Here is a 72,089-nt window from a genome sequence, read left to right on the forward strand (position 1 = left end):
ATACAAGAGCTTGGGTTGGGAGTCCAACAAATCCATGTGCAACTACAGAATTTGTGTCTAGAAATGCAAAGTTTGAAGCAGGATAGGGCACCGTGGCTAGAGGTGCATGAGGAAGTATGGTGCATAAAATGCAAAGGCCAGGGCCACGACAAAGATCACTGTCCAGTGTTCGTGAACTACTTGGCGGGAGGAGGGCTAATGCCGTTGAGACCAGAGGCACAGGCAAGGCCGAGCGCAACACCTACTTTATGGTGTTCGATCTGTTAGATAGGAGGGTAATACACAATGAATAATTGTCATTTGTTGCAGTAGTATACACAGACACCCCAACAATTGTTTTGTAATTTCTACGGGTCAGTAGGCCACGATGAGCGCACTTGCCATAGTTATGAGATAATGATGGATTGGACCCCTGCCTATAGGATGTAGACCGAAACGTGAGCCCTCGACCTAGATGCGAGGATGGCGCGCGCTGGATTTGAAGGGTGCAGTCGAGGACGAGGTGGAATGGGACTAGGAAGGCACCACGGACAACTAATTTGTTACAATTGTGGAGGGCCAGGGCACTATGCCCGCGATTGTACCAACCTGAGAAGGATATCATGTTCGTATTGTGCTCAGTTTGATCATGAAATAATAGACTGTCCTACGTTGATCACAAGGATGCGTGAAAAAGGGGTATTCCAGCCTCCTCTGACTTAGAATATAAAAATGATGAGGTCTGAGCCATGCGAAGAAGACCAAAATGTAAACATGATGCTCAGAAGCGGTACGACCATGGGAGAGGATAAGGGGAAGAAGATAGAAGAAAGTACGTGGGTTCGCAAGGTTCCTACAAAGGAACTTGAGTTTGACTTAGAACACGCAAAGGAGACATTCATGGAAGCTAAGAAGAGCTTCACGGAGGCCTCCACTTCAGGCAGTAAGGATCAACCAGAACCAGGAATGGATCCTTCAATGCTTACTACCTTTCTAGAGACATTCACAAAACTGCTACATGATAGCAAACCAATTAAGGGACTACAGGAACTGATCACTAGGTGCGTGGGGTGAGGAGAACCATGCGTGGCCTCGAAACTAGGGAAGCATCCATTGCACACTGGAAGGGAAATGAGGTTGACTGTGCAGATTGGTGAGTATGAAATGGATCAGGTAATCCTAGATCTAGGTTCGGACATGAATGTATTATCGAAGCAAACATGGGAACGCATGGGCAGACCCACATTACGATGGCCCCTATTCAGTTACAAATGGCAAACCAATAGAAGATTTTGCCCATGGGGAGATTGCAAGGGGTAACAGTAGATATTGAGGGTGCGAGAGCACAGGTGGATTTTGAGGTGATAGAGATTGTCGATGACAATAATCCCTATCCCGCACTGCTAGCAATAGACTAGGCCACCAATATGAACGGAGTCATCAATATGAAAAAGCGCAAAATGATCTTTGAGAAAAAGTCACTACGCGTAATAGTACCACTGGATCTCGCCGAAGGAACGCGCTACACTGAACCAGTGTGCGACGATGATAGTGATGATGATCTTGATTGTATTTGCAAGATAACTGCATGATACCAGGATTGGGTGAATCCTACTACAAATGGAAGAATCTCGTGGGAGCACGAAAGCTCCTACACTTAGGATTCAGACGAAGAAGTAGAACGATGGTAGAATTGATTGCATGAAGTAACAACGCTTAATTGCAACATGATGATAAGATCACTGCGTTGCGTGACAACAGATGCAAGGGAGCTACCGACATATTATGGATTAACAGCGGTGGATGGATTTCTGAGAAAATTTGAAAGCACAGTACCAAAATAGCATTGGGTTGATGTGCTAAAGTGGGAACTTCACGCATCACCCGCACGATGGTGGGGTACGCATCAAGGAAATTTTGAGGACTGGCATGGATGCAGAAGGATGATGCACCTATAATTTGGGAAACCGCAATTATGGCTAGAGGACAAATATGACAGACGAGATGACCCACGTACACACCTCGCGAAATGGACCAAGGCCTACGGGGAAGAACCACAACCTGAATGGGTACATTTATTTTAGCATGCCCTGGATGTCATCCCCATGAATTGGTATACTGAGATAGAGATTTGACATGGTACGGGAAAATGGGATGTCTTGCGCGAGGGATTTTTGTTAACATTCACATTTGAAGACCGGTGGTCGGATACTGTTGATGATGCGCTGTAAGTAGTAAAAGCCGCCATCTTCAAAATACCACAGGAGCCACAAGAAATGCTTCAGCTAGTATGGGTGACACAATTAAGTAGTGCCCTAGAAAGTTATAATGTGCATGTGGAGGAAGATGATAAAGACCCACGAAATACTAATATTCTAGAAACAGAAGGTTGTCACGAGGTTCGAGGACCATCAATCGAGGATCCCGACATCACCGCACCGCTAAAAACAAAGCAGGTAACCATTGGCACAGAAGTGGAGACGAAGTACGCAACACTTGGGGACTAATGGGACGATGCTATGGTAGATAATGTCACTAATTTACTCTACGAACACCAAGACTTGTTCTCGACCAAAATCACGGACTTAAAAGGGATCATTGGCGACTTAGGGATGATGAAGATCACTCTGAAAATGGACGTGAAGCTAGTTAAGAAGAGGTCTTACCGCTTGAATCCAAAGTACAAAGAAAATATCCGCAACGAATTAGACAAAATGCTCGCAGCTGGAATTATTGAACCAGTGGAAGAATTCGACTGGGTAAGTCCTATGGTAGTGCAGGAGAAAAAATAGAAAGGTGACATAACAATATGCATCGACCTCAAAAAGCTTAACAACGCTTGTGTTCATGACCCGTTCCCGACACCATTCATAGATGAAGTATTGGAGAATGTTGGCAGTCAGGAAGCTTACTCATTCACTGATGGCTTCTCAGGGTACCATCAGATCAAGGTCGTGCCAAAAGATAGGAGCAAAACAACCTTCGCAACAAAATGGGGCTGTTTCCAATACACTGTTATGCCCTTTGGACTGATGAATGCGCCAGCTATATTTTCGTGCATCGTGGTGGCTGCATTCAAAGAATACATCCACAAGCTCTTGGAGGTCTATCTGGATGATTGCACTGTCTTTGGATTAGTTAAACACCACGTAGTGAGCTTACGGTTGATGCTAGATACTTGCCGCCGACACCAGATTGCACTGAACCTTAGGAAGTACACCTTCCTCATTCCATTTGGAAACCCGCTGGGCCATGTTGTCTGTAAAAAAGGCCTGATGGTGGACCCTGCGAAGATTGTCGTTATTCTGAATTTGGAAGCACCACGAAGTGTCAAACAACTATGCACTACTTTGGGGCACAATGGTTACTATAGGAAGTTTATCAAGAGCTATTCCCAAATAACAGCGCTAATGGAGAAACTATTGAAGAAGGATGCTACATATTGTTGGAATGATGATTGCATGAAAATTTTGGATGTCCTCAAGGAGAAACTGACATCCACTCCCATTCTGGTCTTCCCAAACTGGGACGTAGAGTTTCATGTACATGTTGATGTGTCGTGTATTGCACTGGGAGCCGTACTCACGCAAGAAGGTGCAGAAGGCATGGATCACCCGATCGCATTCAGAAGTTGAAGACTTTCCAAAGCCGAAAAGAACTACTCTTCTACTGAGTGCGAAGGGCTGGCAATGGTGTATGCACTCCAGAAATGGCGACACTATTTACTTGGCGAGAATTTCAAGATGTACACCAATCATTCCGCGTTAAAATACTTCGTGAACAAGCCTATGTTGGGGGGGCGCATATCCAGATGACTGTTACTGTTTCAATAATATGACTTTGAGGTCATTGTCAAGCCGAGATTTCTAAATGTAGGACCAGATAACTTGTAACGAATTGAGACAGGTGAGGAGCCAACAAATTTGGAGGAGGGACTACCTAATGCACATCTCTTCACAGTGCACATCGCGGACAGACACTTCGAAGATATAATCCATTTTCTAACCACAGGGACTACAGCAAAGGAATACTCAGTCCAACAAAAGAAGGAGTTAATGCTATGCATGATGGACTTTTCTATCATCACGGGGCACCTCTACAAAATGGGAAACAAAGAGATATTGCGAAGATACGTACCTGAATTTGAACGAGGTCAGATCCTTGCGGAAGCACATGGGGGTTCTGCAGGAGGAAACTATGTAGGATGCGTGGTTGCATAGAATATTCTTCGCTGGGCTATGGTGGCCAACCCTGCACCAAGATTCGAAAGCACACTGTTGGGCCTGCGACATATGTCAAAGGACCGGAAAACCATTACGAAGGGATGAGATGCCACTAAATCCACAAATGACACTGCAGTCATTTGAAAAATGGGCAATCAACTTTGTGGGACTGATCAAACCTCAAGGAAAGACGGGTACACGCTACATCATCACTGCGACAAAGTACTTGACATGATGGGCAAAAGTGCAGCTGGTTAAGGACTACACAAACGCTATGGCTGTGAAGTTTTTGTTTGACAACTTGTTGACATGATTTGGTTGCCCGAAAATCTTAATGAGTGACTGCGGAACACACTTCCTGAATGAAACCATTAGCGCACTCACAGAGGAGTTCCAGGTGTATCACCATCAAAGTACACCGTACCACCCACAAGCCAATGGGAAAATAGAAGCATTCAACAAAATCCTGGAGATTGCACTGACCAAAGTATGTAATGCCCAGCGAAACAACTGGCACCTGTGCATACCTACCGTCTTATGGGCGTACAGAACCACATACAAAAAAATGACGGGTCATACACCTTTCCGGCTAGTCTATGGCATGGAAGTTGTCATGCCAATGGAATACATCATACCTAGTCTGCGAATAACAACACTCATAGGCATGTCAGACTGCGAAGCCTTGGAAGATAGGCTCGCGCAATTAGAAGAACTTGAGGAAGAATGATTTCTGGCGGGATTGCATCAGCAGGTACAAAAACAACGTGAAAAGGCCTGGCACGATCATCATATCAAGTTGCGCACCTTCAAGGTCAACAACTTAGTACTATTGTATGACAATAAATTCGACAAATTCCTAGGAAAATTTAAAATGCACTGGCTAGGACTTTACGTGGTTAAGGAGGTTATAGATAGAGGCATCGTCCACCTAAGTAAACTAAATGGCGAACCCTTCCCTGGAAAGGTAAACGGTAGTCGCTTGAAGCCCTACACGGGTGGGTCAGCTATCTAACTAACTGACCGTGGCACAATCTTCATGACCCAAGGAGCCAGACCAGGGCGCGAGACTATAAACATACGCAAGGGATGCTGGTAAAGCTGTAAGGGAACAATTCAGACATGGAGTGCTCAGACGACCGAATGTCACAGGTTCAACAAGTTGCAGCTCAGTGCGTTGTGGATCTCTGCACAGCGCAGGCATAGTTGGAGGGGCTCTATGCCAAGATCATCGCACTAGCCGAGAGACTTGGGATGAGTCACAATGATTGTGTTGGGGGCCTTTTGGGCATGGGATCCACATAGCATGTTTTTGGGGCTCAAAGCCTAAGTTTTTGTCAAGTATATTGTAAGACTCCATGAATTGCGAGTGCGGAGCACGAAGTCTAGGATGAGTCATAGGGCTGTCCGCTCTAAAATATTGTAATGTAATGTAAAGTTGTGTCGGCCTACCCATGGTCCGCAGACCATGGGATTGTATAAATAGAGCGAGGCTCTAAGTGTAAATAGTGAATGGCAGAGAGATTAGCGAAGTAATGGTTCAGGTATAGAGTGGAAGTCTCAGTGTCTTGGGTTGCAGTAGTAGGAAGAGGCTCTACAGCTGAGTACAAAGAGGCCTAGTAGAGTCCGCAGCTATGTGCGTGGACCCCTGCAGCTGAGTGCGTAGGGCAATTTCAAGTCTGTAAGCGGGATTGAAGATTAAGAAAGAGAAGTTTACCCTAAATTCTGTGCATCTATTCTTGAATCGTTATTCTATTGTTATGCATTACTTTTACTCTGTTTATTTACTGTGTGCAATTGAGTAAATGCTTGTATGGTTCGGAATACTTATATATGGAAATAATCTAATTAATTAGCTAACAGTGAATAATTAAGGAAGACTTGGGTAAATAACACGGATCGCGTTGCGAATAGGACTGCACGAAGAGAGCATTGCAAGTCGCGAGGTGCCCACTAGTGCGCATAGCCTAGTAAGCGTGAAGGTTGGACCGCGTACCAATCCCATTATATCAGACATCTGCAGGGTGTGGAAACCTGGTTCTAGCACCCTCCCATACTACTTTGGGAGAGAACTCAGTTCGTGCTCTGCGGACTGTTTCCGAAAGGGCCAATAGTAGCAGGATTTGCTTGGCTAAATCACTTCTGAACCTGGGTCAGGCCTCACTAAGCCAATAGAGAGGCTGTAGAGATTTAATGAATAGATAGCTTTAGATTTTTCATAGGATTTGAATTAGTAAGGTTCAGTGGTTAGAGGAGCTAGGATTGCTATTATAGGAAAATTAATTGCTAAGCTGACAAGTCCACCTTAGACAGAAATGTGCTGATTTTGTAGGAAAATAACAATCCCAACAATTAAAGCTACATTCTTACAACAATGTGAGGAGGTAAGGAATAAGGGGATGAGGAATGGACTGAACATCCCTTCCTTGTCCTTGGGACAATGTGACCTATTTTATTCATAAATTTATAAGCTATGTAGATGCTTTGGGATTGTATTTCACTATTACTTTCAGCTACTATCAGATTTGTTTAATGGAAAATTAATCAATACGTCCTATTATCTACTAGATTCCTTACAACATATGTCAAAAGTTGTATGTATGGAAAAGTATCTGAAAATATTCTTAGGTAACCATGAACTGACCAAGTTTATTACAATTGATTCACTACAATGATAGGGATTTACATGTACTAGTTTTCTAGAAGAATCACATGTACCACCTTGTTAGGACGAAAAGGGTGAAGTTGAAGAATAGGAAGAAAGTGTTGAAACAACGCTAGAAGAAAGGGTAGTTACACCTCTTAGGCCTTGTCACAGGGGTCTTTGAGTTAGGTGTTCTGTGAAGAGGGCTTGTACTGAAGGATCAATAGATGTATCTAGTGGACATTATAAAAGTACTAGGTGTAGATGCCCCATTGAAGAAGAAGTACCTAAAACAATGACACGAGAAACAAAGGCACCTAAAATAGAGATACCTAATAAAGAAATGCCTCTACAAATGAGAGTAAGGAAGAGGTCGTTGAAGAAGGCATTGGGAGAAAATACCCTGAGAGGAGACTGTGAGTAATTATTACATCATCATCTGCCTCAATGCTTAAAGTCCATGTGTTTTGGAGAAGTTGGTATCTACAGACAAATACTAATTCCATAGATAAGTAGCCATATCTAGAACAACAGTTTAAAGCAATTTAGCCCTTTCCTATAAGCAATAGATAAGACAAAGAAGATGAGAAGACCTATTTGTAGTTCCACTTTCGTCTTGTCTCCTTTGTATCGATCCTATTGCTCCTTCCTGTACTTAACATGCTTGAGAAGTACCTGTAAACACGAACAAAAGACAAAGAACCGATCAAAGCAGAAGATCTATTGAATACAAGTAAATGGAATCAAATAAATTTCACACATATAAGGATCATATAATAATACAAACATATGGGGAAAAGGTTCAAATACTTTATTGAATAGAAGAAGGAGTTACAACCATCAAGTTTGATTCGAAGTCACTCCTCTAGCTTTGGTTCCATCCACATCACATCATAAGCATGACATTCTGCAAACATAATGACACTTACAATAGTCTCAAATCTCAAACTAACATTATCTCCTTACAATTCATCAAAATCCAGCCCTTGATCACTTAGATGAGTGCTCAATTTATAAGAAGATGAAGGAGGTTATGTCATAAATGGAGGTATTGAATGGCATTCCATACATAGAATTAGTTCCATGGAGGAAGGGATGAGAGGATGGGATGCATCTTAACTCATTCCTCATCCATTTTCAAGCTCATAGGAGTTGATAAGTGAGGGAAACTTTGGATGACTCCAAGAGATAAGAATATTCCCAAAACCCCATGTGAATTTCGCTCAATCTCACCCAGCGCAAGTCAAAGAAAGACTAGGTGCTCTACAAAGCACCCTGGTATGGACTTAACTGCTCTGCAATGCACCCTTACATGGGCCTACCTACTCTGGTCCCTCTAGAGGTTATTTTTGGATGTCTTCAAGTCATGAAACTGTATGGGAAGGAGGCATTCAAACGGGTGACTTGTATAGATCATGTAGCAACTAGAATTGGGGTTTGATGAGCCCTAAAACACTGATCTGGATGATGGGAGTGATGTGCCTAAATGGATTTGTAACAGCTGCCCCTTAAAGCATGAAGTCGGGAAAATGAAAATGTCGAATGAAATGCTTTATGATGTGCTGAGGAGGTATCAAAGTGGAAAGTGACCTGCATCAATTACAATACATATATCATGATACTTTGATTTTTACATGAAATTCTGAGGGAAGGCATGCCCATGCTTAGCTTATAAACTTTTATTACATGTACATAAATAGTCATCTACAGATATAGACCCATGATCGGAATGACCATCAATGTAAAGCCATTGTACATATGATTTAGTACTTCTGAAATCGCAGCCTGGATGGATGAAACTAGATCCAGCGTCTTCTATCTCATTCAATCATTCGGGCAAGTATGAGTCTAACCATGTGAATATGTGATTTGAAGTCGAACATGGGAAGACACCGTCTGATCACCAACCAATGATGTAAGTTGTTAACAGACGCAAGAGAAATCACCGATAATGATAATGATCCTCAAGGTAATGCAGTACATTCTACATCGTGTGAATAGATGATTTGATGTCAAACACCATACAAAGTCTTTTGGTCAAAGGCCATTGATGTCAACCTATCACCGGAAGCGAGAAACCCGCCATCGATGTATGCAAGCCTCAAGGTACTGGAAGGGTGTTTCTAAGTCAACTTCTTGGATAATGTGTTGATGTCAACAAGAAGTGACTCATCATAGGACTTCCTTGATGTACCCCACATCAACAACATGAAACAAGTGTAGTGATTTTGGAGATGGAATTTGACTGACAACACAAGATTCAAGAAAGGCGGTCATGAAATGAAGTTTTATGGTATTGCAAAGAATGAATTTTAACCGGATGACTTTTCTTGAACATGTCGACGACACTAAAATGAATTGGTAGCATTGACCCAAAACAAAGTGATGGATGGTATGATAGAACAATAATATGATAACCATCAACCTAAATAACCCAACCCAAATAGTCACGGTGATGGAGTGAAAGTGTCATGTTCAAGAGCGACCTACTACCATAAAGTGGTTTTCCCTTTTTTCCCATTTTCCCCAGTGATTGCTGACCAATACCTCTTTATTTTTATCAAGATTGAGGAGGATAACATATGTTTGTTGTATAATTCCACTCTTAGGGTGAATCCATCTCTATTTGATGTTTTAACGAGTCTAGTGAAGGTGAAACTCGGTCTTGTCTAGATGGACAAGTTTGTCACTATTTGATGTTTTAATGAGTTTAACGACAAAGATAACTCGGTCCTTTTCATGTTTAGAGAGTTTGAAAAGGGAAAAAAAGAAAACTCCACAAGTTCTTTTTCGTAGGTTTGTCTCTCAAGCCCAAAAAAGCGTAAAACAATGCGATAGAACCTATTGACCATGTTCAGTCAACGTATTCCTTTTTCGTAGTTAATCTATCTCAGCCCGAAAAAGGTTTAAAATTATACTAAGTAGATGTCATTTCCAATCCATTAACGAGTTCAAAAGGACAAGTGCTCGACCACCTTTTCATATTTCGAGAGTCTGAATAGAGATTAAAGAGGACTCCGCTTGGAGGAATGAGTGGTATCTAGGATAGCAACTGGTTCTGGTGATGTTGGAACTTCTCAAAACATGTTGATTTATGTGGAGAGGTTGACTAATAAGACCACTCATTGCAACTGTTCCTCAAAAAGGGTAAAACAAGCAAGTGAAAGCGTATGATCAGCCAAGCAGATAGTGACAATGGAAGGAGAAAAACCAAGGCTCATCTAACGAAAGAGGCTAATAGGATGGCAATCATGAGGGTTAAAATGGAGATGGATTCATTTTTACACAAGCTTGAACCATGGGGAACTATGCTTGGATTCAGTTTCATGTTTACACAAGCTTGAAACGAAAAACTATGCTTGGATTTAGTTTACATGCCCGCAGCATGGTGAAAGGGAGAATCTCCTGTAACTAGATGGAAGTCGCTACGATGAAGCAGGATGGTTATCAAACACCTTTTTGGCTTCATCCAGATAGGGACAAAGGTGAATGGGGTGATTCCCTTCACATAACCTACAAGGAAACTTAACTTTACCACTAGGTGCATGCCCCCCAAGCTTCATTACATTCACCTAAGTAGACTACTCACGACTATCAGGTGGATGGAATGAAGGTTCATTTATGAGATCGAGTGAAAGACTCGACTAGGATTTTATGATATCTAATCAAAGACTCGACTTGGAACGTTGCTCCAGGGGACCTTGTTTTATTTTTTAATGAGCTTTATACAAGACAAGGAATTATGCCCAGATTCCTTGTTTCATTTTTTAACGAGGCTGACACAAGACAAGGAACTATCCTCATATTCCTTGTCTCATTTTTAAATGAGCTTGACACAAGATAAGGAACTATGCTCAGGGACTTGTTTCATTTCTTAATGAGGTTGACAGAGTAAAAGAACTATCCCCATATTCCTTGGTTCATTTTTTAATGAGGTTGACACAAGACAAGGAACTCTCCTCATACACTTTGTTTCATTTTTTAACGAGGTTGACACAAGACTAGGAACTATCCTTGTACCCTTTGTTTCATTTTTTAACAAGGTTGACACAAGACCAGGAACTGTCCTCGTATTCCTTTATTTCAGTTTTTAACAAGGTTGAAACAAGAGCAGGAACTATCCTCATTGACCTGTTTCATTTTTTAATGAGGTTGACACAGTAAAAGAACTATCCTTGTCCTTTTGTTTCATTTTTTAACAAGGTTGACACAAGACCAGGAACTATCCTCGTACCCTTTGTTTCATGACCCATAATAGGAGGTCATGACTTCCAAGAGGTTCTCATCAGATGGGAGAACAATTCTCTAGAAGAAGAGATCTGGTTCTAATGCCCCCAGTACATAATGTACAACATCACACAATCGAGCGTCCCTTGATGTAGGCATGGAATGGGTTGCCACATAATTTACCCGTGGCGGGGAAGATACCATTGGGACAAAAGGACCATTTAGGGAAGATGGTTGACTAGAAGCCATATTTGGATCAGGAAATGAAAGTTGGTCGATGATGACAATTCTACCTTCATGCAGGAAACACATCACTCAAAAGACTGTTGAAACAATAGCTCCCATGTCATAAACATAGTTGTGCCCAAGAAGTAAATTGTAATCTAAAGGGACTGGGATCACATTGAGATAAACAATTTTTCCTCCCTAAGTAATAGGCAACTGAGGGAGGATCCCTAATGGTTGACTGGTTCCTCTATTAAAAGCTAACAGATTCTAGGTAACTGGCACAAGTGGCGGCGAACCGAGAGCTTGCCAAGTATTTGAGGAAAGGATACTCACAAATGCACCTTCATCTATAATAGTGCCAAATACAATTATATTACAAACCTGTACTATGATCTGGAAAGGCACATAAGAAGGAAGACGGAATCCTGCCAGACGATTCCAATCAAAGGAAGTGACCAGACTACTTGGAGGGGGTACCGTAAGAACGAGAGAATTACTCCCTTGAGTTACGAGAACGAGAGGTTTTTCCTCCTGTCTTGATGGGATGGAAGGGTTTCGCCCAAGCTCATTAGAGTCTGATGAAATGAAAAGAACCTGAGTGGTATCATATTCACTCTCTACAGGAAAGGTACAATTAACTGAAGGTGAAATTGGGTCAATTGTTTCCTCGACTTGTTGATTTGGGTCAGGTATAGACTCATAGGATTCACTTTCAGAGAGAGTGGGTTTGACTGACAGTTGATTTTGGTTAGTCAATTCATCAACTAGTGAAGGATTAAGGGAGAGTCTCCTATAACCAGATGGAAGTCACTGCGGTGAAGCAGGACGGTTATCCAACACTTTTTTGGCTTCATCCAGATAGGGACAAAGGTGAATGGGGTGATTCCCTTCACATAACCTACAGGGAAACTTAACTTTACCCTCCTTTCCATGAACTTTACTACCACTAGTTGATGATGTGTCACTAGCATGATCTCTAGAAGTTGATGACACAGGATGATGTGAACAGGAGGACCATTCTTCTAAGATCTGAGTAATACCATAAAAATTTCGAATAATATGGTCTCCCGCACAAATTTTGCATGGATATGTAACTTTGTGAGGCTTGATGGTCAGTTTCTCATTAGATGTTGCATTCAAAGCAATGGTTGCTTGGTTGCCCCTCTGTTGAATTTTCTTCTTCTTCTTCTTAGCCACCTGGTTACTAGTACCAATGCCTTCACCAGGCGAAGAGGAAGAAGGGGAGGAAGAAACAACTGAGGAAAAAGTCAAAGGGTCAACCTTAGGATCAACTGGAGGTTGATTTTGTCCAGTTGGAAGAGTAATCAATTGCGGAGAAATCACAACATTTTGAACCAACGAGGTTGAAAAAAACCATACTGGCAAGCCAATGGTAAATCCCGGAAGGGACAATGTAGCCATATATGGAGCACCAATATTTCCAAAAGGAGGAAAGGGACTAGGATTCCCATCAAAAGAAATTCCTTGATCGGTGGACTCTGGATTTGTTGGCATATGTCTCAACCTAATACCAACTAAGGAGTGAGTGTGGAGGATGTTATCCCTGGTCAATTAAATTTATTTTAATCAGAGTAACATAACAAAACCAAAAAAAGGGATAATCTAGGCAAAAGGTTTACCAAGCAACTATGAACTATAGAATACCTCCCGGTGAACCGAGAAGTACGAGTAGGCAATCTCCTCAAATGCTGTGTTCGGTGCATCATAGTGTAGAAGGAAGCCAACTCAGTTACCTAAGGATGGATAGAAACCTAGTGTTTTCCTCCCATATATATCTGAAAGTACGTGGAGGCCCAATCTGTATTAGCGTTTTCTAATGCAAAACCACACAGTGAGAGCATACCCATATACTTTACGTACTGTAACATTGCCCTATATACCCAAAGGTACATGGACGAGCTACGATATACTCATGTAAATGGAATGAGGTATCACACTCGGGATGTATTGCAGACAAGTTAGCAATAGCTGCTATGTTTTAACACACCGGAACACGTCTCTAGCTTAGGTATCTAAATGTTTTTCGTTAAGTGACAATGCTCCATTAGGTAAATTCAGATAAATTTTAAGTTGGTCTTATTTAGAATTTTCCTTTCAAGGTTCACCACATGATGTATGTTTGCAATTCTTAAAATGCAACTAATATGATAAGCATCCTTCTCATTCAATTGAACAATGAAAGCCTTAGCTAGTAGGGATAGAGCAATCAGATCTTTGACAAAGAGCAAAGAGCACATCTAATGAAAATTCCCTAGCTATTCCTTTCAAGCATTCACAAACTACAATATGAATGATGCAAGTTTTCCTTTTCAAATCCCTTAATGTTATGATGAACCAAAAGGAAACAAATACACATACAATCAATCAATCATTTTATAAGAACGAAGACTTTACGATAGTTCAGTTTCAAAGGAAAAGAAGACTTTTATGACGCTTTCTTCCAAACAAAGATTAATCGACTATAATCTAACTTTGACAATGAATCGATAATGACAAAGAAATCATTTAAGAAACATTAATCAATCAAGTCAAAGGAGGGTTGGAAAGAGGAAATGTAACTTGATTTCAGAGACATACTACAATCATTGATCTTTCAGCAAGCATAAACAAAAGGAAATTTGGAGAAAAACCGCAATCCAAAGGTGAAAATTTTCCCTAAGGTGGATTAGCACAGATCAAAGAGGGCCTAACTGTGTTGTAGAGCACTGTCTCTCACTCAAGGGTGCTATGTAGAGCATTGTCCCATGACCAAGCTTGCACTGATTCCTGAGAGGCCACTCAAGAGTCATCTAACCTCAATTTTTGACCAAATAACACTTCAACAAGGCTGAAATACAATCAATGAAAGGAAGTAAGGTCTGCTAGAGTGTCCTAGAATGTGGATAAGTTACTTGGAATGATGATCATTCCTTAGTGGAGTCGTAGATTTGTTTTGGATAATTTGGTATCTACAGATAAATACTAATTCCCTAAATAAGCAGCCATATCTAGAACAACAATTTAAAGCACTTTAGCCTTTTCCTATAAGCAATAGATAAGACAAAGAAGATGAGAAGACCTACTTTTAGTTTTTCTTTCCCCTTGTCTCCTTTGTATCGATCATGTCACTCTTTCCCATACTTAACACGCTTCAGAAGAACCTGTAAACACAAACATAAGACAAAGAACTGATCAAAGAAAAAGATCTATTGAATACAAGTAAATGGAATCAGATACATTTCATACATATAAGCATCATATAACAATACAAACATATGGGAAAAATGTTCAAATACTTTATTCAATAGAAGAACGAATTACAACCATCAAGTCTGATTCGAAGTCACTCCTCCATCTTTGGTTCCATCCACATCACATCATAAGCATGACATTACGGCAACATCATGACACTTACAATAGTCTCAAATCTCAAACTAACATTATCTCCTTATAGTTCATCAAAATCCAGGCCTTGATCACTTAGATGAGTGCTCAATTTATAGGAGGATGAAGGAGGTTATGTCATAAATGGAGGTATTGAATGGCCTTCCATACTTAGAATTAGCTCCATGGAGGAAGGGATGAGAGGATATGATGCATCTTAACTCATTCCTCATCAATTTCCGAGCTCATAAGAGTTGATAAGTGAGGGAAACTTTGGATGACTCCAAGAGATAATAATATTCCCAAAACCCCATGTGAATTTCGCTCAATCTCACCCAGCGCAAGTCAAAGAAAGACTAGGTGATCTACAAAGCACCCTGGTATGGACTTAACTGCTCTGCAATGCACCCTTACATGGGCCTACCTACTCTGGTCCCTCTAGAGGTTATTTTTGGATGTCTTCAAGTCATGAAACTATATGGGAAGGAGGCATTCAAAGGGGTGACTTGTTTAGAGAATGTAGCAACTGGAATTAGGGTTTGATGAGCCCTAAAACAGTGATCTGGATGATGGGAGTGATTTGCCCAAATGGATCTGTAACACCATGCTACTACAATATAATTAAAGGAACTAGAGGAATAGTCAAGTGAAGGAAAGAAAGAAGGACCCACATTGGAAAAAGAAACAATTATTTCACTATGTAAGTCTAAAGCTAATCCTCTCACTCGAAAAATTAATGAATTAAGAAAGGAAAATGAAAACTTCAAGAAATAACTTGTCATGCTTAGAAAAAATAATCAATTTAAGAAACAAACAGGGTTGGAAACCCTAGTAGAGATGGTAGAAATGTTATCACATGTTGACATAACTGAAAAAATATGCAAGGGTTGTATATAAATACTTAAGGAGGTAGGTGGTGAGGAGCCAAGCATTGTTTCGATGTGGATTCAAGTAGAAGAATAGGATGAGGATTTCCAAACCACTATTCCACAATAACCTGATGTTGATGTTGTTGTTACACAAGGACCAAAAACTAAAGCAAAGTGGTACAGAGAAAATCAATGTGTTATTCCACAAGAAGTTATTAATGATTCTACTACTTCACAACAACTAGTTGTTGAAACATATCAGACTAAAATAAACCAATCCATTACTCCACAAGAACCTATCAATGATGTTACTTCTCCATAAGAACCAACAACTGAGCTAGTGCAACATAGGTCCAAGGGAAATGAAGAAACATTGTAGAGAGATGTTGAGTCTACTACTGTAACAAAAATAGATACAAAACCATCAAAATATGAAGAGCCATTGAAATCATTATGTCTTCTTGAGGAGTTAGATAGATGGAAGAGGTTCAAAATATCATTGAAAAGTGAAAATATCTCTCTGAGAAAACATAAGGATATTGTTGACAATATCAAAATGATTGGGCTGAAATTTTTTTGGGTCGAGACTTGTGTCGGTGGCATGGTTTTGTCGAGTTATGACAGTGGTTTTCAGCCTACCCTTGCCTTTTTCTAGATTCCATGGGGTTGGGATGTTTATTTTTGTTTTGAGCTTTAGTTTTCCAGTTGTATTTTAGAATCTAGGGAGGAGGTGGTCTCAAGGTTCATTCCCAAAGGCATAGGAATCCCTTGACCGATTTTGGCAGGATACATACTGATGAGCCCCAAATTTGGTAACATTTTGGGCTCATTTGGCCTAACTACCTTTTCTCAATCCTTCATTTTTCATAACTTATGAATCATTTTTTAGTATGTTTATGTCATTTGTACGAATAAGGGTAGTCACTATTCCTAGGTGGCTAACACGTGCTTATTTCAGGCTTTTTGACACATGTTGGAGCAAAACCACGCAGATAAGGGCTAGGAGACAGCCAAGATGGGATTGAGGATTCGTAGGAAGGTTGTCCACGACATTAAATAGCCTTCCTCGAGATCTTCACCCACAACTCCGAGCTCCAATAGCCACCACAACTGGATCTAGAAGGCAGCCAAACGGATTTTGAGGAAGCAGTTGTTCACTCCTAGTTTGGTCAGCCAAGTCCCACTGATTTAGGAGGCCAGCTTGGGGCCTTGTGATGTATAAATGATAAGGCTTTAGCCTTCGAAAAGGACTTTTGAAACATTGTTGCACATTCTGCACTACGAGCTACTAGCTCTGTTTTTGCTCTTTTGTAGCCATCATTGGCATACTTGTTGACTTATGATTATTAATTTTTAATGGGATGCAGGCGGATTTGATCTCAGTTCTGAGTTTTTAAAGGAGCCATAGCTCTCGGGGTTGGGCCCAACCTGAGAGCCTAGGGCCTCCTTCTTTTGTATTGATATCTTTTCTTTCAGCATTATGGTTTTCTTTACATGCATTTGAAACGCAGTTTGTTGAGTTAGATTTCGTAGTGTGGTTAAGTAGGTCATTGTTAGAAGATAGAGTTACTTCAGATGGTTAGAATAGAGTGAAGAGATTAGAATTGATAAAAGTTCTAGAAAAGGGTTGACTGTACTCCCATTTTCACCTCTTTCTAGGGGCTGGAATTGCAGACAGTGTTACCCACCAAAAACATTGGTTTATGCACTCATGCAATCTTTGGTGCAATATTTTCGTTTGTAATAGTTGTCCATGCGCTCAGACCTCTTGGAATGTTTCTTTTGCATGATTCTCTTTAGAAATAACGTTGTTGTTCATTGGTTTCATTAAAACAGTTAGAATAGGTTAGTAATATTTTGGTTATGTGCAGGACGTGGATGATTTGGTTTTGTTTACACTGTGCAGTGCTACTCCCTCACTCTCTCGTCCTTATAAGCCTTGCCCAGGCAAACTGCTCATCTCCCAATTAGACCCCTTGTCTCTCAACTATTCTACTTCCCACGTTATCCTACCTTTTTCGGCCTTCCATTCCCTCTGCCCTCTTTAAGACAACCTAGCTTTGCACACCCCCTCATCATCTCATCTCCCTGTCACTGAGTCATTCCAAAACACCTTTCCTACCTCCCTACCCATCCATGCAGCCTCTTCTACTCACCCATCATCCAAAATCCAATCGTAGAACATCCTGTAGGAATTACTGAACATCCTGTAGAAAATCTGAAACATCCTGTAGAACCCCTGCAAACTTCCTGTAGGAGCTCATAAACTCGGATTTTGGCAACCAAACTTTGTGAAATTCTCTGGAAGGGTGTTAGGAACCCCTTAGACCCTCTCTGAATCTTCCCAACCTTTTCCAAGCATTTCTCCTCCTTGATCCACCTCTGCACAGAAAAAGCTGGTTAAAAGCACATGCATGATAATTCTAATAACTGAAACAAAAATACAAAAAAAATGTTTTCTTCAGATAGAGGTAGTCTAGACACATGCATTTTACCTTCATAGAAGTAATGGCATCTCTTTCAGTAGTTTGCATTTCCATCTCTGCATCAGTAGGACTAGCTGGTAGAATTAGGGTTTGCTAGGGTTTGCGTTTCTTGTTGGCTTTCAATTCCTTTCTGCAAGTAGATTAGCTTCCTTTGAGTTAGCTTTCGTCCATCAGTTAAAAAGCTTCTTCTAAGAGCTCATAGAAGTTGGCTTGAGCCCCTAGCGGACTTGTGCCAGCTGACCAAGTGACAGCTGCGGCAAGAGCTAGTACTTGTGCATACCGCACCGTCGCTTCCAAGTTTGTTACGAACTACCAGGTTGATAAAATTAAAGAAGGAAGCTCTAGGAGTTGTAGCATTATTGCTACAATACTGGAGCCCACCATCTTTTTGGCGCCGTTGCCGGGGAAGCGTCAGAGTATTAGTGATTGTTGCTTTTCTTCTATTTTCCTACTCTCGCCTTCTGCTAAGTAGTTTATTTCATTTCCATTCTGCAAAAGTAGCATAGACATTTCCTGCTTTCATAGATTAACATTTCAATTCCGCAATTTCATTTTTGCAAGCGTAGATTAGCATTTCAATTCTGCAAGCGTAGACTAGCATATCATTCCTGCAATTTCATTTGAGAAAAATAGATTAGTCATTTCCTGCTTTCATTTCAATTCCGCATTTCCATTTCGGCAAGATAGTTAGTTGCAGTTCAATCTGTTTTAGTTTTGCAGGTACCAGAAAAAACAAGAGCAATCAAAAGTCTTTCCATTTCATGCCTCGTAGAAATCGGGATAAAACAGGCAAATTCTTACCCAACACCCCCACCACATCACTGAGTCACCCTTCTCTCTTCTTTGGTGACAGTGATCCAGAAGAACCTATAGGCGAAACTCCTGAGATATACGAAGATCCTATAGCAGAAGAAGAATTAGAGAACACTCCATCTGAAGCTATGGCTGACAATAGGGGAGAAGATGAGAGAATTGAAGGTGCCTTCCCCATCCGAGAGACCAATGGAGACATGAAAATGAAGAACATCAGCCCCTCTGCTTTACCTCACTTCCATGGACTGACTACTGAAGACCCTGATACCTTCCTGTTTGAGTTTGCCCTCCTTTGTCGAACCTATGACTATACCGAAGATGAGAAAAAACTGAAACTCTTCCCCTCTACCCTTAAGGATGCAGCATTACGCTAGTTCATGGGCTTACTTGGGAACAGTATCACCACTTGGGCTGAGATGCAACAAGCTTTCAATACCAAATACCGGGACTACTGTAGGTCCAAGGAAGCCAAGGGAGAAATCTTTCGAATGACCATGGGGAATGATGAGTCTTTAGAAGATTACAAGGAAAGGTTCCAACTGAGCTATAAACGGGCCAAGTGCGCACTTGACCCTGAATCCCTCAAGTTGGTCCTGCTCTGAGGAGTCCCTGAAGACCTCTTAGATACCCTTCACATGCTAGCTGGAGGAGATATTTACCAACTACCTTATGAGGACATAAAGACTGTGTTTAGAAACCACTCTAGGGCAGCCCGGAAAAGAGGTAGAGGAAACCTCCTCTTAGCTGGTATTCCTTTCTCCAAACATGAGTTTGCAAATCAATTAGCGGACCTCAAGAGTGAGGTGAGACAGACCATTGCCATGCAACTTGATACATTCCGAATCCAGCAGAAGAAAGAAGAAGCTGAGAGGGCTTTGGCTATCTTCTGCCCTAGGTGTACAAGGAAACACCCTAAGAACGAGTGCCCATTACATTCGGTTGAAGTATGTTTTGTTTGTGAGGAGGACCACCCCACAAACCAATGTCCAACCTTACCTGGGCTTAAAGCCATGTATCAAGGGACAGAAGCGCCCACTGAACCTCTCTATTTCCTCAACCAAAGGAGGCCACATGGACCTAGACCTTACGAACAAGGGATGCAAGGGGCACCTCAAGCCTATTATAGCCCCAACCAATCTGCTCCTATGCCTTCCTGGGGTCCCCCTGCTCATCCTTCCTGGTCTATGCCTCCTCCATGGTCTTACCCACCTCAGTACCATACTCAGCCCACTACTCATTCGTTTCACTCACATGCCCAGCCACAGCCTCAGTGGAATGCACCTCAATCGGGGTGGAGGCCCCAGTACAACACTCCTCCCGCCATTTTGCCTCCACCACCAGCTCAACCACAACCATTACCTCCTGCTCCTCCAAGGCAACCCCAAATGCCTGCTCAACCGAACCTGAACCCCAACAACCGACAGGCCCAGCAGGTATATACTGGGGAAACCACATGCCCTACCTATGTTATGGAGATCCAGGAGATCAACCTGCGATCTGGAAAGACTCTTCCGGATCGCCAACCTCCTCCCCCGGAGGACGAGGAAGATAAACAGGAAAGTGAACCAAAGGCCATTCCACCCTTTCCTGAGAGACTAACGGCCACCACACAACCCAACCCAGAGGAGGATGAGCTTCTGGGAGAACTCAAACAGTTGTGTGTGAGAATACCACTCCTCGAAGCCATCAAAGATGTACCGATATACAACAAACTGGTTAAGGAAAAGTGTTTCAGACACCCAGGCAGGCGAAAAAGAGATGCTTCAACCATCAATGTCATAGGACAACTGTCTGATCTTATGTTGGGGCAGGCCATCTACCCAAAGTATCTGGATCCTGGGAGTCCTGTAGTTGATGTCCACATCAATGGAACCATCATACCTCACACATTGATTGATCTGGGGGCTGCCATTAATGTGATGACCAGGGATACCATGCTCAAACTCAACCTTCAGGGTTCCTTGAAAAAGACCTCGACAGTCCTGCAACTAGCAGATCGCTCCACCGTGACTCCCGAAGGGATTGTAGAGGATGTCTTGGTCTCTGTTGACTCTTGGGAGTACCCTGCAGACTTCTTCGTTCTGCAACCAAAGGCAAAGCTTACTGGATACCCTCTTATTTTGGGAAGGCCCTGATTAGCCACTGCAGATGCTTACATAAGCTGCCATGCAGGAAACATGACCATAAAAAATGGTCCTATGTCCAAGCAGCTAGTCCTGTACCCTCCTGCCCAACCCCTATTAGAGCATGACTTACCACTTTGGTTGGAGGAAGGAGAAGAGGATGAGGTGTACTCAGTACCTTTGTGCACCCTAGACACCACTAGGGGAGGCCCCCTAACCGAGGATGATTTGATTGAGACCTTGATCTAGAATCCACCTCCCAGTGCATTGTCCTTAGAGGAATTGGTGGAGGATGCCCAAGCCAGCACCTTAGTGGACCTTTGTGTGACCAACCCTGTCGCTCGTAGAGTAAAAAATGTGGAGTTCGGCCCTGAGAGAACATTAAAGATCAGCTCCTCCCTATCTCCTTCCCAGGAAAAGGAGCTGTGTAGTCTGTTGGCCAGTCATCTAGATGCTTTTGCCTGGAGCTATAAGGAGATGAAAGGAGTCCATCCTTCGGTCTGTACCCATCACATCTACATCAAAGAAGATTGTAAACTTGTTAGGAAACCCCAAAGGAGAATGAATCCAGCCCTTAAGGACATCGTCAAGGAGGAATTGCAAAAATTGTTGGATGCCGGATTCATTTACCCCATCTCGGATAGCGAATGGGTGTCCCCTCTGGTGTTGGTTCCCAAGAAAAATGGGAAGTGGAGAATCTGTGTGGACTACCGAGAACTGAACAAGGCCACCAAGAAAGACCATTTTCCTCTACCCTTCATAGATCAAGTGCTGGATGGACTGGCAGGAAAGAAGTTTTTCTCTTTCCTAGATGGGTTTAGCGGGTATAACCAGATCCAAATCAGCCCGGAAGACCAAGATAAGACCACCTTCACTTGTCCTTGGGGTACCTTTGCTTACCGAGTTCTTCCCTTTGGATTATGCAATGCTCCTGCCACCTTCCAGAGAGTCGTCTTGAGCATCGTTTCTGAGCTGGTTCATGATTCGGTGGAAATCTATATGGATGACTTCACTCCTTATGGGTCCAACTTCCAGGAAGCATTGTCCAATCTGGGAAAAGTCCTAACCAAGTGCATTGAGATGAACCAGTCCCTTAGTCCTGAAAAGTGTGAATTCTTGATGACTGAAGGGACCGTGCTAAGCCATACCATTTCTTGCCAAGGATTACAGGTGGATCCTAACAAAATTGCTCTCATCAAGAAGGTTCCACCTCCTTAGAAGGTAAGAGATGTTTGAAGTTTCTTAGGTTTAGCAGGGTATTATAGGAGATTCATTAAAGACTTCAGCAAGCTAGCCTCGCCATTGTTTAGCATCTTGGCAAAGGATGTTGAGTTTAAATGGACTGACGATTGTCAGAAGGCTCTGAATGAATTGAAGGACAAGTTGGTGTCTGCCCCAATCTTGAGAGGTCCAAACTGGGCCCTACCTTTCCACATCCACACTGATGCCTCGAACAAAGCCATAGGGGCAGCCTTAGGACAAGTTGAACAAAAACTTCCATACGCCATATACTTTGTCAGCAAAAACTTATCCAAGGCAGAACTGAATTACACTGTAACTGAGAAAGAATTCTTGGCCGTGGTCCATGCACTGAACAAATTCCGACATTATATCACTGGATATCAAACATTTGTACATACTGATCATGCTGCAATTAGATATTTAATGAATAAACCAGATGTGAATGCTCATATCATTAGATGGTTACTTTTGTTGCAACAGTTTGATTTGACTATTGTTGACAAGCTAGGTAAAGAAAATGTTGTTGCTGACTTTTTGTCTAGATTGGATTTACCTGCAGGTGAGGATGGAACAATGGATGACCAGATGCCAGATGAACATCTATTTTCTATCTCAGTAGTCTCTCCATGGTTTGCTGATATAGCAAACTACCTTGTCTCAGCACAGTTCCCTCCGCACCTATCCTCAAGGGAGAAGAGCAGGATCGTGAGGAAGAGTGCCTCATTCACTTGGATCGGGGGCAACCTGTTCAAGCTTGGCCCTGATCAGATCTTAAGGCATTGTGTAAGGAAAGAGGAAGTCTTTGATATCCTCCTAACCTGTCACGACGGACCTTGTGGAGGACATTTTGCAGCCAAGAGGACTGCCTTCAAAATCCTGCAGGCAGGCTACTATTGGCCCACGCTTCATCAAGATGTCAGAAGGTATATCAGCCAATGTGACTGATGCCAAAGGATGGGGAAACTAACTCCAAGGGACGAAATGCCTCTCCAACCTCAAGTGACTCTTGAGCCATTTGAGAAGTGGGGTATGGATTTTGTGGGTCCAATCAATCCTCCTTCGAGGCAGAGGTCTTACATCATCGTGTGTACAGACTACCTGACAAAGTGGGCAGAAACCAAGGCAATCAAAGCAGCGACAAAAGAAAAGGTGGCCGAGTTCTTAAGAGAAAACATCTTCTACAAATTTGGCTACCCAAGAGAGCTAGTCACCGATCAAGGAAGCCAGTTCACCTCCAACTTAATTGAAGACCTACTCGCTCATCACAAAATCAAGCATAGGACTTCCACCCCCTATCATCCTCAAGTGAATGGGCAGGTGGAAGTCAGCAATAGAGAATTGGAAGGGATCTTGACTAAGGTGGTGAGCAGCAGTAGAAAAGATTGGGCATATCGCCTGGTTGAGGCCACGTGGGCTTACAACACCATTTGGAAGACCACAACCGGCTTCACACCTTATGAGCTGGTCTATGGGAAGAGAGCTTTGCTGTCAATTGAGTTCGAGTACAACACCTTGAGGATGGTAGCTCAGCTGGACCAAGATCTCAGCCATGCCCAACAAGAAAGGTTATTGCAGCTGAATGGATTGGATGAGCACCGAATGCAGGCCCTTCTCCACTCAGAAGTGGTTCAACTTCAGAGGAAGGTGTGGCATGACTGACACCTCAATGACAAGCAATTTCAGCCGGGAGATTGGGCGTTGTTGTATGATTCTAGGCATAAGGATTTCAAAGGGAGGCTGAGAACCAAATGGTTGGGACCATATGCAGTGGAAAAATGTAATGACAATGGGTCTGTTCTTATTCGGACCATTGATGAGGAGGCCATCCCCATGCTTGTCAATGGGCATCGACTAAAGATCTACAGGAAACCTCTTTAAAGGCAAGAATTCATCAAAACTGTGGAAAAATCAGCGTTGGTCATAGAGAAGGGTTATGCCTCTGTTTTGGGCACACCCTGAAGATCTAAAAAAAAAATAATAATAATAATAATAATAAAGATCCTTGGGTGAAAACCTTTCTGAGGCTCCCAAGGCAGATGGTAGGGGTGAAAACCTCATCGAGGCGTCCCTGCTGTCTTCTGAAAATGTGTGAAAAAAGACCCTTGGGTGAAAACCTCTCTGAGGTGCTCAAGGCAGATGGTAAGGGTGAAAACCTCATGGAGGCGCCCTTGTTGTCTTTCAAAAAAAAAGAAAAAGAAAAACAAACAAAGAAACAAGGAAAACAGGTCCAAGATTTGATAATTCATGCAGGTTGCAGGTGTTCCATGCAGGAAAAGAGGTCCCTCAACTCAAAGACAAGTGTCCCTACTATGCTACCAGAGGACCTCACCAGCACTCCCTCCAGAAACACTCATATCTTCCAAGGTCTGGGCATGATTTGATCACAGTTTAGCCTTCTACAGGAAGCTACAGGACTTTCTACAGGAAGTTCTGTATTTCTACAGGAAACTTCCTGTAGAATCTCAGGATGACCCAGGACCGACTGTGTGGGAAGATCTGAAGCCCGAGGCCGACATGAAGGCATGCAAGCTAATGTTTTCCTCCATCACCCATTGTTGTCGCCTCCTCCTTCTACCACCCCAGTTGCCATGCAATGGAAATACCTGCACAGTCAAATCAGAACATTGAATTATCAGAGGAAGCGATTCTCAAATGGAATAAAGGATGCAGAGACCCCATGCGCTACTTACCAAAGCCATCCGAGGACCCTGCAACCGTGACCGTGATGCCACTGTCTCCACCATTTCGGCATGCACCCGAGGAGGACAAACTGCTACAGGACATCCTACAGGAATCCCGTAGCAGTTCATCCAGCTAAAAGTGTACACCATCAAGGCGCCAGCAACACATAGAGCGGGCACATGCACCACCCGCAGCCAGGTAATAAGCTTCATAACTAGCAGCAGTCGGCAAGAAGGAACCCCCGTGCCTGTGCATGAAGCAGTAGCAGGCGGATCCGTCACCCTCGTCCTGAAACCTGAAAATCACGTCGCGGCCACACAGGTAAGTGCCTCACCATTTTTTCGTCAAATTACATGAACAATGCTCTGAAATGTTTGCAAGTGTGGAAATGAATGGGTTGAGCAGTCGGGTAGCCATTCAACTGGCCACGACGACCAGTCCGATGGTCTTGTCAGATTTGGAAAGTGTTGGTCGTGGCAAGAAAAACGGGTAATGGACACGTGAGAAGCGTCCAGTCGGGGAGAAGCGGCGTTTTAACAGAAATGGCGGCGGCAGATCTGCAGGGAATGATGCGGCGGTCAGGCAGACTTGCAGTGAAATGAATAAGTGATGTCGTCCAACGGTCCGGCAGGGACAGCTCACCCCCGTGCCACAAATTCCGCAGGGATTCAAATCCACCGGCTAGATCGTCACTCCACTCATTTATCATCAGCCGTTTTGCAGTCGAGTAAGCGTCCAAATTTCTCTGAAGCTAGTTACTCCAAGTCTTCGGCTTGTTCAAATGTCTGGTGGTTGCACAGAAGGCGCAGAACCACTGACGTGCTCTCCGGAAACTGTGCGCGACTTCTACAGGAAGCTGCGCTACAGGAAGCTCGCCGCTACGGAGGAAATCGGTCTGTTCACGTCAAAAGTGGCGAATTGGGAAAGGTAAGCCTGAACCTATTCCTCCCATGCAATTGGTTTGGAGGGTGGCAAATTTGACGTCCTCAAAAAAAGTAAAACTATAGTCTGAGCATAAAATTGCAAGCGTTGTCTTCCTTTTGCATGAAAATTGTCGTCGTAGTATATGCGGGGTTTTCTACAGGATTTGGTTGGTAATTAAGGCCCTCTCAAGGCTCACCTGTAGATAGTCGAGAATTCACGAACTGTGTGCTTGACAGAGGCGTAATTCTGCGCTCTGCCCAAAGAAATCCCAAAGGCCCGTCTTTTGATATGCGCCAGCCACCTCCGGCTAACACAACAAACTTTCACCATGCTGGGTGGGTTCATTAAGAAGGAACCAACAGACTCAAAGAGGCTACGGGAAAACCCTGAGGTGGTAGAACTGTTATCTCGTGCACGATGGTTGTCGTTCTGCGACAAGCTTCAAGGTTATGATGATGAGGTGGCAGAGGAATTCCTGCGAGCTCTGAAGCCAAAATCAAAAACGCTGGCCATCGTCAATTTCAGGGGCTTGAATCTCAGACTAACCCCACAGTTCATCAGCAGAGTCACTGACCTCCCAATGGGGGTACCGTGGGATAAGGAGGAGAGGAAATTAGGCCAGAAGGCTAAAAAGGAGTTCTTTCTGCCGGAGGAGCAATTCTCAAAGGATAAGAACGGGGTTCGCAGAGTTAGCCTACAGCCGCTTTGGAGTGAGGTCAGCCTCCAAATTATGAAATATATCACGTGCGAAGGATGATTCAGCATCGTATATGGGTACCATTTCCGGCTGCTCTAAGAACTGAGGCACCAAATGGACCTACCTTCAGAAAACAAGCTAAGTATTCCCTACTTCCTCCTGCAGTCCATGATTGAATGTGCCACCAAATTACGAGAGGGCACGCCAGACCAGGTAGCCCATCATGGGCTCATTAAGCTCCTCGTGGAGGATGCACTCCACACATACACCATCCCTCTCTCGTGGGAAGCCTTCCGAAATCTGACTAAGGATGGCGATATCAAAATGTTGACCGAGGAGCTTGCTTCCTCCAGCAGCGAGGAGAAGGAGCCAATACACACAGAGAAGAAAGGGAAAGGCCAAGAAACCGTGGCCAAAGCACCGAAGAAAGAACAAAAGGGGAAATAAGAGAAACACTAGGTTGCCGAAAAGAAGGATGACAAATCCACATTGACACCCAGGGAGAAAAGGTTACAAAGTAGAGTGGGAAAGACTGAACAAGTCCACATCAGTAAAGGAACCTCAAAAGCAGCATCAGCAAAGTCAAAAGACAAAGCACCCTTAGCCAAACAGGCTAAAATGGTGCCACTTGTTTCTACAGGAAAGTCAAAAACGGCTTCTACAGGAAGCCAGAAATCAGCAACTACAGGGCCTTCTACAGGAAGCCCTGAAAAAGGAAAACCAAAGGAGAAGACATCTGAAATTCCTACAAGGGAGGCAGCAGCCGTGCTGGCCACCCTTAGTACACCTTCCAAGCCGAGGGAAAAACGAAAGAGGGAGATCCCTCTGTATTTCAAAGCACGGAGGAGTGTAAGGATCAAGACAGGCAGGCCCCAACCTCCATCCAGCAGCCCAATTACTATAGAGGATACCCCTACCTCGCCAAGGGAGAGGTCCCCCTCAAAAATATGAGTCACTTATGAGCAGGGGAGGCCGAAGACAACTGCTTGGAAGGAGAGAATGGACAGGTTGGCTTCGAAAACCCCACTACAGGATGCTGAGGCCGTTCTACAGGAAACATTGGCCCGGCTCAAGGAGACAGAGAAAATGGAGGGAGAGGCACCCACATCACCACTTAGGGAAGTCGAAGTAGAGCCACCGAGGGAGGAAGAGAAAGAGCATATTCCAGAACCTAGTCCCCAGCCAAGCTTGAGCTCGTATTATAACTTCTTAGAGGCTGGAAAAATTATCCCACAGAAATTCACTGTGCCACTTTTCTTTGCGTTGGAGGAAGAAAGAGTGAGAACTCACACGTGGATGAAAATAGCTAAATCAAAAGGAGTGGCAGATATAGGGCCCTTGGAGGAACAACTCAAGGAGGCACGAAAAGAATTAGCTATGGCCAAACACATGGCGAACTGCTAGCGGGTGTTCCTATAGGAAGAGAATGAGAAACTTAAACTGCAGCTACAGGAACTGAAGAAAGGAAAGGGCACATCATCAGGGGACACTACAGGAGAACATCAAGGCAAAGAAGGACTGCAAATTGGTCTTGGGGAGCCAACCTCACATCTACAGGAAAGGGAAATGCAAGCACAAATCAAGATACAAGCTCTCAAACAGCAGTTGCAGCAAAAAGAGGCACAAATGGCCTGCATGGCCAGTTGGGCCATGGATGCTCTACAATGCAGACAACCAGCCAAATCTTATGGCCTGTACCTACGGGACCAGTGGCTGCAATTTCAAATCAATGCATTGGCATAGAGGGGTATCTCCCGAATCCAAGACCCCCAGCAGTTCACAGAGTTATGCAATAGCAGTTCATCGGAGGACAAGGCCAAACTATCAGAGCTCTATCTCCATAATTTGGCCCTTCCTAATGTGACTTCATGGGATCCCAACACAGCTATAGGAGATATGCAGTTGATGGCATTTGCCTCATGGTTGAACCATGAAGAGAAGAGAGCAGCGAAAGTCAAAGAGGTCATGAACCGAGAATTACATGAGCCAATGCTGATTAGAGCAGAGCCAAGGGATCCCACTGCATTGATATCGGCCCACCAACACTTAGCCACCACCCCTCAAACCTTATTGAAATACATGGATCAGCAGGCTCAGGCCATAGCACATTTCGAGGATATGGAGTGACTATTAGGGGAGAACTGTGTTCATGCTTTCACCCGCCGATGGAACACATTGTCCCACAGCCTCAAAATAAGAGAATATCACACTCCAACTCGAATGAGGGAAGCTCTAGCATGGGTGCCCCTCTACAAGAAATCCATACAGAACCTCCAAGCCAACTGGATTGGCCTCAAGCTAAGCCCACCTCTGCTGTTAGGATTGATGGAAGGCAGCACAGGAAAAGAAGAGCATAAGCAGTGGGAAGAGGTGGAAAGGAAGGCTGGGTTCCATGCCAGTGAGGAGGAGACCACTTCAGAAGCCTGGGATGTGAGGGTGGCGGTGAAAGCAATGAAGGACGAGGAGCTGGATTAGTTGCTCAGGGATGAGCAATCATTTTAGCTAGGGGTGATGATGAGCCCCAAATTTGGTAACATTTTGGGCTCATTTGGCCTAACTACCTTTGCTCAATCCTTCATTTTTCATAACTTATGCATCATTTTTTAGTATGTTTATGTCATTTGTACGAATAAGGGTAGTCACTATTCCTAGGTGGCTAACACGTGCTTATTTCAGGCTTTTTGACACATGTTGGAGCAAAACCACGCAGATAAGGGCTAGGAGACAGCCAAGATGGGATTGAGGATTCGTAGGAAGGTTGTCCACGGCATTAAATAGCCTTCCTCGGGATCTTCACCCCCAACTCCGAGTTCCAACAGCCACCACAACCGGATCTAGAAGGCAGCCAAACGGATTTTGAGGAAGCAGCTGTTCACTCCTAGTTTGGTCAACCAAGTCCCACTGATTTAGGAGGCCAGCTTGGGGCCTCGTGATGTATAAATGATAAGGCTTTAGCCTTCGAAAAGGACTTGTGAAACATTGTTGCACATTCTTCACTACGAGCTGCTAGCTCTGTTTTTGCTCTTTTGTAGCCATCATTGGCATACTTGTTGACTTATGATTATTAATTTTTAATGGGACGGAGGCATATTTGCTCTCAATTCTGAGTTTTTAAAGGAGCCATAGCTCTCGGGGTTGGGCCCAACCCGAGAGCCTAGGGCCTCCTTCTTTTGTATTGATATCTTTTCTTTCAGCATTATGGTTTTCTTTACATGCATTTGAAACACAGTTTGTTGAGTTAGATTTCGTAGTGTGGTTAAGTAGGTCATTGTTAGAAGATAGAGTTACTTCAGATGGTTAGAATAGAGTGAAGAGATTAGAATTGATAAAAGTTCCATAAAAGGGTTGACTGTACTCCCATTTTCACCTCTTTCTAGGGGCTAGAATTGCAGACAGTGTTACCCACCAAAAACATTGGTTTACGCACTCATGCAATCTTTGGTGCAATATTTTAGTTTGTAATAGTTGTCCATGCGCTCAGACCTCTTGGAATGTTTCTTTTGCATGATTCTCTTTAGAAATAACGTTTATGTTCATTGGTTTCATTAAAACAGTTAGAATAGGTTAGTAATATTTCGGTTATGTGCAGGACGTGGATGATTTGGTTTAGTTTACACTGTGCAGTGCTACTCCCTCACTCTCTCGTCCTTCTAAGCCTTGCCCAGGCCAACTGCTCATCTCCCAATTAGACCCCTTGTCTCTCAACTATTCTACTGCCCACGTTATCCTACCTTTTCGGCCTTCCATTTCCTCTGCCCTCTTTAAGACAACCTAGCTTTGCACACCCCCTCATCATCTCATCTCTCTGTCACTAAGTCATTCCAAACCCCTCTCCTACCTCCCTACCCATCCATGCAGCCTCTTCTACTCACCCATCATCCAAAATCCAATCGTAGAACATCCTGTAGGAATTACTGAACATCCTGTAGAAATTCTGAAACATCCTGTAGAACCCCTGCAGACTTCCTGTAGAAGCTCATAAACTCGGTTTTTGGCAGCCAAACTTTGTGAAACTCTCTGGAAGGGTGTTAGGAACCCCTTAGACCCTCTCTGAACCTTCCCAACCTTTTCCAAGCATTTCTCCTCCTTGATCCACCTCTGCACAGTAAAAGCTAGTTAAAAGCACATGCATGATAATTCTAATAACTGAAACAAAAATACAAAAAATGTTTTCTTCAGATAGAGGTAGTCTAGACACATGCATTTTACCTTCATAGAAGTAATGGCATCTCTTTCAGTAGTTTGCATTTCCATCTCTGCATCAGTAGGACTAGCTGGTAGAATTAGGGTTTGCTAGGGTTTGCGTTTCTTGTTGGCTTTCAGTTCCTTTCTGCAAGTAGATTAGCTTCCTTTGAGTTAGCTTTCATCCATCAGTTAAAAAGCTTCTTCTAAGAGCTCATAGAAGTTGGCTTGAGCCCCTAGCGGACTTGTGCCAGCTGACCAAGTGACAGCTGCGGCAAGAGCTAGTACTTGTGCATACAGCACAGTCGCTTCCAAGTTTGTTACGAACTACCGGGTTGATAAAATTAAAGAAGGAAGCGCCAGGAGTTGTAGCATTATTGCTACAATACTGGAGCCCACCACATACTTCCGCGTAGATCTGGAACAAGGCACTTTTTTTAAGAGTTATTACTTATGAGTTGGTTATAGATCAAATCTACTTTTTCCAGTATTTAAGCAAACATTTAAACATAAAACCCCATGCGCGCAATTATAACAGAAGATGAATAACTTTAGAACATAAGCAATAAACAAATCCACAAGAAAACACACAATGATTAAGACATTCTTATCTTTATTGATCTTCTCTTCAATACAACCAGATCCACCCTGCGCACTCAGCTGCAGGGGTCCGCGCACACAGCTGCGGACTCTACCAGGCCTCTGTGCACATAGCTGCAGAGCCTCTATCTACCCACCAACACCCTTGACTCGAACTTACAAATGCAGAAGATACTGTCTTCACAAACCCATAGCACTCAGATCTATCCAACACCAGAACTGCCTTTTACCCTTAGAGCCTCACTCTATTTATACATTCCCATGGTCCACAGACCATGGGTAGGCTGACTTACTTCCTATTATTCTATACTATTTCTTGGGTGGACAACCCTTTGACTTGACCTATTACATTTTGCGCTCTGCATATTTCAAAGATTTACAATATTATTATCCTAACTTATAGGCTTTAAGCCCCAAAACTGTTACACGGGACCTCCGCTACCCAATAACATTTGTTGCCGAAGCTGCTTTCACTGTACTTACTTTGATTCTGACCCCGTTTTACTACACATGCTAGACCAAGGCAAAATAGGATTGTAGGAACCCTTTACCGAAGTAAACCCTCCCCGAGTATTTTCACAGTGGATATTTCTTTCGTTTGTATTAAATCTTTAGGTAGAATTTTGCAGCCATTGAAATGACTATTGTATTTTTCAGCTTTTTCTTTAGTTTATGCCTAGATCTATTGATTGTCAAAATGGCTTGATGTCTTTCTAAAGGGAAATTTTCATGAGGCTGTTAGACGAGCAGGCTGATCATCAACTCCAAAGCCATGTCTGCATTTCGAAACCAGTAAAAAGGACTTTCAAAAAGGAAGGTAACAACATTGAATCCCTTGCCCGCCAACCTCTGCAACCTCTGCAAGAAGCTAAGGCTCCCCAAGATCATGGGGCATCAAGTAATTCACCTGTCATTCACAAAACACCTGATGATCAAAATGTCATGAGTTCTGATCAGCATGAAGCCTATTACATTATCAACTCCATAGGCAATAATTACCCGTATTCCAGTGACTTGTTCCGAGTACTCTCAACGAAACCAATCGAACTCGTTTATGCATCACCATTTGGAGTCTACAGTGCCATGGATAAAGAGCAGAACTATATTGAAAAGGTAGCTACTGTAATGCCCTACGATTATAGCAAAACAAGTGAGAAGAAAATGCTGGTCGTGGATTATACCAATTTGCTTCATTCTAGCTACATTGATTCCTTAAAGTTTATACTTGATGACGATGGAGAAGATTCGAATTCCAGCGAGTATCATGTCAAATGGAAGCCTTTGGCAGGAAATCAGCAGAATTTCGTTAGCTTGGGAAGCGGGGAATTTCGAGAAGATGACAAACCATTCGTGCAATAGGCAGATCCAGAGGGCAGTCAAGATTATGATTCTTTGACTCTAAATAGTAACATCGAGTTCTGGAGATGTGAGCTCTCTCTGTGGCCACCAATAGAAAATAACACAATGGTAGAACTAACTGTGGCGTAATCATCCTCAAATGGCGCAACAACACCTGTGACTGGGCAGTAGAAAAAAAAAAAGTGGAACCCTCATGTAAAAATTTCTTTGTGGAGCACTTTCTTGAGGTTGTAGATAATACCATGGGCACAAATATGGAATGGAAAGGAAATATTTATGATCGTTGGCCATACGTGAACTTAGCAAATGAGGACCAAGGGATGGAGTACTGGGTCAACCTTCTTAGGCAAGTTGGTCCATTGCCATTCCTCGAGACTTTAGCTCCACCTAACCTTTAGCCCTTCATTTCTATCCACTCTACCCTAAGATTTAAGGGCTCTCTCTTTCATTTGTGCCCCAGTTTACCCTAGGAGTAAAGGGCTTCCTCTTTCATTTATGCCCCACTTTACCCTAAGAGTTAAGGGCTCTCTCTTATGCTATGTTTCTTTCCCTTTCTCACATGATCCTCGTTTTTCTTTCTATTCTGAATTACTGGGTAGCATGCAGTACATATCTGGAATATCCTCTCAATTTCATTTTAAATGGTAGTGGTTGCTTTAAATGATTTGTGAACTAGGTAGTATTTAAATCTCCCTTTGTATATTTACATGGAGCACTGGAATTTTTGTATTTTTTCTGAAGTGTTTTTGTGTGTCTCATAGCTAAATCTATCCAACACCACTGATTTTAAGAAAGTTTCAGGATATTTTCACATCTCTTGCATTTTAAAAATGCATGTGACTCTGGGCAGAATGGTATTAACTGTACATTTTTAAGAAACACAGGTTTTGAGAAAGTTACCATTTAAAATACTGACTTTGGGTAGAACAATATTAATTGTTTGAATTAATGCTTTACTATCTATGCCTATATCTAGGGTTGCGTTTGGAAATGGCTTGGACAATGGTGGCTATTGTATTCAAGCTGATGGTCGGCATAGTTAATTGTCTGATCATCGATGATGATCTAGGTTGCAAGACTTGTTCTTTTACATTGGTGTTAAAGTTGTATATAGTTAGTATGTACCCAAAGAATATATGTGAATTTGTTGGGTAAGAGGAAGTGTCTTAATTTTTTTGTATTACTATAATTATTTTTGACATTTTATTAATTAAATTATTTGATTTGTATGTGTTGATTAAATTAGATTATTTAATTATATTTTTAGATCATCATTATGTAAAAGATTTTAAAGTATTTGTCATAGTTTTGTTTAAAGTAGTGATCATCTTTGTTGTTTCTTCGCTGGATAGGGAGGAAATATTTAAAAACATTTTTATTGTTATAAAACATTTGTTATAGATTTTACTAAAGCAGTTATCATCCTTGTTGTTTCTTCACTTGATAGAGAGGAAATATTTTAAAATATTTTTATTGTTTCTATATATATATATATATATATATAGATATATATATATATATATATATATATATATATATATATATATATATATATATATATATATATATATATATATATATATATAGATGTATTACACACACACACACAGATATATATATATATATATATATATATATATATATATATATATATATATATATATATATATATATATATATATATATATAATAGATATAGATATAGATATATATATTTCTAGATAGATTTTTGTATTTCTTTTAGAGTAAATATAGAAGAAATTTTCATATAGTTGTTGGTCTACTAGGGAAACCATACCAGTAGTACAATAGGATGGCTTTTTTCCATTATATATACCATGTGCATATTCATAAAAACTAGAATGTCCAATAATAGTAGAAAATAATGTATGAGTAGGCTTCTCTTCATTACCTTGAATACTAGCATTGTTGCTTCTAATTAAGCTAAAAATTAAAAAAGAGACCATTTAGATAAATGGTGAGTCCAATGGTTTGCCATAGTGTCTTCATTTCATCCAGACAGTTGCATGTGTACCATCTTCTTTGCTAGCTTGGAGACTTTTAAATTTAGCAAAAATTCCTATTGTGCTAATTTTGACAGTTCTATAGGCACCTTTCTAATGATGGTATTTATTTTCCAGTATATGTATATTGTTTCCATGTATATTGTTTGTTTTGTTTGGATGTTCGTTGTGATAGGGATCCACATGCTTACATTTTCCTATACTTTCCTGTTTGAAATATTTTTGAAAAGTATAAGATTTAAACATCTTACTCATATATTTTTTTTACTTTTTTTATTATTATTATAATGGACATTATTTTTCTATTTGGAACAAAATTTTTATTTTATTTTTATTTTAAAAGGTGATGGACGAATGAACAAACTTACGCATGCCTTTCATACTGGGTTGTAGAATGCGCATCTCAACTCAATAAACCACATGGAAAAGGGAAATGAAAAGCTCATCAAGGTGTGATCCGAGTTGGCTCAACTCCCAGATTTGACCAAGATCTTTTACTTTTGTGATGTTGTTAGAATTGCATTTAAAATAGCATAAAGGAACATAAATGCATGTTGTAAAGAAGAAGGAACATGACAATCATCAGCAACATAAAATAACAAGGCGTTGATATGGAGTTTGTCCAGGAGGGACTACGTCTCTGGGCCCTAGTGTCAAGATGGTGTAGGCTGCTGCATTAAGTGCTAGAAAGAGTGATGATGTACATGTATGTGTTTTCCCTATCATACAAGGAATATTCCCTCACGCAGGAGTGGCTCCAAGAGATGTTTTGCTGCAGGAACTCTCATTCAAAAAGGACTCCTATCAGTATGACATAATTTCACATATGACAATAATGAGCATCTCATGAACATGGCATCAAAGGGATCTCAATTCAGACATACATGGCGAAAACATGAGTATCCCATCAACATGACGACAAAGGGATCTCAAACAAAACATGACGAATCATGACAAACTTGGCCCGTTAACCATAACTGTGTCTTTTTTTAAATGGAGGCGTGGTTATGTGGTAGTTACGTTGTATTAAATTTTGGGTTGGTTGGTTGGTGTACGCCACCAAATGGGGCTGTCGCGTGGGTGGGACCGGCGGGCCCGCTGGCCGTGGGTTCAACTCCCACCAGCTCCGGCATTTTTTTTAACATATGGTAGTTTGGGGGTGTGGGTCGGGTCCACTGGATGTGGCCCACTCACCCCATATTTAATATTGTTTAATGTTTGGGAGTTGGGTGGAGGGTTGGTGGGGGTCATGGCCCATCGACCCAAATGTAATTTAACATTTGTTTATATGTGTGTGGTGGTTGAGGGAGGGTCGGCGGGGGTCATGGCCCATCGACCCATAATTAAAATTTTGATTTTATTATTATGTGTTGGTCGTTGGGGGGTGGCAGGGTTGGTGGCCTGCCACCCCATAAATATATATATATATATATATATATATATATATATATATATATATATATATATAGATATATATATATATATATAACAAGCACATATTTTCGAATTTGTATAATTTAGGGGATATTAGACAAATCAATGATCCAACAAATTCACCTACTTTTGGGACCTAGTTTTCTTGCCTAGGGGTCGGTCAAATTGTAGGACACTTAAACCTATCCCACAACCTAACTTTGACCAAAACTTTGATTGGTTTGTTCTCCCTCATACGAACTCAGATTGACAAACCGTTCACACCGTTGTGATCAAGACGACAAGATTTATGCTCTGGTCCTAGTTTGAAAGCATTCTGATCACTTTGATTTTTGAGCTTCCATAAGCCCTCTTTGTCTTATGTGTGTCTCTAGAGCCACCTGGATCAAGGTGGCACATCATTCAAGCCAGTTTCCAGTTGATCATTCCCATATGTCATGGCCAGTTGGCAATTTCCTGAAGGGATGATAAGGGCTCAACCTTTTGGAGGTGTTACGACCAAAGGGAGTGCACCATAATGTCGTAGGTCATTCTATAATGGGAGGCGACCCTTCTTCTACCATCTCATAAATATTTGAGTCTAATTCAAAAATTGTCTAAGGGGGTAAAGAATTATAAAATCAAGTTGTGCATGCATTATGAGAAAAATGGAACCTTCCCAAATGGGTTGAAGTGCAAATTTTCCCATGGACACAATGACCTTAGGCCTTTATCAACTTCATCAAGTGTTCTATTGGGTGCAAGTGTTTGAACTCGGCCTTCAACTACATCTTCTCAAGGCCTTCAACTACGTCTTCTCTAGGATCTTATTCCAGTGAGGAATTTGATGATCTAAATCTACTCAAATCTGAGAGTTTTTTCTTTTCTTTTTGTATTTAGATGTATGTACACTCATAATTACATGGTTGAAATCCTAAGAGTTATGTTGAATCCCTTACAGTTTCTCATTCGACTAGATGTATTCATCACTTGCGCATTCATATGTAGTTTTTTTAATGCGAGTATACCGAGCAAGAGCTTTGGTTAATTTTTTAAACTGGCAGATTACTTTTGGCTACCAAGCTGACCAATTTTAAATTACTTCATTTTATAAATATTCGTTCTATTGTGAAATTATTTGTAACTAGTTTCTTGATGTCTATTCGACTCTCTGTTCTATAAGCTCGAACTCAATCAATGTATGGTTCTAGTTATTTGCTTATATTTCTAGATTGAATTTTTATTCATATAGGGTAATTAAACCCCATATTGGAATAAGATCCTTGAGAATATCTTATTCCCTATTCGTGTAAGTCTACCCAAATTATAATTTTATTTTCTTTTGGAAGCATGCAATTCAAAGGATTTATCCTAAAGAAGATCTTATTCTGGCTACAAGCCGAACAATTTTTAAATTATTTCATTTTATAAATATTCATTCTATTGTGAAATTCTTTGTAACTAGTTTCTTGATGTCTATTTGACTCTCTGTTCTATAAGCTTGAACTCAATCAATGTATGGTTCTAGTTATTTGCTTATATTTCTAGATTGAAGGTTTATTCATATAGGGTAATTAAACCCCATATTGGAATAACATCCTAGAGAAGATATTATTCCCTCTTCATGTAAGTCTACTCAAATTATCATTCTATTTTCTTTTGAGAGCATGCAATTCAAAGGAGTTATACTAGAGAAGATCTTATTCCCTCTTTGTGTAAGTCTACTCAAATTATTATTTTATTTTCTTTTGGAAGCATGCAATTCAAAGGAGTTTGAGGGTATAGATGCATGACATAGTGTGCTTGGTCACGGGAAATGATTGAATTTCTTGTAAATGAATAGGAGGAAGGAATATATGGACAAATTGAGTTGCCCTACATGTAGACAAGATAAATAGTAGTATGTTACGATAAACATGATAGATATAATAGTTAAGTTTTTGTTGAGAAAGATAATAGTTAGTTATGACTTACGACGTTCCTTTGCAACATCTGGTGCAATTTCTAGTTTTAAGAACATGTGCACTTTCATATGAGAGTGTCCAAAAATTTCTCATTACAACCTTTTTTCACCATAGCTTTTTTGTGCGAGAGATGAATATATATATATATATATAGCTTTGATAGTTAGATCAACTAATTTACAGCCAATCATGAATCCTTTTCTTTAATATAATAAAGGTCACAAGTTTAACTCTCTTGTCCTTCTTAGGGTAAGACCTCGTAATCCCTCTCTTGTCCCTCTGGAGGAGAGGCATCATAGTCCCTTTGAAGTCAAGAGTTCAACATTATTATCCCCTTTCGCATGAGGCTTTTTATTTTCTTTTAAATATGATTTATATTATATAAATATAAAATTTCAATAAGACATTGACAATTATATTGTAGTAGTGTTTTTTCTTTCATATGTTGTTTTTGAATTTTTTATTATAATTTATATCATATAGATATAAAATCATTTTTAGAAGATGGTACATTTCACCTAAATTTATTAACAAAACTAAAATATCTGTATTTTTTTAATATTTTTTATGAGAAAAACTAAAATATTTTTGGTTTTGGTGATTTTCTTAAAAAAGTGTTACAACCACACGTATATAATGATATTAATGTGTTCCTACAAAGTTTACCATGGGTGATTCATACTATCTAAAAATAAATAATTAAGAATACTATTTAAATATAGTTATAAAATGTGAATAGTAATTGAAATATAAAGATATATAGAATACTAATAGTATTTGAAATATAGAAATATATCATCCTAAGGGTTTAATAATTATTGTAGTTAATAAAAGTACAATTCACTTAAATAATAATAAAGAAAGAGAATATTTTGGTATATAGAAATTATTTTATATATATTATTATTATTATATACAAAGTTGCATATTTAATAAATTAACTATTTTAACTACAGAGTATTAACTAATTAATAATATTCTAATCAAACATTACATAAAGATGATAATAACCAATACATTTTTAGATGAGGAATATCAAGTTTTAAAAAAGGATGAGTAATTTCATATTTTAAGTGGAAGACAATAAAAATTAATATTTTCAAGAGCTTTTTTAGGGAGTACTTGAGTTTTCATCAATTTCTTTATTCATTTTAAATTTTGTATATTGACCTCAATCACAACCATCTATATTGAGTTGTACTTCCACTTGATTCTTTGAAAATACACTTGCTTTAAACTACTAAATCAATTTCATGTTTGTAATTACTGAACTAATAACCATTCTATTCACATACTCCATCTACCTTAATACATTACTCACCATTGTACTAAATCAATTTCATATTTATAATAAATAAACTACTACCATCCTATTTACATACTGCATCTACTAAGATACATTGCCCACCATTATACTCCCCAATTTTATAAACAAGCAATCTACAAATTAAATCTACCTAAACATGAACTCACATAAACCCAATATAGTTTTGAATAATAGACCAGCAGTATACAAATTATTACAACATGAACTCACATAAACCCAATATAGTCTTGAATAATAGACGAGCAATCTACAAATTAAATTTACGTGAGCTCATATTACAACATGAACTCACATACACCATATGGTTTTGAATATTCATCAACATTTATTTATTTTACTCATTTAATTACCACTAATACATCAATTAATTCATCCATATTTCTTTCTGTATATGTAATCATTGCGACAAAAAGGAACCATACATTTATGAAATAAGTTATAGGTAACTGAGGAAAAAGAAAGGACGAGCTCAATGAATCTCACTGCGAGAGCTTTCATCGCTCTCATTCTTACCAAGTTACTTATCGATCTCGGTTCACAGGCATCGGTGAGATGAGAATAGACGCAGGGAATCAGACTCGTGTTTCAGTATTGGAGACATCCAAAGATCAAAAATGACGGTGATCTATTTTAAACTTTTAAATCCAATGAGACCACTACACGTTGCAAAACACATTGGCTGCACCTTGACTGTGCATGGTTGCCCACATGATATAATGTTATATTTCCAGCTTCTTATTAGCTATCTTCCCCAGGCACTTTCCTCAACAAATAAGAATCCACAACAAATTGACAATAAGATATTAAGATATTTTCATCGGACTTAACATAGCTCAGACAGTTAAACAAATATTTATCATGTCCACACAATGTTTATCATGTCCACACAATGTTCATGCAAATTTCGACCAGGGTCTCCATCGAGATTATTTGCACCATTTCCTAGCACTTGATAATGAAGAACTCGTGAGTTTGGAAGATAATGCCGGATTTGACCAGCGTCATCGTTTACAGATGGCCGTTGACAACACACTTACAAACAGACTGTAACGAACACACAAAAATATATCCACATGCTTATATTACTCTAAATTTTACATATCTAGGAGGTTACATTTCTCACATACTTTTGGGCTCTCTATAAGAAAGTTACACCAAAATAAAATTTGCAATAAAGCTATATAATTTAATATACAATATTTCATATATACACAATAAGTAAGGCTTTGAGATCAATTAACTATCTCAATTTGATACCTTAGATAGTTGAAATATATCTCAACCACACCTAAAATTGAAAAAATTAAATTAATTTTTCAACCACATTTAAAACTAGAAACTAATTAACAACCTCCTACCCAAACATTTCATTTCACATAGAAATTACACTAACACATCACTTAATATCTACCAGACAAAGCTAATAGAAGTTAATATCTCCCATACAAAACTCCCTCTCCGATCCTATACTCGGTACACATCACTTAAACCAACTAAACTGTGAGGCAACATCATCCAAAGTTCAATCCTGGCTATTACAACCGAGTACACATCATTTACACTTGATATTTTTTTGGATGGTAAAAGATAGGGGAGGGGAGGGTCTACTTCTTATATGTCGATATAATTGTGAAGATCGTTTGCAGCACTGTGAGCAAAAGTATGACAATTGCGGCCGTCAAAGCTAAAGCTTTCCAGGGCGATGAAAAATGATCCTGCACAAGCTTTCCAATCTGGACCTTCATTTCATTATTGTAGTAAGCATTCACCTTTTCTGTCAGGTTGTCGAAGACGTCTTTCCTACTCACGGTGACTTTCTCAAGTAGACCGTTGAAAAGGTCTGCAACCTCCTTGTCACTCCCCAGCCAGTTTTTAAGGACGCCCATTCTTCTCATCAAGGCCACGTCTTGTTCCCTGTCGATCAAGGAGTTCATGAGAGCCGCGTAAGAACTCACGTAATTTATTTCAGATGGCTTGCACATCTCATAAGCGATCAAGTTACGGAATACTCTCTCTGTGCGATCCATGATAGAGATTGGAGGAAGAAAAATTGTGGCGTGTTGGAATTTTCTGATAAATCCCATAACAAACAGACAAAAATCGCACTCTGTTTTTACACAGAAAAACAGAAAAATTCGCTTGCTGGAAACGGTGTTTCAGCAACACAGTTTTTTTTTCAGTTGCTGAAACAGGTGTTTCAGCAACGGTGTTTCAGCAACAGGAAATTTTGTCAGTTGCTGAAACAGGTGTTTCAGCAACGGTGTTTCAGCAATGATGACAGTATAACAGCAACAGGAAAAATTTAACTTGTATTTATCAAAATAAACTAACTGTTACAGATTTGTCTTCCTCATACATAGGGAATTTCAAAACTTCTATTGCTGAACATCTACTTCAGAAATTCACTAAGAAACGATTCTGTTCCACACAGATGAACATAAAAAAAAACAAATTATATTCAAATTTCTGCACTGCTGTGCATTTCACTCTTCTGAAATTATTCTTCTTCCTCTTCTTCACGCTGCTGCATGCTTTCCTCTGCTCTGTGTGATTCTTCAGCTGCTGCTGCTGCTTCTTCTAACGCTGCTGCTCTCTCTTACTTTTCAGTCCCTGCACTGCTGTGCAAAAGGGCTTCTTTCATGTGAGCTCATGCTGCTGCACATTCTTTCTTCAAAACACAGAAATTACATTCCAGCGCTGCTGCGCTATATTGCTAAACTCTTAACACTGCTGTGTGCTGCGTTTCCATATTCACTAACAGAAAACTATACTCACGCTGCTGCGTGCTCTCCTCTGCTCTCTATCTTTCTCTCTCTGTCTTCTACACTGCTGTGTCTACACATATATATATAGTGCAGGAAGCGGTCATAATTTATCCATCAACCGCCTCAACTTGCTGACAGAGACTCTGCTGCAATCTGCCGCTCATAATGAACAGATCTGATCTTTTTCCTCTTTTGGGAACACAAACAAGCAAACGGTGAAAGGACACTTATGGCGGTGGCGTGAATAAGCCGACTCCTCCGTAAGTCCTCTATTGCGGCTCGCTGCTGCTGCTTCTTCTAACATTAAAACAGAACTGCTGTGCAGTATTTACATGCTGAAAGATATCTGATTAAAACAACAAAATATTACAAAATATCTTTTAATGTTTATCTCAGAATTTATGGCAGCAAGGCGGTGATGCCTTTATCAAAATCAAGTCGGCTGTCTGCAGGGGAAATCAGCTGAAACTTTAATGCATATTTATGTGCAGAAATATCAAAGGCGACTTTGCTGCACCGAACAGGCTGAAATATTTACTGCAAATCCAGCTGTTCATTGTTGCAGTTGGAATTAAATTCCAACACTCCCCCTTAATTTCAACTGCTGGGCATTCAATTGTACCCAAACACTTCCTCTCATAGAGGAATTCACCAACTGCTTCTGATGCAGTTCCACAACCAATTAAAATTGTCTTCCTCTTAATAGAGGGGTTTACCTGAGACTATGCTGAAAAACATCTTCCTCTCAACAGAGGGATTTACCAAGGAACGCTTCAGTTCCACAACCAATTTCTGTTATCTCAGAAAATTACAGTTTCAGCCACACAGGTTGTTGCTGAAACACATAGACAGTTCTGAAATATACGGACAGTTGTTGTTACAGCAGTTTCAGCAATGGGCAGACAGTTGCTGAAATACACAGACAATTGCTGTAACACGCGTTTCAGCATCAGGCAGAGAGTTGCTGAAACACGCCTGTAGAATGTATTGCTGCTCCAAAACACAACGACTCAAGGAACTGCTGTTTATTACATCTTCCTCTTTAATAGAGGGATTTCAACATGCCTGCTTCAGAGGCACTTCAATCTGTCCAAATTGACACTACTGTGTCTACCTGATATTTTACACTGCTGTTGTGTAAAAATATCTTCATTCGCATTGCTCTTTTTACAATAGTGCTTAAGCTGCAATATGCTCTACATTGCTATTACAGACTCTGTCTTCTCCTGAAAAACATTACACTGCTATGTGTAAAATTTTCAATACATTTATGCTCCTGCATATTCCATTAAAAAAAACTTTGTCTCAGCACTGCTGTCTCAGCATTGTTGTCTCAGCAACTCTGTCTCAGCACTGTGTTTCAGCACTGTTTTTCAGTACTGTTGTTTCAGCACTCTATTTCAGCACTCTATTTCAGCACTCTGTCTATCACTGCACTGTTGTGCATAAAATAACTTCTCAAATTGCTCTTGCGCTGCTGCTCTTTACATTTCAGCGCTGCCATCTTTTCTTGTTTATGCATTTCTGTGCATATTGCATAAACACAAAGCAAAAAACATTGCTGATTTCATCACTGCTGCATATTACCTTTTAGAGGGATTAACAAAAGTTTCATTTGCAACTGCTGCGCTGCAATACATCCTCCATCAACAAATGACTGTTAATACAGTTCAACAAACAAAAATTTACAAGCTCCCCTTTAGTGTATGCTTTATCTTCTTTCAGCAGAATCTTCTCAAAAGAAACTTAGATCAGCTAGAGAGCTCAAGGGACTTTCGGACTGTGTTTTCTTCCTCCTCCATACTTGTGTAACTTTCTTCTTTTGCATGGGTTTAGCTTGTGTAAAGGCCCATGTCAAGTTACAGTCACGTGCCATATGCCCAATGTTATGACACTTGAAACATTCAACATTGTTCATGAATAAAAATTCATGATTTCTTCTTGCAAAATTATTTCTTGGAGATTGTCGGGGACCACAACATCTATCTCCATGAAATGCTCTACAGTCTTTTGCCATATGACCAAAGTTTGAACAAGCATAACAATAACCAAGAAATGAACTTTGGTACCTGGGAGATGGAGGTTTCGTTGATGTACTTCTGAAGCCTTGCTGCCTTGAGATCCTTTGTTGATGACCATTGCATCTTGCCTCTTTGACATCAGCTACATTTCTTCTTGTAGCTGGTTTTATGCTTGGAGCAGGATTTCTTCTATTGCAGCCTTCATTTTTCTCCTTGCCTTTGCTGGAACTAGGAGCATCATACCTTCTTTCTGGCTTCTTCACATCTCCTTTGCTTAAAGCATCCTCATCCTTCTTTGAGGGTTCACCTACATACCCAAGTCCTGATTTATCATATGGAGATCTGTGATAGCTGAGCATATCATCCCAGGCTTGAGAGCTCTTCATGATCTTGTTCATCCCTTCAACCTTCTTCCTGAGGAGGACAATCTCTTCTTCTAACTTTTCACATTCATTATTTTTCTTTGCTAGTTGTCCCTCAGTTTCTTCCTTGCTACGAGTAGCTTCAGCTGCTACTATTTTAAGGGAGATAATATCAGACTTCATTTTGGAGATTTCTGCTTGACTGCTCTCCATTTTCTTTTCAGCTCCTTTTGCCTGCTTCTTGGCTTCTTGTAGTTCGGACTTAAGGGAGGAGACCTCTGCCTTGTACTGTCCAATCTCTTCTACAAGTTTGTTCACTCTTATGTGCCTTTGTTCAAGTTGACTTGACAAGGCGTCTTCCTGCTTTTTTGCTCTGTTCAACTGATTTGTCATAGACATGACTTCTTCATGATGCTTCCTCTTGCTTTCATCAAGTTCCTTCTTAATCTTGGCAAGCTCTTCATCCCTTTCTTTTACTTGAAGCTTGATGAGGTCAAGCTTTTCATTTTCAGCTCCTATGATGGGTTCTTCTTGACTCATTGTCATGGTCAGTGCTCCCTTTGCATGAAGGTCATGCAGTCTCTCCCATATATCTTTTGCTGATGTATATTTTCCAAGATTCTTCTTCACTGAATCGGGGAGACCATCCAAGATAGTCTTTGCTGCTTGTGCATCATACTCCATGGATTCTTTATCCATATTGCTGTCATCAATCACTGACTCCCAGACTTCAATCCCTTCAAACATTAGGAAAGCCCTCATCTTTACTTCCCATACATCAAAGTTTCCATCAAACTTTGGAACTTCAAATAGACTGTATTCTAATGGATTGCCTTCTAGTTTAGTAGAAAGGGGGGACACATTTTTAACAGGTCTGGAGGCTTTCTTCTTTGACCTTGCCATTCTTATTCTAGGCTTTAAAATCTTTGACTGTGTTTTTAAAATCACTGACTGTTTCTTCAATAACAACACAAAAAATATTCTTGAAAAATACCTTAGATTCTTTCTTGGCTGAGTCTTCACGCTGCTGGAGAAGTTGCTGCTGCAAGAAATCTTTCCTTCAGCTTCTTTGACACTTCAAAGAGCCTGGACTAGCTCTGATACCATGTTGGAATTTTCTGATAAATCCCATAACAAACAGACAAAAATCGCACTCTGTTTTTACACAGAAAAACAGAAAAATTCGCTTGCTGGAAACGGTGTTTCAGCAACACAGTTTTTTTTTCAGTTGCTGAAACAGGTGTTTCAGCAACGGTGTTTCAGCAACAGGAAATTTTGTCAGTTGCTGAAACAGGTGTTTCAGCAACGGTGTTTCAGCAACGATGACAGTATAACAGCAACAGGAAAAATTTAACTTGTATTTATCAAAATAAACTAACTGTTACAGATTTGTCTTCCTCATACAGAGGGAATTTCAAAACTTCTATTGCTGAACATCTACTTCAGAAATTCACTAAGGAACGATTCTGTTCCACACAGATGAACATAAAAAAAAACAAATTATATTCAAATTTCTGCACTGCTGTGCATTTCACTCTTCTGAAATTATTCTTCTTCCTCTTCTTCGCGCTGCTGCATGCTTTCCTCTGCTCTGTGTGATTCTTCAGCTGCTGCTGTTGCTTCTTCTAACGCTGCTGCTCTCTCTTACTTTTCAGTCCCTGCACTGCTGTGCAAAAGGGCTTCTTTCATGTGAGCTCATGCTGCTGCACATTCTTTCTTCAAAACACAGAAATTACATTCCAGCGCTGCTGCGCTATATTGCTAAACTCTTAACACTGCTGTGTGCTGCGTTTCCATATTCACTAACAGAAAACTATACTCACGCTGCTGCGTGCTCTCCTCTGCTCTCTATCTTTCTCTCTCTGTCTTCTACACTGCTGTGTCTACACATATATATATAGTGCAGGAAGCGGTCATAATTTATCCATCTACCGCCTCAACTTGCTGACAGAGACTCTGCTGCAATCTGCCGCTCATAATGAACAGATCTGATCTTTTTCCTCTTTTGGGAACACAAACAAGCAAACGGTGAAAGGACACTTATGGCGGTGGCGTGAATAAGCCGACTCCTCCGTAAGTCCTCTATTGCGGCTCGCTGCTGCTGCTTCTTCTAACATTAAAACAGAACTGCTGTGCGGTATTTACATGCTGAAAGATATCTGATTAAAACAACAAAATATTACAAAATATCTTTTAATGTTTATCTCAGAATTTATGGCAGCAAGGCGGTGATGCCTTTATCAAAATCAAGTCGGCTGTCTGCAGGGGAAATCAGCTGAAACTTTAATGCATATTTATGTGCAGAAATATCAAAGGCGACTTTGCTGCACCGAACAGGCTGAAATATTTACTGCAAATCCAGCTGCTCATTGTTGCAGTTGGAATTAAATTCCAACATGGCGCTGTTCTCGTCAAACTTAATCCGCTTGATGCAGCCTCCCTGGAGTGCTGAAAATTTGATCCCAGCATTTCTTAATTCTACTGCGTGAGGGATTCTTTCTGTGTCATTCCGTTCTTCGCTTTTTCCTTGGAGCATTCTAATGCACAGGCTACTGCAGCTGTCAATGGGGATGCTACACTTACCTTCATCTACACGTTCACCCTCACTGAAAGGTGGAGATGCAATTGCGGCGTGCAAGAAATCCAAAAGATGATGAGGATTACAGGACCATTGCTTGATATCAATTTTTTTATTGTGGAAAGGGTTGAACCAATCCAATATAACTTTCATCAACAAATCCAAAAGCATCTTGCCATCAACGGCCGAGTTGAGCTCCAATTGTAGTAGCTTTAGGAGAACGATGAAAGGTATTTGATTTTCCAGCATCAAAATATCCTTCACTACATCTTTTGCAGCATAGTCAAGCTTATTTTCCCCAAAAATAGGGTCATAGCACTCTGCTCTGGAGACTTTGTCCCCAAGCTTATTTTCCCCAAAAATAGGGTCATAAGACTTTGCTCTGGAGACTTTGTCCCCAGTTAGAGTTCTCAGTACTTCTAGAAGGAAGCAACCGTCCAAACATAGCATCCGAGCCAGGGTCTCTCCATCGCAATCAATGTTTTCTTCGTAGATGTCCCTGATTTCCTTCTCCAGCTTCAGGATCTCCTCCATTGCCCGATTGGCGAAATCCATATCATTTGGATCAACTCGCAGGTTCTTGTTATAAGCATTGAATCTCTTCATCATTCTACGGAGGGCTCTTCCTTTGTCATGGCCCATTGAACTAACCTCTGCACTTCCGTGATGATATGGACCCAACGAAACTCTTCGAGGGACATATGCTTCCTTTTTTGTGTCTTTCAGGAACTTGGGAACCCTGAATATTGACACATCGGACGGCCGTCTGTTACGAAGACCGGGACAATGGGGATCCTCTTGAATATAATGAGTCCATTCCGTTTCGGTGATCCATTGACTTCGCGGTTCTCTACCGTTGAGTAATTGTATCAGTTGCTTCTACTTTTCTTCATCACTGTTGGAATTAGATTCGGTCGGCCCTGCAGCGCACGGTGGAATCCTGCATCCTCGCAGTTCATTACCGTTACGCAACTCTGTCGGTTGCCCCAGCTGAGACATCGGTCCATCCTCGTTCTCGGAATGAATCTCGGCATCTGGATTTCCATGGTGGAGTGACGTCTGTTTATGATCACGGTCGAAGCGATTCTTGGCTTCCAAGTATTCAACTGCTTGCCTTGCATGGCCAGACATTTTATCACAACAATTGGGGTGCAGAGATTACTTTGTCTCTCTCTTCTTATTTCCTCAACGTCTGTCTTGCATTACACACTCAAATAAACAATTATCAATCATCGCAGTTGCGAGGAAGCAAATAATACATCACAGCAAAGAATACATCACACATAGCAGCCAAAACATGAGTCTGCAGGGGGCAAAAGTACATAGGAGAAACCAAATAGCAGAATGGGATGAAAGTGCACAACAGAAATCATAAGCCAGAAAGAAAGCAGTATGAGTTGTAAGATTACACAATGACAAAGTCGTAAAGACACCCTCAAGCATAAATACATTCTGATCCTACAGAATGGTTCCGTACGGAACCTCTTCTCCACCCATCACCTGTGGAAAATCTTTCAATTGAGAAGTGGTTAAGGACTCAACATTAAAAGAGTCCTCCGAAACACTTAAAAGGAGTAATTCTATTTATTTTGGAAGTGGAGCTACTGCGATCTTCGTTTAAGAGATAATTGTGAACGTTTCCTTTTTTTAATATTGAGGTTTTGGATATTTTTAATTTATAATTTTGTATGGAAAGATTAAGCAAGAAATAGAAAGAATATACATAATCACAATAAATTATAACAAGAATGGTCATTTTTTTTTAATGTATTATATAAATCTGATAAATTACAATGAATCTAGTAAAAAGTATAGAAAGTATAGAGTTGTTAATTTTTCTATTATTCACATAAAATTTGATAATTACAATGAATTTAGTGAAAAATATTTAAGATTTTTTATGAAAACTCACTCAAAATAACTTTAACATACAAGCACACAATAAATTAGACTTTACCCAAAACTTAACTTTACAACTCTTCATACTGAAATAATTAACTACCTTTAACATTTTTCGTTTTATAATTATTATAAAAATATAATTTGATTATATCATAATGAGAGTAGATGTAAAAAAAAACTAATGCTTTTAAATATTTTCAAAATATTAAAACATATATATATTTTACAGCTAAATTATGTTAAAATTTTAAATAAAATTAATTAAATATTTTTCCAAATAAAAAATTTAAACTATTTTTTTTTTCAAATATACAAGTGAAAAATGCGTAGTAATGAAGTCAAGAATCCAATTGAAAATTCTGGAAAGCCAACTGCTATTGTGGACAACCAACCTTCTCACTGGTTAATGATACTTATAATGAAATTAAATGGTAGTACGAAAAACACCTCTCATCGTGCGATTATGGACAACCACCCTTCTAACCGAATAGCGATACCTATGGATCAAATTAATTGTTAGTATGAAGAACGCCTCTCATCATGGGATTGTGGACAACCACCCTTTTGACTGGTTAACAATACTTATAATGAAATTAAATAGTAGTACGAAGAACACCTCTCATCGTGCGATTGTTGACAACCACCCTTCTGACTGGATAACGATACCTATGGATCAAATTAATTGTTAGTATGAAGAACGGCTCTCATCGTGAGATTGTGGACAACCACCCTTCTGATTGGTTAACGATACTTATAATGAAATTAAATGGTAGTACAACGAACGCCTCTCATCGTGCGATTGTGGACAACCACCCTTCTGACTGGATAACGATACCTATGGATCAAATTAATTGTTAGTATGAAGAATGCCTCTCATCATGTGATTGTGGACAACCACCCTTGTGACTAGTTAATGTTACTTATAATGAAATTAAATGGTAGTACGAAGAACGCCTCTCATCATGTGATTGTGAAAAACCACCCTTATGACTAGATAACGATACTTATAATGAAATTAAATGGTAGTACGAAGAACGCCTCTCATCGTGCGATTGTTGACAAAAACCCTTCTGACTGGATAACGATAACTATGGATCAAATTAATTGTTAGTATGAAGAACACCTCTCTTGTGCGATTGTGGACATAAAAGGATGCTTAGCTATAGTTCACACATGTACACTTGGACTCCATCTTAGTTTGGGTGAAGAGTTAAGGGCTAGATAAACAATATGAAGTGTTTGTGCATTCCTTTTCTACATGTTTCATTACTATTGATGCCATTGTCTTAATAAATATGTCCTTCCCCACTAGAGGTTGTGAGTTATCTCTATCTTTCGTTTGATTCTTGTAGGTTAGTTTTGAGTTTTTTTTGCTCTTGTTGGCGCACTTAGAGGGAAGACCTAGGTTTGGAGTAAATTGGCCAACAAATTCCATCAAGCACTCACCCTTTGGGTATTTCCCGTGAACATGTGAAGTTTCACTCAAGGGATCTACGAGGGACTACATGAACCTAGACAGTTCTACAATGATGGAGGTCATGTAGGTTCTACACTTGTCATGAGTCCTTATCCAATGCTTAGTTATTCAAAACATAAAATTTAAATATACCCCTATTAGGTGCAGTAAATCCATTAATATGCTCGATAAAACTATGAAACAAACACAATTCAACATGTGTTCAACATAATCCCAAAACAAAGACAATTCAACACATTATGCATAAACACAAATATTATTCCAACACAGATCTTTATCATTACTAAGAATTCCACATTACCTTCCAATTGTGACAACTCACCAACCTAATAGATCCGTTGATACATTGTGAAACATCAACCACAAATTCCACATTACCTTCCAATTGTCACAACTCACCATCCTAATAGATCCGTTGATACATTGTGAAACTTGTCTTTGAGGTTTCTACGAGTCTCATGATTATTTAGATTATCTTCCATATACATTGCATTAGGTTTCTTTTTTTATCGACATTTCGCACGAGCAACGGTGGTTCATCTTCAAGACAACGCGACGAAGAAACTTAGCCTTTCCTTGCAAACTTTGCAATTGGTGTAGGGATGAAGGAGGGGGTCGATTTACAATAGCCTCAACTTTTAGAGGATCTATTCATATACCTTCTTTGGACACAAAAAAACCAAAGAGCCAACCAAATTGTATGTAGAAGACAATTTATGTGGATTAAGATGAATATTACAGTGTCGACAACGTAGAAAGATTACTCGAAGGTGGTCTGGATGGTCATGACACTTAGCAGAATGAGTTGGTAAGTCATCTAGATAAGGTTGAGCAATGTGTTTAATATCATGAAACGCGTCTAACATTTGTCTCTGAAAGGTAGCACCAGCGTTTTCAAGACTGAAAGGGAGCTTGTTATAAGAAAAAGTCTCCCATGGACAGATTCGTCTTGCATTGATCAGCGAGTAATATGTTAATCTTGTTGTAACCAAAAAAACCATCTATAAAAGAGAAGATTTCACTCCCAGCACACTCGTCAGTGATCTAGTCAATAAAGGGAGTGGGATAGTTATATTTATGGCACGCACGATTGATATCACAATAATCAACACAAACTTGGATTTATCCCTAATTTTTAGTAATAGGTACAATATTAGAGACCCAATCTGTCAATGGGATAGGGCAAATAAAACAAGGCTTTACAAGTTTTTCAACTTCTCCCTTAATAGTAGTGGCGTTCTTGGGATGCATAGGATGAAGTCATCGATGAACAAGCTTGTTGAAAATGGCAACAAGAAATGCTAAAAATAGAAATGTTATAAATATAATTTCAGGTACCAGTGTTGGACATAGCAACAAGTAAATGGAAATTCTAAAAATAGAATTGCTATAAATAGTATTTCGGGTTAGATTCCAATTTTAGTTAGTCCCTGAACTAAAATTGAGAAGTAAAATTCGAATTTGATCTTAGCAGTTGTTTGAAAAATAATTAGTTAGCTTAGTTATCTAAGTTAGGTCCAGTTAGATTAGTTCCAACAATTTGTGGAACTGATTGTGACTTCGGTTAGTTAATGCATGTATGCATGTAACTACTGCACTTCAGATAACTGAATATTCTCTCATAAATAACTCATGCATGTCAGTTCAGTCAGAGACCCAGTTGAGATTAGAGGAAGGGACAATGTAATATTAGTTGGAGCACTTTTCATATATAGGAAACTTATCCATGCAGAAGGAATTCTCTCCTTCAGGATTGCACAGTTACTTCTGATTTTGGTGAGTTGTGTGAGAGGTGAATTCACACAGGTGGCAACCAGAGGACCCAGGAGAAACTGCATAAGGAAATAGGAGGCTTGGAGGACTGGAGGAAGGCATATGTTGTGTCTATTCAGTTTGTGAGCAGCATTGAGGGATAGTACTGAGAGCTGGATAACTTGTGAGCTAAAGCTTTGTGTAATCTGGACATATTTCCACTTGTATGATATTACAGAGATTAGAGTTTTTAGCTGAGGCTTTCCCCAAAGTATTCTTCTGTGTTCATGTGTGATTGCTTTCTCATTCTCAATTATATGTGTTCTATTTGATCTTGCTCATATTCGATTAACCTTCCACAAGTTTGTTGTAGAAGTAGATCTTGTATTTTGCTTTAGTATATTGCATAATCTGTTGATCTATAGTGAGAAATTCTACATGGTATCGGAGCAAAGGTGATCAAAGGAGAGAATAGTATACAAGAAGGTAGAGGTTCGAAGTTTTAGGTTCTTGAATATAGAAATCGAGTTCTTATCACATCTCAATTTCACCAATGGTGTTCAACGGTTTAAGACTCGAGTATGGAAGAAATGTGTGGCTAGAGCAAGGAGAATCCTTCTGGAGGGAGTTTGAGACCACATAGTCTCGAGTCTCCATGGGAAGGAGACACCGTTTTCGATGTGGAAAACATTGAAATATCTATATCAGAACAACACCGATCAGAGGAAGTTGGCGCTAGAAGACAAGCTTCAGAAAATCAAGTGTGAAAAGGGCGACACGATCTCTACATATCTGAACAAGCTCACCACCTGCAGGGATGAGATTCGAATTATAGGGATCACGATAGCTGATGATGAAATGGTGAGTCTTGCACTCCTCAGTCTTCCTGAGAGCTGGCATAGTTACCAAGACTGAGTAAATGGAAGAGAGAAACTGCCAAATTGGGAATGAATTTGGTCAGATCTGATGTAGGAGGAGATAAGAAGAAGCACCAAAGATGGTTCTTCATCCAAGGAGGATGAAGAAAATTGCGCCTTAGCAGGTAAGGCAAAGAAAGGGAAGGAGAAGGATTCTCATCCCAAATCGAGTTCTTCCCATGGTGGGAAGAAGTTTGACAAATCGAAAGTGTGATGCTTTCATTGTCATGAGGTGGGCCATTATGCAACAAATTGTCCACAGAAGAAATCCAAGAAGGGATCCTTGGAAGGGTCAGAAGGTGAGGCACTGGCCTCACAGTTCGAGTTGGATTCACCCTCTTCGCATGCATGGTTTCATCCATGGTGGGATGTGGTTGGTTTCTTAACAGTGGAGCTTCATTCCACATGACCAGCGATAAGATTTTGTTCAATACCTTGGAGGAGAAAGATCTCCAGATACTCATAGTGATAGGTAATGATGAAAAGTATATTGTCTCAAGAGTAGGTACAGTTGTTTTTCAGAGGGAGCATGGAGCTCGCATTACCTTGACAGATGTGAAGTATGTTCCAGGACTAAGGAAAAACTTGGTATTGATCGTAATGCTGGAAGACAAAGGCTATGATGTAGTCTTCAGTAAGGGAAAGGTTTTCCTTAGGCACATCACCACGAGACAGGTGAAGCAGATCGATTCACGAGTCAAGAACCTATTTTCACTTGAGGTACAAGATGCATGCAAAGCCTTGAGGAGCAAGGCAACTGTTGGAGACTTGGTGGTTGAGAGGGAAAGTACATTACCTCTCAACATGCAGCACTAGAAGAAGTCTCAGACATATGTGGAGGAGCCACAATTGGTGAAGCAGCTTTAGGAGGTTGTGGAGCAGCCACAACTAGAGAAGCCAAGAGGAGACTGAGTGGAGGCAACCACTCATGCAGAGACCTCTAGTAGAGGGAAATTTTGAGCCAAGTGGGCAGAGTGATCACATGCATCCATACCTCCAGGTGGGAGGTGGGGCGATGTGGAGTGATAGTCCCAATAAGGTTGCAATAGGGGCAGGATCATTGAGGCACCCAACCTCTTTGATTAGGCCTTGCTATGGGGGCCCCAACGAGGAGTAGCAGGATTGGCTGAGTGGGTAGAGACAGATGCGAATGGAGCGGCAGAGGAAGCTTCAGCATCAAAGGATGTTTCTAGCCCAATATAGAGGTCAGTTGGGAGATCAGTTACTTACTTCTCAGTAACTGAGTTGCAGTGCAGTAGTGGGCATCACGATGCAACATGATGAGAGGAGGTGCAGTGCAGATGCAGTGCTGGGAGATAGGACCAGTAGCAACACGGATGCAGTAGCAGGAATCAATGGATTGATGTAGTCAGAGATCAAAGTGACAGAGGCTAGAGTAGTCAGATACTAAAGAGCACAGGGGTGTAGAGTTTTCAGTCGATAGAGGCAATAGTAATCAGAGACTTTGATGATAGAGGCATCATTCTAATTCAGGTTGGATATTTTTTTGTTTCTAGAGTTGTTGGAGCAACAACACTAGGGAGAAGTGTTGCATGCAGAACATTCCAAAGGTTCAGGATCGGGTTCGAGTTGAATGCCTTTCTTATTGAGAAGGAGTGTTGAAAATGGCAACAAGAAATGAAAAAATAGAAATGCTATAAATAGAATTGCTATAAATAACATTTCAGGTACCAGTGTTGTACATAGCAACAAGGAATGAAAATTGGAAATGCTAAAAATAGCATTGCTATAAATAGAATTTCGGGTTAGATTCCAATTTTAGTTAGTCCCTGAACTAAAATTGAGAAGTAAAATTCGAATTTGATCTTAGTAGTTGTTTGAAAAATAATTAGTTAGCTCAGTTATCTGAGTTAAGTCCAGTTAGATTAGATCCAATAGTTTGTGGAACTGATTGTTAGTTTAGTTAGTTAATGCATGCATGCATGCAACTACTGCACTTCAGATAACTGAATATTCTCTCATAAATAACTCATGTATGTCAGTCAAGTCAGAGACATAGTTGAGATCAGAGGAAGGGACAGTGTACTATCAGTTGGAGGATTTTTCATATATAGGAAACTCATCCATGTAGAAGGAATTATCTCCTTCAGGATTGCGCAGTTACTTCTGAGTTTGGTGAGTTGTGTGAGAGGTGAATTCACACAGGTGGCAGCCAAAGGACCGAAGAGAAATTGTGAAAGGAAATAGGAGGCTTGGAGGACTGGAGGAAGGCATATGTTGTGTCTATTCAGTCTATGAGCAGCATTGAGGGATTGTACTAAGAGCTGGATAGCTTGTGAGCTAAAGCTTTGTCTAATCTAGACATATTTCCACTTGTATGATATTACAGAGATTGAGGTTTTTAGCTGAGGCTTTCCATAGGATATTCTTATGTGTCCATGTGTGATTACTTTCTCATTCTCAGTTATATGTGTTCTATTTGATCTTGCTCATATTAGATTAAGCTTCCGCAAGTTTGTTGTAGAAGTAGAACTTGTATTTTGCTTTAGTATATTGCATAATCTATTGATCTATAGTGAGAAATTATACATGGTATCGTAGAAAAGGTGATCAAAGGAGAGAACAATATACAAGAAGGGAGAAGTTCGAAGTTTGAGGTTCTTGAATATAGAAATCGAGTTCTTATCACATCTCAATTTCACCAACGGCATTCAACGGTTTAAGACTCGAGTATGCCTTTGATGGCAACTCGAATTATATAGCCTAGAAGGATCGAATGGAAGTAGTATTAGAGGATAACACTGTAAAGGACTTCATTGATCAAGAAGTCCCCAAGCCCGTAGCAGATAATGCTACAGAATTGGAGGAATGGAAGAAATGTGTGGCTAGGTCAAGGAGAATCCTTCTGGAGGGAGTTCGAGACCACATAATGTCGAGTCTCCATGGGAAGGAGACACCATTTTCAATGTGGAAAACATTGAAAGATCTACATCAGAATAACATCGATCAGAGGAAGTTGGCACTGAAAGAAAAGCTTCGGATAATCAAGTGTGAAAAAGGCAACACGATCTATACATATCTGAACAAGCTCACCACCTATATGGATGAGCTTCGAAGTTTAGGGATCACGACAGCCGATGATGACATGGTGAGTCTTGCGCTCCTCAGTCTTCCTAAGAGCTGGCATAGCTAGCAAGACTCGGTAAATGGAAGAGAGAAACTGCCAGATTGGGAATGACTTTGGTCAGATCTGATTCAATAGGAGATAAGAAGAAGCACCAGATATGGTTCTTTATCCAAGGAGGATGAATAAAACTGCGCCTTAGCAAGTAAGGTGAAGAAAGGGAAGGAGAAGGATTCTCATCCAAAATCAAGTTCTTCCCATGGTGGGAAGAAGTTTGACAAATCGAAAGTGTGATGCTTTCCTTGTCATGAGGTGGGCCATTATGTAACAAATTGTCCATAGAATAAATCCAAGAAGGGATCCTTGGAAGGATCAGAAGGTGAGGCACTGGCCTCACAGTTTGAGCTGGATTTCACCCTCTTTGCATGCATGGTTTCATCCATGGTGGGATGTGGTTTGTTTCTTGATAGTGGAGCTTCATTCCACATGACGGGCGATAAGAGTTTGTTTAGTACCTTGGAGGAGAAATATCTCCAGATACTCATAGCGATAGGTAATGATGAAAAGTATAGTGTCTCAGTAGTAGGCACAGTTGTTTTCCACAGGGAGGATGGAGCTCCCATTACCTTGACGGATGTGAAGTATGTTCCAGGACTGAGGGAAAACTTGGTATCGATAGTAATGCTGGAGGACAAAGGCTATGATGTAGTCTTCAGTAAGGGAAAGGTTTTTCTTAGGCACATCACCGTGAGAGAGGTGAAGCAGATCGGTTCACGTGTCAGGAACCTGTATGCACTTGAGGTACAAGATGCATGCAAAGCCTTGAGGATCAAGACAACTGTTGGAGACTTGGTGGTTGATAGGGAGAGTACATTACCTCTCAAGATGCAGCACCAAAAGAAGTCTCAGACAATTGTGGAGGAGCCACAATTGGTGAAGCAGCTTTAGGAGGTTGTGGAGCAGCAACAACTGGAAAAGAAAAGAGGAGACCGAGTGGAGGCATCCACTCATGCAGAGACCTCTAGTAGGGGGGAATTTCGAGCCAAGTGGGCAGAGGGATCACATGCATCCATACCTCTAGGAGGGAGGTGGGGTGATGTGGAGTGACAATCCCAAGAAGGTTGGAATAGTGGTAGGATCATTGAGGTACCCAATCTCTTTGATTAGAACTTGCTACGGGAGCCCTGATGAGGAGTAGTGGGACTCGCTGAGTGGGTAGAGACAGATGCGGATGGAGTCGCAGAAGAAGCTTCAGCATCAGAGGATGTTTCTAGCCCAAGAGAGAGGTCAGTTGGGAGATCAATTACCTACTTCTCAGTAACTGAGTTCCAGCGCAGCAATGGGCAGCGTGATGCAACATGATGAGAGGAGGTACAGTGCAGATGTAGTGCTGGGAGATAGGACCAGCAACAACACGAAAGTAGCAACAGGAATTAGTGGATTGCTACAGTAAGAGATCAAAGTGACAGAGGCTAGAGCAGTCAGATACTGAAGAGCACAAAGGTTTAGAGTTTTGAGTCGACAGAGGCATCATTCTAATTGAGGTGGGATATTTTTTTATTTCTAGAGTTGTTGGAGCAACAATACTAGGGAGAAGTGTTGCATGTAGAACATTCCAAATGTTCAGGATCGGGTTCAATTTGAATGTCTTTCTTGTTGAGAGGGACTGTTGAAAATGGCAACAAGAAATGCTAAAAATAGAAATGCTATAAATAGAATTTCAGGTACCAGTGTTGGACATAGTAACAAGGAATGTAAAATGGAAATGCTAAAAATAGCATTGCTATAAATAGCATTTCGGGTTAGATTACAATTTTAGTTAGTCCCTGAACTAAAATTGAGAAGTAAAATTCGAATTTGATCTTAGAAGTTGTTTGAAAAATAATTAGTTAGCTCAGTTATTTGAGTTAAGTCCAGTTAGATTAGTTCCAACAGTTTGTGGAACTAATTGTGAGTTCAGTTAGTTAATACATGCATGCATATAACTGCTGCACTTCAGATAATTGAATATTCTCTCATAAATAACTCAAGCTTGTCAGTTCAGTCAGAGACCTAGTTGAGATCAGAGGAAGGGACAATGTACTATCAGTTGGAGGATTTTTCCTATATAGGAAACTCATCCATGCAGAAGGAATTATCTCCTTCAGGATTGCATAGTTACTTCTGAGTTTGGTGAGTTGTGTGAGAGGTGAATTCACACAGGTGGCAGCCAGAGGACCCAGGAGAAACTGCGTAAGAAAATAGGAGGCTTGGAGGTCTGGAGGAAGGCATATGTTGTGTCTGTTCAGTCTATGAGTAGCATTGAGGGATTGTACTAAGAGCTGGATAGATTGTGAGCTAAAGCTTTGTGTAATCCGGACATATTTCCACTTGTATGATATTACAGAGATTGGGGTTTTTAGCTGAGGCTTTCCCCAGAGTATTCTTCTATGTTCATGTGTGATTGCTTTCTCATTCTTAGTTATATGTGTTCTATTTGATCTTCCTCATATTTGATTAAGCTTCCACAAGTTTGTTGTAGAAGCAGATCTTGTATTTTGCTTTAGTAAATTGCATAATCTATTGATCTAGAGTGAGAAATTCTACAAAGCTTTGTGTTAGGATACATGGGTATTTCATGTACCACAATAGTTGGATCAATACTAGGAATTTCCTCATACAGCCAACCGAAGACATCGCGAAATTCTTCGAAAAGGTCAATGTAGACCCTGATCTCATTCGAAGAACAGGAAACCCCAATGTGAATGTTCTCGACAATTCCAGGTTTAATGGAAATGTCAATTGGCATGGTTTCAGTAATATTTCCCATATCACCTTCAGAAAAAACTTCGTGCACTAGAACAGGGGTTTGAAGTTGATGTGTCGGGTTATGAGAAACAAAAGCCTCGAGACTCGAGGGAATGTCACTTAGGCTTGGAAGAAACGGGGAATGATGACGGGCATCATTCCAAGGAGTTTCTTTAAGATACATGACCTCAACAATACTCTTGCTAGTAGGGAATATATTGTTCAAGGGATCTGGAGAATCCCAAGAATGAAGCCAAGGAGATTGTGCATAGGTATCCAGGTGCATGCTAAGAACAACATGAATTTCTGAAGCGAACACTAAAGGCAAGACAATTTCTTGATAACCTTTTTCTAAAGGACTTAGCGGCATAGCATTACCAAATGAATCAACCTAATTTGGAGAAGGAATGATCCACGGATTAGTAGAGATAGATATCATGTTCATTGAAGAAACATGTAGAGGTGGGAGAGAAAAAGTTCTCATTAAGGAAAAATCATTGAAAATACCTACCCCCACAATCTCATATGGAATTTCGGTATTTCCCACATATGATATGTTACCATGTTAGGGTCCCACCCTAACCCCCTTATTTATGTCTTGGGATCACGTCATAGTCAAGAGTCAATAAAGCCCATATTAATATTTGTAAGTGGTTAACCCGCAATTAATGACGGGACCACAGTTAGTTGCAAAGGGGCGGAAGTATTAGATAGATGGTAAATAGGCGGTAGTATTAGATAGATGGTATTAATAAAACCCACGATATTGGCTCGTGGTATTGCATGTATGAGTCATATATAAAGGATAGAGACTCCCTGCAAGGAGTATTGTGTCTTGTTTTGTAATCGAGCTCTGCTCTATTGGAGGTTGCCCCCTCGAAGAGGCCTGTGAACATTTCTCTCTAAATAATAAAATCATTGCTATTTTGTGTTCTGGGTATATTTTCTTTGCATATTCTGTGTTCTCGGTATCTTTTCTTCGCTTGGGTATTGCTTTGCAGGTTAAGCACATAACAAGTGGTATCAGAGCACTTTCCAGGGCTCGGTGGGATCTCCAAATTTTAGCAATTTTTTTTTTGGCTAGAGACGTGTTCCGGCGTCTTTAAACCATGGGATCTGTCGTTAAGCGCATAAACCTGCGGATTTGGGGAGGCATGCACGCAGGAAATACAAGAGGTGGTCACGTCTGTTGGATTCCCTTGTAACCCCTATGGGCACCCCTTCGAGTAGTAGCGCATTAGACAGAACTGCGCACGGACTGTCTTCCACGTACCCTCTGGGTATATAGGAAGCCCCCTAGCTCCCTTGAAACCTCGCCATAGAAAAACTTTCGGCCGTCTTGTGGCTACAGTACACTGAGAACAGCACTCGGAGAGATTACTCGCCCGTACGATAGGGTTGTCGGGTTGTACGGCTAAGGGTACGGTCGATCCTCCTTAGTTAGAGCCCTGAAACATTGGGCCGAGTACTACTGTCAGACCCTTATGTATATTGCGACCTGTAGCACCTGACACTCCCCAAGACCATAGTTCCCTTTCTATCGGGGGATCACACATCATCTATTCCAGATCAGCAGCAGTAGTTGTTCCACCATTCAGATCTCTCAGATCCACCAGATCGGATATTCCAGATCAGCAGCAGCAGTTGTTCCACCATTAAGATCTCTCAGACCCACCAGATCGGATATTCCAGATCAGCAGCAGCAATTGTTCCACCATTCAGATCTCTCAGATCCACCAGATCGGAGTAGTTGTGAAGGGTTCCTGTACCTGGATATAATTTTCGCAGGACTTTTGGCGGCATTGACATTTTGAGGATTTGGCGACTGCAGTATTGATCAGGAAGGAGTAAAACTCCGTTAGGAGTTTTCCAAAAAAAAAAAAAAAGTCTGAGATCTTCCGGGGTGCTTATTGGTGACCTAGCCCATCAGTACCAGGACGACGAGCTGAGCAAGGTGGTACCATTCAATTTCTTAGTAAAAATTTTTAGGCGGTCCCAATTTTTCATCAGGTTCGTGTATGGTAGAAACTCGCACTCAAGCGATGGCCAATGAAAGGATCGACAAAATTGAAAACCATGTGCACTCCCTCCAAACTGCGGTGCGCAAGATCGAACTTGAGCTTCAAGGAATGAGTAACCACATAGAACTTGAGCTTAAAGGAATAAGTAACCAGTTACAGGAGTCATTCCCAAAGGGCAAGAAGCCAGCCCACGAGGAGGCGTATAATGGCCATGAATACCATGAGGGTGAGTCTAGCCACTCTCCTCACGTTTGGCACTCCCAGCCACCACCCAGTCAGTGACCTCCCAAGTTGGATATGCAGAAATTTGACGGTTCTCACACGTCCGCATGGCTAGCACAAATGGAGCAGTATTTCCAATTGAATCATATCACAGATGAGGGGACTAAGCTTATGGTGGGCACCATGTACTTGGACAATGAACGATGGCAATGGAAGGAATGGCATCAGCGTTGCAATGGACATTTTCAGAATTGGGCCCAATTTGCCAAAACTCTTCGCAGTCGCTTTGAACAGGAAGACTCTTTCTTGGGACGTCTCACTAAGCTCAGATAGACTGGTACAGTGGAGGAATATATTACTGCTTTTGAAGCCTTAGCCTTCCACACTAAGGGTCTCACAGATGAGTTCTACATGGAATGCTTCATCAGCGGTCTTAAAGAAGCCATCAAAGCTCAGGTTCTACTCCACCACCCTCCCACATTGACCGAGGCTTGGCAGGTAGCCCGTAAGGTGGAACGTGCATTAATAGCCCAATCCAGCCACCCCAACTTCCCCGCTAAAGGTCATCCCTCACAGGCTCCCAATATGACTCAGACACTTAAGATTCAAAAGCTGTCACCTGTGGAAATGGCCGAAAGAAGGAAGCAAGGACTATGTTACTACTGTGATGAAAAATATTCACCGGGTCATAAATGCAAAGAGCACAAGATTTTTCAAATAGATGCCACTGACTACAGCTCCACCGAGGAAGATCCACCACTTGAGGAACCGGAGGCGATCGAAGAAGATAACCAACAGGAGATTGTATCTGATGAACCAATTATTTCGCTAAATGCATTGGCAGGAATTTCTTCCCCTCAAACTCTCAAAATCAGGGGTTTTCTTAAACATCGCCCAATAGTAGTATTGATTGATAGTGGAAGTACCCATAATTTCATCCATCAAAAGATCGCTGAAGCAGCACATTGTTTCGTCCGGGCAGTTTCTAATTTCCAAGTCCAGATTGCAGATGGGGGCACAATGAAATGTGAAGGTCGCTGTGAAAATGTCAAAATTCAAATGGGGGATTATCAATTGAAAACCCACATGTTTGCAATACACATGGGGGGTTGCGACATTGTCCTAGGCACGGAATGGCTCCGCACTCTTGGGCCAATCACAATGGATTTCCAGGAGTTATACATGAGTTTTAAGCAGAACAACTCTACACATACCCTCCGTGGACTTCAGGCAGAAGCCCCCTCTATCATCAGCTCGCATAGGATGGAAAAATTGTTAAAAAAGGGCCATCATGGAGTGGTAGCTCAATTTAATGCCATCCAGGTAGTAGATACCATGTCTCCGCCAGTTCATCCTGAGATGCAACAGATTTTAAATAAACATCGGACGGTCTTTGACAAGCCTCATGAGCTTCCACCCTCGCGAGGGGAACATGATCATAGCATCACATTGGTTCCAGGGGCCCAACCCCCAAATGTGCGGCCATACAGATATCCGTTCACCCAAAATAATGAAATAGAAAAAATCATCAAGGAATTGTTGGAAGCAGGTGTCATTCGTCCCAGCATTAGTCCTTATTCATCCCCAGTGGTCATGGTCGTCAAGAAAGATGGGGAGTGGCGGATGTGTCCCGACTTCAGGGCCCTCAATAAGTTAACAGTCAAAGATAAATTTCCCATCCCAGTGGTTGACGATTTGCTGGACGAACTCAATGGGGCTCAATTCTTCACTAAGTTGGATCTTCGCTCAGGCTATCACCAAATTCGCATGAAGGAAGTCGACATTCCCAAGACAACTTTTAGAACTCATGAAGGCCATTATGAGTTCCTCGTCATGCCATTTGGTCTCTGTAATGCCCCCTCTACTTTTCAGAGCCTTATGAATCACCTCCTCAAACCATATCTCAGAAAATTTGTCCTTGTCTTCTTCGATGACATCCTCATCTATAGTGGCACTTGGGCGACACATCTTCAGCATGTAGATCGACTCTTGCAACTGCTCAGAATGCATAAATTATTTGTCAAGATGTCTAAGTGTTTGTTTGGCATGGAAGAAGTTGAGTATTTGGGCCACATTGTGGGGCGCGAAGGTGTCAAGGTGGACCCCAAAAAGATCCAGGCAATGCAAGAATGGCCTCAACCTAAGACCTTGAAAAGCTTGAGAGGATTTTTGGGTCTCACAGGCTATTATCGTAAATTTGTCCACAACTATGGCCGCATAGCGAAGCCCCTAACGCAACTCCTAAAGAAAAATTCCTTCTTCTGGAATGAGGAAGCACAACATGCATTTACCGCTCTAAAAACCGCCATGTGTTCCACTCCTGTCTTAGCACTACCGGACTTCACCAAATCATTTGTCATTGAATGTGATGCTTCGGGAACAGGTATTGGAGCGGTCTTAATGCAGGAAGGGCGACCATTGGCCTTCACCAGCCAACAACTAAGTGGGAAGAATCTGGGCCAATCTACCTACGAGAAGGAAATGATGGCCATCTTACATGCAGTCGAGACCTGGCGACCTTACTTGTTGGGGCGACGTTTCCAAATCCGCACAGATCATCACAGTCTTAAATATTTTTTGGAGCAACGCCTATCTTCCCCACAACAAAATAAATGGTTAGCCAAAATGATGGGATATGATTATGAGATCATTTACAAGAAAGGGAAAGACAACAGGGTAGCAGATGCATTGTCGCGCCAATTTGAGGAGGAAAGTACTCTGCTCGCAATTTCCCTCCCCATTCCAGACTGGATTGACGAGGCTCGCAGGGAATGGTTTTCACATCCAGGGCTCTCCCAACTCATTTCTCAATTGCAGGTAGATCCTAATTCCAGCAAGGGCTACTCGTGGCAGAATGATATTCTTCGCTACAAGGACAGAGTCGTAATATCACCAACATCCACCCTCAAAAGTCGCATTTTGGCAGAATTGCACTCATCTCCTATTCCAGGACATTCGGGCTTTCAGAAGACGTATGCTCGCACCAGAAGTTCATTTTTTTGGACCGGAATGAAACAGGACATCCTTACTTTCGTAGCAGAATGTGACGTTTGTCAACGCCACAAAGGGGAAATCCTCAACACACCAGGCACATTACAACCATTGCCCATTCCGGCATCAATTTGGACAGAGGTTTCCATGGATTTCATTACAGGTCTTCCAAAGTCTGGGAACAAGTCAGTCATCATGGTGGTTGTGGACCGACTGTCGAAGTATGCTCATTTCTGCGCCCTACCCCACCCATTTACACCAACCTTGGTTGCTCAAACTTTCATGGATCAGATCTTCAAATTGCATGGCATGCCCACTTCTATTGTATCCGACCGTGACCCAATCTTCACCAGTAATTTTTGGCAGTAGCTCTTCAGAATACAAGGCACTCAACTCAAACTCAGTACTTCATATCATCCGCAAACAGATGGCCAAACCGAAGCCGTCAACAAATGTCTAGAAACCTACCTTAGGTGTTTCACTTCAGAAAAGAAACACCTTTGGGTACAGTGGTTACCTCTGGCGGAGTGGTGGTATAACACCAACTATCATGCCACCACCAAAATGACTCCCTATCAAGCAGTCTATGGACAACTTCCACCTTCCCCTACTTCTTATCTCACGGGGTGCTCCAAAGTACAAGTTGTGGATCAACTCCTACAACACCGCGCAACCATGCTTGCCCATCTGCGCGAGAATCTTCATCAAGCTCAGAACCGTATGAAGCAACAGGCTGACCAAGGTCACTCAGAGAGCCAATTTCAAGAAGGGGATCAGGTCTTTTTGAGGCTGCAACCATATAAGCAAACATCACTCAAAGACAAGGGTTGTCAAAAGCTCTCCCCAAAATTGTATGGACCATACCAAGTACTTCAGCGCATTGGAGAAGTGGCTTACAAGTTGGCTTTGCCACCTACAGCAAAAATCCACCCAGTTTTCCATGTATCGTGCCTCAAGAAAGTGATTGGGAACAATTGCCGAGTTCAAACCAGTCTACCTGAATTGGACGAAGAAGGGTCAATCTGGCTTCAACCTGAACAGGTTCTAGACACACGAGACAAGCACCTACGCGGCCGCATGATTAAGGAGGTCCTCGTCAAATGGAAAGACACCTCTCCGGAAGATGCAATTTGGGAACCAGCCACTATTCTTCAGCAGTTTCCGCAGCTTCAGCCTTGAGGACAAGGCTATTCTTAAGGGGGAGGACATGTTAGGGTCCCACCCTAACCCCCTTATTTATGTCTTGGGATCACGTCATAGTCAAGAGTCAATAAAGCCCATATTAATATTTGTAAGTGGTTAACCCGCAATTAATGACGGGACCATAGTTATTTGCAAAGGGGCGGAAGTATTAGATAGATGGTAAATAGGCGGTAGTATTAGATAGATGGTATTAATAAAACCCACGATATTGGCTCGTGGTATTGCATGTATGAGTCATATATAAAGGATAGAGACTCCCTGCGAGGAGTATTGTGTCTTGTTTTGTAATCGAGCTCTGCTCTATTGGAGGTTGCCCCCTCGAAGAGGCCTATGAACATTTCTCTTTGAATAATAAAATCATTGCTATTTTGTGTTCTGGGTATATTTTCTTCGCACATTCTGTGTTCTCGGTATCTTTTCTTCACTTGGGTATTGCTTTGCAGGTTAAGCGCATAACATACCATTTTAAGCATTGGAAGAGAAAAAGGACAATTGACCGATGGTGACAATTGTCCCTTCATGGGGAAAACAAAGCACCCAGAACAGAGGGAACCCACACAACACATGGCATGGGTCCAGCTTCACCCAAGCAGAAGGTTGTAATTCAAATTCGCATCTACAACTTCTACTTCTAACTCGATAATATTCCCTTCCAAAGTGATGGGAAAACTTGTGAGAATACCATAAGGATAGGAGCCTCTGCCATCAAAGGCCTCTAAGGTGTTCAGGGACTGGTTGAGAGGTGGAGAGCCAATGGCTTTCCAACATGAAATAGACATGATGCAGGTGGAAGAACCTTCATCAATGACAGTCTGATGAATCATCTTTTCTTCTATAATGACTTGAATCTAAAATGAAATTTTGATGAGTAAGATGAGGAACATGGTTTTCTAGATTGAAAGTAATCAAATTTGAATCAATGGGATTGATGCATCCTATAGAAGACAATAATGATTTATGTTGCATTGGACAAGTTTGGAGAACTTCCAAAGTAGACATCGTCGAAGGCACTTGAGATAAATCTTCGACAATAATGTAATGTTGAGCAGCTCTAGCATTCAGATTATAGGATGACTTCCGAAGCACACCTTTGGGAGGCGGTCATATGACGGATCATTGTTAGCACTCTCGATATGGAAAGGACCAGAACTGGTTGGAGAAGAAGTGGAAGGTATATCAATGGCTTCCTTTTCCATCGTCTGCTTTTGAGGGGTTTGATAATCTTTCGATCGAGTGGCTATAGAGATAGGTAATGAACCCATCATCATGGAAAATTAAGAACCAGATGAGGTAGAGGATTTTGGTTGGTCTACCAACTGAGTTTGCTGAGATGGAAATGGCTCTTTCAATACAGTCAGGGTCCCTTTCAATAAACGACTAAGTTCTGACATCTGGGACAATCCTTGGTATAATGATATTCCTCGCAAATGAGGTAAGGATATTTCAGCTTTCATTTGGAGGCATCATCAACAGATGACTTAGGAGGATCCTGTTTTGGGGTATCAGATTTTTCTTTACCTTTACCCTTCTTCTTACCTTTCGAGGCTTTGTCTGTCATGGTAGACTGGATGGCATTAGCCTCGAAGGTTTACCAGGATTTGATGGGTTTTTCAAAGGAGGATTAGAACGAGTATTGGAAACAAATTTTTGCTTTGAAGAAGTTTTGGTAGAAGTTTAAGATACTAATACAATTATACCATCAATAGGTGGTACATCTGGAGACCTCAAAGATGTAGTATCCTAAGATGGCCTTTGAGCATGAGGTAAAATTTCATATATCATGCCAAATTGGGAATAAACCAAATCAAAATACTAGGCATGGGCAATAACTTGATCCTCAGTAACACGACCTCCCATTACTATATCTTCAACGATTTTTTTTTACGAATGACTTGGTGAACAATTCGGTCAACAACTCATCGGAGATTTCAAATTTAATGAGGTGACACCGACGTCTCCATTCATGGATATTATCGGAGATATGGGTCACTATATCCTGTTTTGGAGATGTGAGAAAGTTGATACCAGTTTCATAGCAAAATGGTAACTAGAAGTGAGTGAGGAAGGCCATGGCCAATGAATTGAAGTCTACATAGGTACCTTCAGGCAACTTGATGTACCACTTTGCTGCAACACCTGTCAAAGTTCGCTGAAGGATTCAGAGATGAACATAATCATCAATGTAGGAATTGGAAGAACAACATAAATGATGTCATCACATGGTTCTAAGGGTCCTCTTTAAATTTTCCTTCAACTTTGGGGCAATCACTCGGAATTTTAGTGGGAAATGGAGTCCAATAAGGTGAATGAAGAATTTGATCATTAGTAAGCCTCGACACAACAAGAAGTTCTAAGGTCGCTAAAAATGGCAATCATGGGTTAAAAGGCTTATAAGGCCTTTGATGAGGCCCAGTTTGTGGGTTCCAACCTTGTGGGTAAGGATTCTGCCCCCAAAGTGGAGGAATTTTTCCATAAGGGGCTTGATTTTTCCCCCATTGAGGGGTACCTTAAACATAAGGTGGATTTTTTCCAGGGTAGGTTTGATATTGACCTACGATAGGCCATTGATAACCATAAGGAGGATAAATATTAAGTGCAACATATGGATTGTAAAGGTTGTTGCACCTGTTGAACCTGGTAATAAAGTTGTTGGCCCTGCTTCTATAGGGGTTGGCCTTGTGTATAGAAGGTTTGACCTTGTTGATATACAAGTTGGGCTTACTGTTGCAAGGGTTAACCTTGTTACTGCAATGGTTGACCTTGCCGATACAAGGGTTGGTTGGGTTGTTGGACAAACTATGTTTGTTGTTGCAAAGGTTGTTGAAACTGTTGCAAGGGTTTCCCATGTTGCTATAAAGGTTGTTGTGTTGGGTGTGGAGCATGATTATTTAGAGGTCTTTGTTTCAGCCGGATGTATACCCCAGGAAGTTTGTACACCACCGCACGCGGGGGGGTGTGGGGGCGACTTGTCCCCCCCGCGGGGGTTCAGGGGGGTCAATCCCCCTTGGAGGGGTTTCGGGGGCAGCGCCCCCGAAGCTAAAAATAGATGTAAAATTGCCTTGTAAAAGTATAGTAATTTCTAGTCAATCTGGGCCGTTTATTAGCCAGATGATCTGACGGTAGAACTTATGTTTAGTTTAGGGTTTTTTTGACCTATAAGGCAACCCCTCTCTTTGTATGAGGGTATTGTATTGATGTTATGTAATAGATGTGTATTCTCCGAGCGAGAAACAGAGAGCCAAGACTGTGAGAGAAAACAGAGGATATTACAACAGATCTACTGTAGGTTGTGTCTCTTCATTTTGCTAGGTAATAAAAAGGAAGGATTGGCTGTTTGGGGTGGATGTAGCCCAAACTGGGTGAACCACGTATATCTGTATTTATATTTATGCAATATTCTATGTGTTCCATTTCTCTGTAATATATAATTTTCTAACACGCTGAACAGTTCCTTAAGGAATTCCCTGTTGGTATTGATAAGTCCTAGTTGGAATTTAACCATATGCACCAGGAATAGGATTTTCACCAGGTTTCATATAAGAACCATATTGTGGAATGTAAGGTGGATTTGGTAGTGCTTGTGAACCATATTGAACATAAGACTATTGGAGAGGTATCGAGGCTATGTAAGGTTGTTGATAATGGATATTACCTACCCCGGATGGAACGACAAGATTAGGAATACCACTAATATTAGGTTGACTCACTCCAACCATGTGAGGTTGTGATCCACTCACATGGGTTCCACCTGACACAAGAGGAAAGTTGGGATTTTTCCCCCAGGTTATGAATGAGGAGGTGGTACATTCTGTCCACTTGATGGAGGGACTGAGGAACTTACAGATGTATAAACTGAAACTGTCAGTTGCACCAAAATGGAAGGTTGAAATGACGGTAATGGTTGTGAGAGAATCGTCAGTTGAATCAGAACTGAAGTAACGACAATTTGCACAGGGATATGAGAGGTAATGTTAGGAATAAACAGACCATAAGTAGGCATAGCATTTGATGACCAAATTATATCTTGGTACAATCAAGAAGCACTGAGAGTTCTTGAAACTAATTGAGCCAAGGTTGTATAACCATGTGGAAGCATAGACCCATTGTTTTTAGGAGGCGGTAGAAATGGAACTCTTCCTACATATGGAAAGCCTTTTGGAGGAAAGTCATATTCAGATTCATTATCAACACTAGCAGTGTGAGTTGCAGAAACTTCTAGAGGACCTTGAGGAGAGGTTGGAATTTCACTTTCTGAAGCCATAGCTAGAAACAACCGGCTAGGAGGAATCTGAGACAGATGAGGAGATAACTTCAAAGGAATACCCAGTTGATCATATGGACTATAAGGATGTTGAGAAGATACCACAAATGGATCAAATAATGGATTTAGAGGATATAAAACAATCCTATGTGGAGTAAGGGTTTATGGATCAAACTCCTGAGATGACGATGAATCTTGAGGTGGAGGAGGAGAATCAAGGGGTTGGATGCTTGGAACAATTCCAAGTTCAAAGGCTTGAGCTTCAAGTGACTGCGAAAGTTTAGGATGAACTCCTTGTGAAGACCCTTCAGTATGAGATGATGAAGGGGAACTGTGAGGTGAACCCGATGGTTTAGCCACAATGACTTTCTCTCAAGAGGAAAAGGATAAGAGATGATTCATTAAGGGTTGATTAAAATTAAAATTTACAAGGAATTACTCAATGTGAGGCCAAGAAGCAACTACATGGGTTCAACATGTTATCATTGGCAGTTAATTTTATGACATGAAGCAATAAATAAATCAAAATGGGTAATGGTAGGGAAGAGGGTTTACCAAGTATCTGTGAACCATTATATACACCTTAGCTGAAACCAAGAACTTGATGTACAACAACCGATCTGCCCAAATTTTGTGTTCAGTGTATCATGTTTATAAGGTGCCTAACTTGATTCCCTGTGGCTAAAAGATAACAACCTAGTGGGGTCTCCCAATATATACTCGATGGTACAAGGAGCACAAGTCCATGTTAGTGTAGTCTAATGCATAACAGTTCGATGGGAGCATCCCTATATACTTACCATACTGAAGTGCCTCCTATATACCTGAAAGAAATAGAGAACCTTCGATATACTTCTGTACTGAGATAAGATTTCACCCCGAGGATACAATGTACACAGGTAACGACTGTTGTTATGTTTAAAGACATCGGAACACATCTCTAGCCTAGACCTCTATATATTTGAGTTAGGTTACAAATGCTCCTTAGGTTGATTGAGGTAAATTTTAATTTTATCTTCAATTGAGTTTTGGTTTGATGGCTCAACGTTGTCACCTGAATTCCTATGATGAAACTAAATGATAAAAATCAAATATTTTCATTCAATGAAGGGTAAACTAATGAAGGAAGAGAAACAACCAAATAATGCATCAATCAAGAAAAATGCATCAAAACACAACTGTTTATATTTCCAATGAAAAATGTAAAAATGAAATCTAATCTTTCACTCTCACTAACAAATGCAATGACAAGATGCAATCTTATGAGAAACAAAAATCACTTTTCTTTCACTAAGATGCACTAATCTTTTGTTCTTTTTCTTTCACTTTGATTCAACAATGCAAACTAATGCAATGAGCAAAGGAAAAATGCAATCTAAAACAACTAAAATGAAAATTTCATTCACTTATGGTTTCGAATGCAAATTGTTTCAAAAATACTAAAATGAAGAAATATTTCACTTTCTATTTTGAAACAAAGAAATCAAAACAAGCATTCACTTTCAGTCCTACCAAAGCAAACAATTGTAATCTATGTTTGAAAATGGAACAAAAGTAATTTTCAAAGCACTAATATGACTCAATACTAATGAAAATAACTTCACAATCATGAACCGAAAGCAACTTGAGAACGATGTCCTGACTGTAGCAAGACTCCTAAATGGAAGCAATCAATCTCAGAGAGGCAGACCAAGCAATGAGCGAAGGGTGACCTAGAAACCCTAGAAAGCAATCAAGCTTCAAACACACATCAACAAAGCCAAGAGACAAATTGCAATCACACGAGGATGACAATCAAGACAAACACATTGTACTTACACTAGAAAATCACTCACAAAGGTCAAAAACCACTAAAAACAAGAAGAAATCCTAATCTTTGTTTCTATCCTCTGGGATCAATGCGTCTGTTAAAGGAAAAAGAGTGATGAAAGGCAGAGCAACATGACTATAATTTGAGAATTAGCATTGTCAGTGATTTTTTCAAAGCAAAAAACACGTTGGGCGAGAAAAATAAGGAAAAAACAAAAAATCTCTAAGATCAGAGCAGGCTAAACATTCTCAGGAAATATCCAGTGACTACAAATAGCTATAGTGATGCACCCAAACCAAGACATCAATGGTTGGTCAAACTCATCCGAGAATCTGTTCGAAGGAATGGATGGAAAGGGTTATAGCGTCCCTAATGGAGTTTCCATTTGTTGTCTAGTTAATTCTCTCTGTGGATAGAGATGATCCCTCTAGCCCAATGAGTGGGACTACCAACCTACATGACAATCTACAAGACACTTCCCTAAATTACAATCAAAATGAGAGAAGAGGAAGATGGCCTACATCATTTTGATGCTATAACACACTCCT

At 40.8% G+C, this 72,089-nt stretch overlaps 2 pseudogenes; one reads left to right on the forward strand and one right to left on the reverse strand.

Moving 5' to 3' along the window:
* The first annotated feature begins 32,029 nt into the window (after positions 1-32,029).
* On the forward strand, positions 32,030-33,057 carry LOC149197066 (uncharacterized; annotated as a pseudogene).
* A 7,934-nt stretch (positions 33,058-40,991) lies between these two features.
* On the reverse strand, positions 40,992-41,414 carry LOC149197067 (putative UPF0481 protein At3g02645 pseudogene; annotated as a pseudogene).
* Positions 41,415-72,089: the final 30,675 nt, after the last annotated feature.

Source organism: Pinus tabuliformis, chromosome 2_2 (assembly GCF_031772625.1).
Source record: "Pinus tabuliformis cultivar Carrire ecotype Pingquan chromosome 2_2, CPIR1, whole genome shotgun sequence".
Taxonomy (NCBI): Eukaryota; Viridiplantae; Streptophyta; class Pinopsida; order Pinales; family Pinaceae; genus Pinus; species Pinus tabuliformis.